The sequence below is a fragment of the Rhinolophus sinicus genome, chromosome 10, assembly GCF_057876585.1.
Source record: "Rhinolophus sinicus isolate RSI-liver-muscle chromosome 10, RSI-T2T, whole genome shotgun sequence".
NCBI classification, from domain to species: Eukaryota; Metazoa; Chordata; class Mammalia; order Chiroptera; family Rhinolophidae; genus Rhinolophus; species Rhinolophus sinicus.
The window spans coordinates 17467039-17534466 of record NC_142510.1 but is presented as its reverse complement, the minus strand read 5'-3'; the positions used below and the strand labels follow the sequence as shown (position 1 = coordinate 17534466).

The 67428-nt window shown below is 51.5% G+C and overlaps 4 protein-coding genes across 10 annotated transcripts; 3 read left to right on the top strand and 1 right to left on the bottom strand.

Moving 5' to 3' along the window:
• Positions 1-15811: 15811 nt before the first annotated feature.
• IL27 (interleukin 27) lies at positions 15812-20585 on the top strand. 2 transcript variants are annotated; one of them, XM_074322914.2, is made up of 5 exons: positions 15812-15952; positions 17903-18075; positions 18160-18258; positions 19121-19279; positions 20061-20585. In XM_074322914.2, exons 1-5 carry the CDS (start codon positions 15922-15924, stop codon positions 20301-20303), a joined length of 705 nt encoding a protein of 234 aa, XP_074179015.2. In that variant the 5' UTR covers positions 15812-15921; the 3' UTR covers positions 20304-20585. The 2 variants fall into 2 exon arrangements, with proteins under 2 accessions (XP_074179015.2, XP_074179014.2); XM_074322913.2 differs by having other exon boundaries at positions 17903-18258.
• On the bottom strand, positions 20452-26352 carry APOBR (apolipoprotein B receptor). The gene is made up of 4 exons (XM_074322887.2): positions 25853-26352; positions 21803-25498; positions 21449-21720; positions 20452-21355 (listed from the first exon to the last, which is right to left on the bottom strand). The coding sequence occupies exons 1-4, from the start codon at positions 25907-25909 to the stop codon at positions 21286-21288; spliced, it is 4095 nt and encodes a 1364-aa protein (XP_074178988.2). The 5' UTR covers positions 25910-26352; the 3' UTR covers positions 20452-21285.
• Positions 26353-26625: 273 nt separating this feature from the next.
• Positions 26626-36902, top strand: CLN3 (CLN3 lysosomal/endosomal transmembrane protein, battenin). Of its 4 annotated transcripts, XM_088801417.1 has the most exons (17): positions 26626-26781; positions 27974-28176; positions 28370-28495; positions 28639-28717; positions 29656-29752; positions 30543-30614; positions 30990-31069; positions 31206-31291; positions 31795-31867; positions 31950-32093; positions 32883-32998; positions 33781-33827; positions 33910-33978; positions 34073-34128; positions 34264-34357; positions 36328-36468; positions 36551-36902. In XM_088801417.1, exons 3-17 carry the CDS (start codon positions 28447-28449, stop codon positions 36668-36670), a joined length of 1323 nt encoding a protein of 440 aa, XP_088657543.1. In that variant the 5' UTR covers positions 26626-26781; positions 27974-28176; positions 28370-28446; the 3' UTR covers positions 36671-36902. The 4 variants fall into 4 exon arrangements, with proteins under 4 accessions (XP_088657543.1, XP_019610295.3, XP_088657544.1 ...); XM_019754736.3 differs by lacking the exons at positions 26626-26781; positions 36551-36902 and adding an exon at positions 34454-34559 and having other exon boundaries at positions 27839-28176; positions 36328-36467; XM_088801418.1 differs by lacking the exon at positions 26626-26781 and having other exon boundaries at positions 27958-28176; positions 28428-28495.
• A 12417-nt stretch (positions 36903-49319) lies between these two features.
• LOC109459858 (eukaryotic translation initiation factor 3 subunit C) lies at positions 49320-66381 on the top strand. 3 transcript variants are annotated; one of them, XM_019754744.3, is made up of 21 exons: positions 49320-49418; positions 49549-49688; positions 51052-51117; positions 51230-51419; positions 51804-51929; positions 52116-52170; positions 52302-52411; positions 52782-52909; positions 55527-55686; positions 55793-55896; positions 56331-56472; positions 56663-56788; positions 56921-57014; positions 57794-57984; positions 58180-58404; positions 62805-63168; positions 65373-65532; positions 65623-65688; positions 65769-65856; positions 65951-66113; positions 66213-66381. In XM_019754744.3, exons 2-21 carry the CDS (start codon positions 49588-49590, stop codon positions 66293-66295), a joined length of 2742 nt encoding a protein of 913 aa, XP_019610303.2. In that variant the 5' UTR covers positions 49320-49418; positions 49549-49587; the 3' UTR covers positions 66296-66381. The 3 variants fall into 3 exon arrangements, with proteins under 3 accessions (XP_019610303.2, XP_019610304.2, XP_019610305.2); XM_019754745.3 differs by having other exon boundaries at positions 49324-49414; XM_019754746.3 differs by having other exon boundaries at positions 49386-49463.
• The last annotated feature ends 1047 nt before the right edge of the window (positions 66382-67428 follow it).

The window sequence follows — 67428 nt, the reverse complement described above, 5'->3', positions numbered from 1 at the left end:
CTGGGTCCTATAACACTTGCCAGAAGGCCTCAGAGGCTCTCCCTCACTCCTGGCCTCTGATTGGCTTTCCCTGGCCCCGCCCTTCCCTGGTACAGCCTGTGCTCCTGAGGCTTTTAAGTAGTTGGTCCCGGAACCAGACAGCTCATGGAAATTTACAGATTATGTGATCAGAAAGGATCCTGGGAGTTAGAGTCCCACTCTTTCAAGGCCTGGGGTGGGTGTCAGGGGCCAGGGTCAGGGACTGGCTTAAACTCACATGAGGACAAGTGACTCAGGACAAGAACCCACTCTTTTTTTTTTTTAAAGAGGATAGTTTGAGGCTGGAGAAGAGGTTGCAGCTCCCGAGCGGGAGGGGGTCCCCAATGGGGGTGCCCAGTGACTGAGGCAAAAGCTCTTACTTTTATTCCTTCCCTTGCCTGTTTGGGGAAGGGGGCTGGAGCCTTCTAATTGAATCCATCTATCAGGTTTGTCCCGTTTGCCCTGAAGGGATTAACGAAATAACCCATTCCTATCAGATCTGTTCCTTTAGAACCCACTCTTGGCTCTATCCTTCCAGAACCTCCCTGTTCTGTTCCTACACCCTTTCTTTTTCATCTGTTGGCCTGTAACCCCAATTTCTTGGGTTCCCCCTGAGAACTAGAGAGATAGATAACTGACATCTCTCCCCTCTCAGGGGCTAACACAAACAGGTTGCAACAAGGAATTCAAGCTCCTGGCAGAGAACCAGGAAACTTACCTGGTCTTTATTTGCTTCACAAACTCCCTGGTTCTCTTTCTGCCACTCCTTTCTCAAAGGCCAGCTTTCAGATGTATATTTTTTAAATTTCAGAATGACCCAAAGTTGAGTTTTCACAGCAGTGGAGCAATTGTGAAAGGTAATACTATGCTACCATTACTGACAATCGGCCTCGGGGTTTTCCCAGCCTCCTCTTTCCCACAGCATTTCCGTGATTGCCCTGTGTACCTTCGAGCTCTCCCATTATTTACGTAGAATTCCAAAAATTACCTCTACCTCCTTACCTTTTTACTCAAATGTATTAAAAAGGAAACTGCAGAACCACCAAAAAATGGAAATCAACCACCACGTGTCACAGTTAGAAGATAACTGTTCAAAGAAACACCTAACTCCAACTTTTTAAGTCCCCCTGTGCGTTTAGTTATGACCCTGGGTATGAACAGTCCTAGGTGTTCACACCTGGAGTAGCACTGGTTCTGCACTCGGCCAGGTGCTCCACCACGTGGGAGAAAGCTTCACTGTAACCACCTGGGAGTTACAGAAACTACTGCTGCCCGGGTCCCACTTCACAGATGCTGATTTCACCGCTCTAGGGTGTAACTTGGATACTGGGACTTTGAAACGTGACTTCGACATGCTGTGAAATTTGAGGACCATGGATGCAGTGGGGTTTTGTCTCAGAGTACGTTTACCAGAGAGCGTCACAGCAAGAGTTCCCATCCCACAGGCTCTCCTTATGGTGTGGCCTTGAACCCTTCCACCCAACAGGGGCAGGGGACCGTGTCCCTTCCCTTTGAAAGTGCAAGGATCTTTGCTGCTGCCTGACTAACAGAGGAGGGTGGAGGTGGTATGCTCAGAAAATGCCATGCCCCTCCAGCTTTCTCCCTGGGGTTCTTGGGACCCCGCCACCCTGCTGCGTGGATGTCCAGCACCGCACACATGGAGAGATACCATAGAAAGGCCACACGTTGGCATTCGGGCTTTCAGCCCAGCTGGACTCCCAGCTGGAAGCCCTCCTCTAGCTCCAGTGGGAGTGAAGGGAGCCCAAAGACGGTTCCAGCCCCAGCTGTGAAGTCCCCTCCAGTTGGATGACTCCAATTGAGTCTTCCTAGAGGAGGGAGGCCTGAGATGGTGTCGTGCGGGGAGGCCTGCGGGGTCTCTGCTCCCGCTCCCCATACAAGAACGCAGGATATGGTGAGGCCAAAAAGGAACACCCACGGAGCCATAGGTAGGGGAGTCATACCACTATATTCTCTCTGGCGGCACTATACTCTCACTGGAGGCTGGATCCACACTGTCCGCAAACCGCCATCCACACTTGCCAGCCCAGCCGCCATCTTCTTGCTAGCCCCCATTCTCTCTCTCTCCCTCTGCTAGCACAGCCACAGCAGTTATATTAGTGGCCAATGGCTCACTGGTTACAGCTGACGGCCAACTAGCCACAGCTGATGGCCATGCAATCACAGTTGGCCATTTACTACCTGAGCCAACACCTTTCTATGTGAGGCCGAGAGCCTGGAAACTACTTTCTGGGGCTCCGCCCCCACACTCCACCCCTACAGGCTCTCGCCTCACAATCTACGCGACAAGCGTCTTCCGCGAGGGGACCTGTGCGAGGAGCCTGGGGGTGAATGCAATATCCTGGACACAGCCAGGCTCTCTGGGCACAGCCAGGGTTTCTCAGGGCACCGCCAGTACTCCTGGGCACTGCCAGACTTCCTGGACTTCTTAGGGTACCACCTGTCTTCCCGGACACAGCCAGGGTTTCTCAGGGCACCACCAGTACTCCTGGGCACAGCCAGACTTCCTGGACTTCTTAGGGTGCCACCTGTCTTCCCGGACACAGCCAGGGTTTCTCAGGGCACCACCAGTACTCCTGGGCACAGCCAGACTTCCTGGACTTCTTAGGGTACCACCTGTCTTCCCGGACACAGCCAGGGTTTCTCAGGGCACCACCAGTGCTTCTGGGCACGGCCAGACTTCCTGGACTTCTTAGGGTACCACTAGTTTCCCTGGGCACAGCTAGGATTTCTCAGGGCACTGCCACTCTCTGTGGGCACAGCCACACTTCCTGGACTCAGCCAGGGCTTTCAGGGCACTGCCACTCTCTGTGGGCACAGCCACACTTCCTGGACACAGCCAGGGCTCTCAGGGCACTGCCACTCTCTCTGGGAACAGCCCGACTTCCTGGGCACAGCCAGGGTATCTTCAGGGCTCAGCCAGACTTCCTGGACTCAGCCAGGGCTCTCAGGGCACTGCCACTCTCTCTGTGCCTCTCAGGGTACCCTGCTGGAACAATAGCGACTCACAATCAAGGTGCTTACATATTCTCAATGGCGGCCAGTCAAGAGACAAAAGCAAATATCCCCCAGTTCCACTAATAACAGTTCCCAAACAAACAGTCAAGCGGTCCATTAAATTAGGGATGGAAGGCAATTCCCCATAGTCCATAGTCACTCGCCAGGGCTGTCCTGGGGGTGAGGGATGACCTTGACCTCACCCTCATCTCCCAAGGAGGACTCAGCAAGCGTTACCTCCTGGGACTATAAGTCCTGCATCCGGGCTGCCTGAGCAGGAACTTCCCCGGCCCACAGGGCTGCAACGACCTTCGCTTTCTCCAGCCTGTGCTGGTTGGGGAACCGTCCACATCTTTCCACCTCTCCACGGGGCTCCATCTCTCCAGCAGCTGCATGGCTTTTCCTGTGCTGGTGGGAGAACCGTCCACGTCCTCCCACCCCTCCACGGCGGTCCAGCTCTCCGGCAGCTGCTCCTCCTGGTCTTCCTGAGACTGAGTGTTCATAGACACAAACTGCTCCACCGTCCTTTGGAGAGCTTTGGCCGGCACCGTACCCTGCTCGCTGCGCCATTTGTCGTGCGGGGAGGCCTGCGGGGTCTCTGCTCCCGCTCCCCATACAAGAACGCAGGATATGGTGAGGCCAAAAAGGAACACCCACGGAGACATAGGTAGGGGAGTCATACCACTATATTCTCTCTGGCGGCACTATACTCTCACTGGAGGCTGGATCCACACTGTCCGCAAACCGCCATCCACACTCGCCAGCCCAGCCGCCATCTTCTTGCTAGGCCCCATTCTTTCTGTTCTCCCTTCTCCTAGCGTAGCCACAGCAGTTATATTAGTGGCCAATGGCTCACTGGTTACAGCTGACGGCCAACTAGCCACAGCTGATGGCCATGCAATCACAGTTGGCCATTTACTACCTGAGCCAACACCTTTCTATGTGAGGCCGAGAGCCTGGAAACTACTTTCTGGGGCTCCGCCCCCACAGATGGTTAGAGCAGAGACAAGCCATATCCAATTTCTGACCTGCAGGACCCGGGAGCGTCACAAAATGGTTGTTTCACAGCACTGCGTTTGGGGATGGTTTGTTATGCAGCCTTAGTGGGTGAAAGCCCTCAGAGTCTCCCAGACCCATGATCAGACCCTGCCTGCAAACTTGGTTATGACCTTGCATCTCGATTTCCGTATCTGGAAACAGGAGATGAAAAGTACACGCACCTTCTGGAATTGTTGCGACAACACAAGGAAACTGTTTTACAAGCGCTTAGCGCAGGGGTGCCCAAACTGCGGCTCGCAGGCCAACTGCGGCCCATGATCCATTGTTAACTGGCCCGCAGCAAATTCCAAAAATATATTTAGTTTACTTAAATAAACCAGGTGAGGCAATACATACTTCACCTCGAGTGAGTGGCCCGGCTATTTGTGTATTTTACCGCATAGGGCCCTTGGTGAAAAACATTGAAAAAAGTTTGGACACCCCTGGCTTAGCGGATTACCTGACCCAGAAAAAGAACTCAAGGAGGTAACAGAATAGCAACGAACAGCCTGGGCTGTGGACCCAAGCTCTGTGGGTTCAGGTTCCCGCTCTCTTACTTTGTGACTGTGGGTCAGTCACCTGACCTTATTATTGTCACACTGAATGTTTACCAAAGCCCTGCGGTGAGAGAAAACATCTGTGTCCTCCCATCACCACCGGTCATAGGCTGAGCCAGCAGTAGACCAGGTGTGCTGCCACCCGTGCCCAAACCTTCTAGAGAGCTCTGTGGCCTCCAGGAAGTGCCAGAGGGGAGCAAGCAAAGAAGCAAGAGCACCCTAATCTCTGAGTTCCTGTGCAAGCAGCCAGCCTTGACAGAGGAGACCTCTCTGGCTAGACAAGATCCCAGGTTTCCGTCAACCGGAAGCACTTGCTTTTCTTTGTAAAACAAGGTTTTCTTTGCTTTTCTGATTACAAACGCAGTTCATGCTGTGGCATCAGAAGAATACCCCAACATCTGTTCAGCCCTCCTGACTGAACACTCCCTCCCTCCAACTTGTGCAAAACACTAATGTTATAAAATTAAAGTTCATTTGTAATCACTTCACGGACCGTTCACACCAGCTCTGTGCAGACTTATGCCGTCTCTTTTTTCTGGAGAACTGGTTTGGAGAGTTTTGTTTTGTTTCGAACTGTTGGTGGAAATAATTATCCATTCAGCACATATTCATTGGCCAGGGAATATTCTAGAAGCTATGGGGACAGTGGTCAACTAGTTCTTTCCTCACGAGCTTACATTCTCGCAGGACAGACGAGCTATTACAAGGGAAGGAACAGAAACAAGAATTTCAGCTTGGCTTGTGTGATTGAAAATGCCTCACGGCGGCGAGGTGGCATGTCAGCGAAGGCCAGGAGGACGTTAGGAAGTGATTCACGCTGAAATTCCTGTTTATTTCCTTCAGAGCACCTAGGACCATCTGACAAACTATACGTTTCACTTGTTAATTTATTGTCCGGGGTTAGGGGAGACAACAACTAGCAGCTGAGTAGCCGGAGGCGATGAGAAGGGCTGAGGCTGAGTGACCACAGGCAGAGAGCGGGGCTGGGGCGGCCGTGGGGTTCAGGCAGGAAGGCCTCAGTGTTCTCTCTTTTGCACAGGCCTAAACCATCCCCCCAAGTCAGGCGCTGCACCCTGCTCCTTGGAGGAGACGCACCGTCTGTCAGAGCCTCCCCCCCCCGCCCCCCCCCCCCCCCCCCCCCCCCGCCCCGCACTTGTCCTGGGGCTCAGCCTGTCTGTCATCATCCTTCCTGACATGGCTCCTCACTGCCCGTCTGACACAGCCCCTATTCTTGAGCGTAACATTCCAGGACCTCACCCTCCTGCCCCTTAGTCTAAGTGCCTTCTGCTTTCTCTTCCTCAGGGCTGGTGCCTGGCACAAAGTCGGTGCACAATAAATATTCAAGAATGATGTGGCAGAAATAGTCTCGCTTCAAACCATCCTTTTTGCTGGGGTCCTGTCTCCTCGCCCCTCTACTCGTCAGAATCCCACTGATTCTGAACACTAACCCCTTTCCGTGCATGCTGCCTTTCCACTTCACAGAGTTTCCCCTGTCGGGCCATCCCGCAGATCTGACCCATAATCTCATCAGGTAATAGCGTCATCATCCCTATTTTACAGACACGAGAACTGAGGCTCAAAGGGAAAATGAGTTGCTAGGAGCTGTCAGCTGTTTGAGGCACAGGTGGACGTGGAGCCCCTAAGCCAGGAGCTCCTTCCGCGTCTGGGTCAGAGCGTCTACACAGGAAGCTTCCTCAGACTCCTGCCAGGAACTGCCTGCTCCTCTCACTGAGCGCCAGGCCCTTTGCACCTCTCCCTGCGGTCCAGCCTCCTGTGGGGCTGTCTGCTTCCCCTGAGAATGAGGACAAAGTGAAGGGGAGCCCGTATAAGTTTGCTGTTTCTGAGTTGGCCGGGCCTGCTCTGCTCTTCTCCTCCAGCACCAGGTGGATGTTCCGTGGCTCAGGCCAGAAAGGACAGTGACGAGGGCACAGAGATCCTTACTAACCAACCAGCTCCGTGCAAGGGATCCCGGTGAGCAGGGCTGGTGTACACCTGAAATCTCACCTGCCCAGGTGAGTGTGAGCCAAGATGGGGCCGAGGAGGTGGACAAGGGGAGCCTGACATAACTCCGGCTTCTGACCTCTACCCCAGCTCCCGCTCTGGCAGCAAGGTCCCCTGCCTCTTGGTTCCTGAGCACTTCCTATTTCCTGAGAAAGCTTGGAATGCATATTCCTCTTCCTGGACAGGTGAGCAAGTCCGGAATTGGGGGAAATAGCCATGAGATTCCTGGTGGGGGAATGTGTGGAGCCCCTGGCGGCGGGAGACTTTCTGGGTTCCACTCTCTGACTGGCCAGTTCTTTCCTCTGCCCTCTCACTGTGTCTCTCTGTTCCCTGTGTTCTTGTGACTTGTGCTGTCACCATACTCACCAAGGTGTGATCCTCAGTGTGGTGATTGGACCGTGGGGGGCGGGGCCGGGCAGGTAGGGCTGTCACATGCTCAGTGAATGCAGGAGGGGTCATGGCTTTATCAAGAACCTGGTGGCCATTTGGAGGCACGGGGTGGGGGGGGGGGTGTCCTCAGGGCTAGGCCCCTTGCTGTCCTTCACCTCTGGGTCTGGTTTCTGTTTTCTGGCCCCTCTTCACTCCTTTGTTCGTTCATTAGAAGTGGTATGTACTAGTGATTAAGAGTATGGACTTGCGTGACTATGGTTAATTATACTATATTGTGTAATTGGAATTTGCTAAGAGAGTAGAACTTAAATGTTCTCACCAAAAATCATAATAATAGTAAGAAGAATGGGAGGTAATGGGTGTGCGAACTAACTGGTTGGGGAATCTTTTCACGGAGTATCCATATATCAGATTATCACATTATATACTTTAAATAACTTATACTTTTACTTGCCAATTATATCTCAGTGAAGTTGAGGGGCAAAAAGAGTATGGATTCTCGAGTCCTATCCTTTTAGTTCAAATTTCTGTTCTGCTATTGTTGTTTAATCTCAGTTTCCTCCTCTGTAAAATGGGTTGTTTTGAGGATGACATGAGTTTATGTATATAAAGCTGTTAGAACAGTGTCTGGTATACAGAAAAGGCTCAGTTAATGCTAACGGCTACACTAGGCAGCACAGTACAGTGACTGAGAAAACTAGATGTCCTGGGTTCAAATCCCAGGGCTGCCATTTACTAGCTCTGTAACTTTGGGCACAAAGCCTGAACCTCTCTGGGCCTCAGTTTCCTCTTCTTTTAAATAAACACAAATAACAATACCTACAACATGGGGTTATTATGAGGATGAGATGAGTCAAAAGTTGAAAAGTTCCTGGCACTTATCAGCATTTGGTTAAATTATAGTTATAATTTTAATTTTATTCCATTCAGTATAAGCTCCATGAAGGCAGAACTTTCTGTTGGCTTCCTTCACTGCTCTATCTCTAATGCCTAGAACGGAGCCTGAGACATACAGAGTTGGTGCTCAGTAAATACCAACCAAGCACCTATTCTTTTTCCACACTGTTCTGTCTGAAATGCTATCTTTAGTGGCTTCTGACACAGAGCCCTTTCTATTACATGATACAATTTGATTTTATCACGATTTGAAACATCTAGTATGTGATTTTTGACATTGGAAATCAATTGTGAAGGTAGATCAAAGCAGGAGAATGGACGTGTGCTACAAGAGGCAGAAACACAAGCTTAAGCTTGTGAAATGGAACATTTCAGATCGAACTGCTTCAGGAATAGCTGGATCCAGGAGCTCAAAGTAAATAATAACAGGGTTCTCGTCTCCCTCACTAGCTCTCAGCTCTGCCTTCCCAGGTATTGGCTCCAGTCTGCGGTAGGCTCTTCCCTCTCGGCAGCGCCCAGCAGAATCAGGTGCACGTACCACCAGATGAGCAGTCTCTGCAGAGGGAAAGGCTTCACAGCACGTCCTGGGACTGACTTTCAGGGTGTCATGTCCCTATCCTTGAAACATTCACTGCAGCGTGGGGCAGGCTGGGCCTGGGTCATGGGCCATCATGGGAGGGCCAGCCTCGGAGAGAGAGGATGGACACTGCCCCAAAGGAAAATCCAGAGGCTTTTTAAAAAATGTATGCAAAAAGAAGAATGGGTGGGCAGGTGGAAACGACAGACTGCAACTGCTTCCAAGCAATGAATACTCTTCTCTGCTCGTCCTTTTATCAGCAGACCAGGTGACAATCTTTGCTTTAAAAACTCTCAATACAGAGGGTGCCAAAAAAAAATGTACACGCATTTTAAGAAAGGAAAACACTGTTAAAGTTACACTGATGGGAACCACGTTGAGCACCTCTTGTCATTGCAGAAATCAAGCGTGACTTGTATTCATCTTTTGTTATCGGTATATATTATCACAATTACGATCTTTGTTATTGGTACATATATGGAGTATTACTATTTTAATATAGTTTTTTTCTTTCTGAAAATGTGTATCCGTTTTTCTGGTACCCTCTGTACATTACTAGCACTGTCCAGTGTCTAAAGCACCAGAAGCCAGGCTCACGTGCTCTCCTTTCTCTGTGAGGAAAGTAGTGCTTTGCCCATTCTCCACATGAAGAAACGGTGTGGCTTCATGCGTCTCCCAGTAAATTACAAACTGCCCTGCTGTGTCCTGTTCTCTGGTTTCACATGTTCACCCCGTCTTCTCAGATGGGTGGCCAGGGCCCCCCACCTCTGCATTCAACCCCTGAGTCTGTCTCCCCCGCTCCTACCTAGAGGCCCTGGCCACCCATCTGAGAAGACGGGGTGAACATGTGAAACCAGAGAACAGGACATATATGGAGTATTACTATTGACGCCCACCTCAATGCAGGACCATGGAAGGGGTGGGAGCTATTTGTGTCATCATTGCTCACAGGACCCAGACGTCTGATGAGGTGGGTGGGGGCTCAAGGTCTGGAGAAGACCCTGTGGATTTGAGACGGGCCCAGAAGGTCAGAAAAATCGAAAGGCTGAGACTAACATCTAGATCTTAGGTTGTGTACAGTGTCTTAGTGTGGGAATGGGGTGGGTCAACCCTCAGAGCCACAGAGAGAAGAAGGCGTGTATGAGCAGGTGAGACCGGAAGGAGAAGCGTGCTCTGGGCAGAGGGAGCAGCAGGCACAAAGGAACCCCCCACCCCCACCCCCACCTCCCCATCCCCCCATCTTCCCCCCCCCTCCACCCCCCACCCCCCCAGGCCCCCTGCAGGAGTGCGGGCAGGTAGGAGGGAGGGAGAGCACAGAAGAGTCAGTGGGAGGGGTCAGTGCTTTTACTCAGAGTGAAATGAGGAGCCATGGGATTCAGTGACTCCGCGGTCCAGAGAGCCTATGGGGACCCAGGGCCAAAGTTGAGGCAGGAGGAAGAAAAGTGGGTGGGCAGAAATTCACACGTGGTATACATTCTTTTGCACGAATCAGATAGTACATAAAAACAGAAGCAGTGAGTGTGTCCCATTCCTGGGGAGTGAACTGTCCACTCACCTGGGGGGTCCCTCATGGGGTAGGCAGGACGAGCAAAGGACATGGTGGCCAGGGGTGGCTGACACCTGTGGAGGCTGTGGAGGTGAAGGTCCCAGGACCGGAATGGGGCCCAGCTTCAGCCTCGGCGCTTAGGGCTCATTGAGGACCTGGTGTCGGCTCAGGGCCTGTCTGCCTCTCTCAGACACCAGGCAAGGCCTGTCCTGGGGCTCAGCCCAGGGCCTGTCTCCACTCCAAGCCCTCTTCACAGGAAGCCTCTCCTGGCCTGGGGAGCGAGTCCCACAGTGGTTCTTAGATCTGCGCATGTCCACACTATGGCCCAAGGCCTGACTGGCCGGCTCCCTGAGGTTTCTGCTTCTGGCTCCAGTTCTGCTCTGATGCATGTCTCTGCGTCATCCAGCCCCTCTGCCTGTGTCGTGCCGCCCCTACCTGCCCCCCTTACCCATCCCTGCTTCCTAAGCTCTGACTGCAGCCCCTTCTGTTCCTTACCCTCTTCCTCCAACTCTCCTCAGCCCTTCTCTGCCCATTGATCACCGCCGTCGTGTACGGATTAATGGCAACTAATATTTTTGGGAGCTTTCGTGTGGCTCAGGCCTTACACTATTGATAATAGCTAAAACCTACAGTCTGACCACATGCCAGGCCCTGTTCTAAGCACATTACAAACACTAGCTCATCGAATCCTCTAAACAGTCTTACCGGGTTTATATTATTTTCCTCATGTCATAGATGATGAAACTGAGGTGAAGTCATTTGCCTCAGATCACACAGCTGCTCAGTACGGTGCCAGCCGCCGTGTGCGCACAGCCAGCACAGCCGTCTTACCTGGCAGGTGTGAGCAGCATCCCTTCCAGGTAGAGGAGCCAAGCACAGGGAGTTTTTGCGTCTGGACCAAGGTCACACTAGGCAGGGTTGGAGCTGTGCAAGGGGTGGGGATCTGTCTGACACCGAATGGGCTGTGCCCTGTGAAACCCCGCATCCTCCCAGTTACCTTCATGTGTGGACTGAGAGGTGGGCCTCGTTTGACAGACGGGGAAACTGAAGCACGCAGTGTTTGGGCGTCTCGCTGGAGAGGGCGCACGTGGGAAAGGGCAGAGCAGAGCGGGACTGGACTGGGGACTTTTCGTCCTCAGGCTGGTATTTTTCCTCGGCGCTCTCCCCCCAGGCCTTGAATTCTTCCTGCCTGGCACTCAACCGACCTGGCCTCCCGCCTTCTCACAGCCCAGTACTCTGGCTGCTGCATTGGCGTGGCCACATTCACATACAATGCTCAGCGATGACCAACTATCCTTGGGAAGCTGCCCCCCACTCACCCCACGCTTTCCCTCAGCTCTCCCCTGATGCCTGCCATGGCCTTATGGGGAAAGAGATGGGGCCTGTTCCCCTCACCAGGCTCCCCCCTCCCAGCGTTGAAAGTGGTAGGAGGCGGCAGGACAATATCCTGTTGGACCCTGGGTGTCAGGTGGGGTACAGGGCATGTGGACAATAGAAGAGGGGTCCAGTGATCAGGCCAGGACTCAGGACTTGGGGTTCGTCCACCTCCACTGTCCTGGGGGAGGGAGAATGGGGACTCAGGACTTGGGGCTCATCCACCTCCACTGTCCTGGGGGAGGGAGAATGGGGACTCAGGACTTGGGGTTCATCCACCTCCACTGTCCTGGGGGAGGGAGAATGGGGACTCAGGACTTGGGGCTCATCCACCTCCACTGTCCTGGGGGAGGGAGAATGGGGACTCGGGACTCAGGGCTCATCCACCTCCACTGTCCTGGGGGAGGGAAAATGGGGACTCAGGACTTGGGGCTCATCCACCTCCACTGTCCTGGGGGAGGGAGAATGGGGACTCAGGACTTGGGGCTCATCCACCTCCACTATCCTGGGGGAGGGAGAATGGGGACTCAGGACTTGGGGCTCATCCACCTCCACTGTCCTGGGGGGGGGAGAATGGGGACTCGGGACTCAGGGCTCATCCACCTCCACTGTCCTGGGGGGGGAGGGGGACTCAGGACTTGGGGCTCATCCACCTCCACTGTCCTGGGGGGGGAGAATGGGGACTCAGGACTTGGGGCTCATCCACCTCCACTGTCCTGGGGGGGGGGAGAATGGGGACTCAGGACTTGGGGCTCATCCACCTCCACTGTCCTGGGGGGGAGGGGGACTCAGGACTTGGGGCTCATCCACCTCCACTGTCCTGGGGGGGGAGAATGGGGACTCAGGACTTGGGGCTCATCCACCTCCACTGTCCTGGGGGAGGGGGGATGGGGACTCGGGACTTGGGGCTCATCCACCTCCACTATCCTGGGGGGGGAGAATGGGGACTCAGGACTTGGGGCTCATCCACCTCCACTGTCCTAGGGGGGGATGGGGACTCAGGACTTGGGGCTCATCCACCTCCACTATCCTGGGGGAGGGAGAATGGGGACTCAGGACTTGGGGCTCATCCACCTCCACTGTCCTGGGGGAGGAAGAATGGGGACTCAGGACTTGGGGCTCATCCACCTCCACTATCCTGGGGGGGTGAGAATGGGGACTCAGGACTTGGGGCTCATCCACCTCCACTGTCCTGGGGGGGGAGAATGGGGACTCAGGACTTGGGGCTCATCCACCTCTATTGTCCTGGGACGGGGTGAGTGCTGTGCCTCCCTCGGGTCTCACCTCCTGGGTTTGGGAGACTCAGAGGTCCGGCCCCAGCTGCAGCCCAACCTCACCCTTCCCCCAGCCCCCTGCCCTCACCAAAACCCATCTTGGTTTCTCCTAGGGATTAGTTCCAAGCCTCAACACTGACATTACAGGGCCCAGGGATTCCCCTCACCAGCCCAAACTGAAAATGGAGGACTCCAGTTGCCATCTTCATTCTGGCACTGATCAAGATTTCCCCCTCCCTGTTCCATCCTGATGTCACATCTGAAACTTCTGTTCCCTAAGCTCAGGATTCCCAAGCAACCCCATGGAATGCCCCACAGGCCCAGAGCTGTATTAGGGCTTGAAAAATGATTAGAAAATCTGTGGATGGTTCCTTCTCTTTTTAACAACCATTTAGATTCTATACCTCTACATGATAAGAGGGGCAGCATTTGCAAGTTGCTATCACTTTAAATGAGGAAAATGAGGTCCAGGGCAGAACTCACCTGAGTTCACCAGAAGGGTTAGCTACACACCAGGTTCCTGGCTTCCTTTCCAGCCCTTCTCACCCCTCCCCACATCACTTCCATTTCCTGCTGGCCCCAGCCCAAGCCTCAGCCCACCATCCAGGATCCACTTGTGGAAACTGAGGCCCAGGTAGGTAGGGATGGGCCCAGGTCCATCCTCCAAGGATATGGGCAGAGGCTGGCACTGCCCTCACTGGCCCTCTAGCTTTTTGCCAAGGATCTGTCAAGATCGTCAGCCCAGGACCCTGCCCAGGTTCCCCCTTTATATCCCTCAGTTGGAGCCTTGGCCAGAGTGGGAGAAGGCTGACCATGAGACCTCAGGGCTCAGGTGGCCCCAGACCTGCTGCTCCATCCGGGCAGTTGACAGATCACCAGCCATGAACAGAAACTGGATGAGGCGCTTGTGGCAGAAGGCAGATTTGTTGGATGATTTATCAAGAACCTGCTACTGTTAGCTACTGGGGTTACATCAGCACGCAAAGCAGGCAAAAATTCCCACCCCTGTGGAACCCAGATTCTAGGGCATGAAGACAGACAAAAATAAATGAGAAAATGTTAAGTAGCTAAAATGATCAGATATCTAATCATTGTTGTGTAGTAAAACAATGCAGGGAAGGGGATAGAGAGGGTCTGGGGCAGGATTGTGTTCTTTAGCAAGGTGCTCAGTGAAGACCCTATTGGAGGAGGTGACATTTGCGCAGAGGTCTTAAGGAGAGAGTGAGCTTTGCAGATATCTGGAAGAAGAAAGAGCAAGTGCAAAGGCCCTGAGGCACGGGCATGGCTGGCATGTTCTAGAAATGAGGAGACTAGTATGGCTAGAGTGGTATGAGTGAGGATAGAGTGAGCAAGATAAACAAATGTGAAATGTCCATTGGGGACAAGATTTATGGCAGGAGCCATTCGGGGAGGACAGAGAAGGCTGAGGAGCGAGAACTCCAGAGAAGGTCATGAGGGCATTATAGGTGGAGAGACCAGCTTGGACAAAGGCAGGGGACGATGAGACGTCTCATCCATTCAGGCAGGAGGAGCAGCGGCTGAAGCAGGATCAGGGCTGGAGTGAGAGGAGGCAAGAGGAGACAGAGAAGGACAAGGAACAGGAGGTCTCGGGAACCCCTGAGAGAAGGTCGGGACAGGAAGCTGTGGCCAGAGAGCAGGAGATGGGGGCCCAGGTTTGAGAGGCACGGCAGTGCTGGGTGATGGCGAAAGGTCAGGAGTGGCTGTGGTTGGGGGGTGAACGGGGCGATCATGCCTCTAGGATGCTGACGGGACTTGGGGATGTGAGGAAGACCAGACAGGGTCTCTGTCTGTTCTCACCATCAGCCTCCCAGCAGGGAGCCCCAGGGGCCTGGGATGGAGGGGAATGAGCTGTCACCACTGGGGGGCACTGAAAGGAAACCTGTCTGGGTTAGGCAGGTGCCAGCGCTCTTCTTTTCCCTCCTCCTCCGGCAGCCCTCTGGGATTGGTCGCTGGCTGGTGCTGGTACTTCCCTAGCAACTGGTCCCAGGCTACTTTGGTAAGCGGTGCCCAGGCAGGGCTAGTGAGGCAGGGTGTAGGACGGGGAAGCCCCATTGGTTTCTGTCTCACAGCAGGGACCCAAAAGGGAAACCCCAGAGGTCCCAAAAGGAAAGTGGCAGCAGTTGGCCTCAGGGAAGACCAAGAAACCCCCATCTTCTCCCTGAAGATGGGAAATCCAGGGTGGGGCTTAAGGCGGGTTGTGCTGGGAGATGTGTGGTTGATGCAACCGAGCCTTAACAGCTGTCTACAGAGCAGAAACACCAAAGCTATTCTGGGATTTGGCTGAGCCCTAAACCTGACCTCACACAACCCCAACCTGACCATAGTCTGAGCTCTGACCCTGAGCTCTTATCCCAGCCTGAGCTTCAGCCCTGCCCGGGGTCACAGGCTGCCTCACGAGCATTGGCCACAGACAGGGCCCTTTGCCCCATCTGGACTGAGCGCTAAGCCCAACCCCGATTGGTCCCAAGCAGTGTCCCCAGTTCATTGCTAGCCCTGACACCGAACGCAGAGCCAGAATGCTGGCCCCAGACAAAGCTCTGAATCCAATCCTAGAATATGTCCCCATCCTGGTTAGAGAGTGAGCTCTCACCCAAGATCTGACTCTGGCCAAAGACTGAGCTCTTGGTCCTGAACCAAACCTCTCACCCAGCCCTGACCCTGGCTATGGACAGCCATGATACTGCCCAGACTAAGGCCCCCCGCACCCCACAAAGCCCCACCCCAGGCACCCAGCACGCCCTGGCTTCCCTTGCAGTCCCTTCCTCAGCCATCTGGTAAACCAGAAGAGAGTTAAACCCCGAGTCCCCTTTGATGAGCAGTCCCCTTACCTGGCCATCCATCTTTTGAAGGACAGTAGGCAGGTGATGGAACAAGAGCAGAGAAACAGGAGGGGGTTCAATTCTCTGGGACCTACCAGCAAATAGGGCAGAGTGGGGAAGTGAGGGGCAGGCTGGCCCTGGGAGCTCAGTGGGGGGTCAGGAGCTTGGATAGACCAAAACCCCAGCTTCCCGCCACTCCCCCCCACCCAACCTCCCACCCCCTCTGGGAAGGGAAATTACATTTCCCCATTTCAGCCAGGGGTGGTGAAGAGGGAAGACTGAGTTAATGCAAAGCTGAAAGTACAAGCAGGACGGAAAGTGAAACCGGGCACAGCCCCCAGTATAAGACTCCCCCGAACCAGGAGATGGCTGGCCAAAGAGGCTGGGCCCCGCCATGGGCCAGAAGGCAGGCGACCTTGGCTGGCGTGAGTCTGAGGCCAGGGCTCAGGGCACAGGTGCGGGAGGCTTGGCTGAGACTGGGCAGAGGACGGGAGCGCTTGACTGGTGCGGATGGGGGCAAAGGGCTGAGGGGCAACTGCTTGGCAGACTAAGGATACAGGATACAGCTGCCTGGAGGATGAAGATGAGGCTGGCATGAACTGGGAAGAGGAGTTGGACAGAGGGGTGGTCTGGCCAGGGCTCGGCAGAGGATGGCACACTTTGACTGGATGAATGGGGAGAGTTGACCAACCAGTACCAGGACCTGGCAGATAAATGAAGAGTTTGGTTGGAGTGATGAAGAAAAGCCAGAGAGCTTGGCTGAGAACTGGGGCTGGCGAGAGGAAGGATAGCAGGAGGAGTTGGCACAAGTGGAGGGCTGGGGCCAGAGCGTCAACAGCCTCCCTGGGCCCAGGGTCTGCAGTTGGAAGCTTGGAAGGAGGCCCAGTCTGCAGCTGGTGAATGAAGGACTCAAGCTGGAACCAGAGCTCCGGGCAGAGGAGCAGATGGGAGGGTCCGAGTAGGGACCAAGGACAAGAACAGGACAGAACCTCCAAGGCCAGTGGCAAGCCCCCAGGATGGGCTGCAGAGGGGAGGGAGCAGCCAAGGGAAGGGTCTGGGGGCTCCAGAGCTCAGGCAGAAAGTGGATGGTGGGAAGGCAGTATCCCCTAGGGCCAGGGGCCCCCACTCTCCCTCAGCACACAGCTGGGAGGAACCCCACGCTGCCCAAAGTCTCCAGGATGCCCCCAAGCCAGGGTGCCTGGACACTAGAGTGCACAGGCACTGCCCACCCCCTCTGAAAGTCCACAGGGGAAGTGGACATAACCAGAAACTTCCTTTGGTCTTTATTGAGAAGGCATTTCGAGGAGCAGAACCCAGGGGTTAGAGATCAAGAACAGACGGGAAAGAGGCGTGGAAGGGAGGGTAAGCAGGAATAGACTTGGACTCAGGGGCCTGTTTTGGTTTGTGTTTCGAGGAGCGTTGTGTAACTCCCGTGACTGCTAGATTTCCTCCCCCAGAGGGAGAAACCACGGGACACTGTCCTCTTCCCAGAGCTCCCCCCACCCATTGCCTCCCTTCCTTCTGTTCAGGAAACACGGGGCAGGGAGCACGGTCAGAAACCAGATGGTCTCACTCCCCCATTTTACAGATGGGAGCCTGAGGCACAGAAATAAGAGGTGACTTGTACAAGGGAAGAACCCAAATGAGAAACAGAGATTCTGCCTTCCATTCCGGGCCCTTCTCCCCGTCCTGGCACCCCCCTGCTCTTCCTACACTGCAGAGTGACCCAACTGCCTTGGGAGAGGCTGACCGATCTGTCCTTCTGACTCCTTGGGATAGAGCCCCCAGCACTGCCAGCCACCCCTGGGGCTCCAGTTCAGGCCATCAGTGCCACCTGGCCAAACCCAAGGAATCCTAGATAGAACAGAGCGTGCCTACGCCAGAGGAGGTGGCTGCCTCCACTGCGTTTCTTGGAGACGTACATAGGCTCTGCACTTGGGCAGATCTGGAATCCAGTCCTGCTTCCCTCACCTTCTGTGACCTTGGCAAGTCGAACTCCAGGAGCCTCACCTTCCTCATCTGCAAAATGGGAAGAATAATAGCTCCCAGGCCACCACACAGAGTTGTGCCGTTTGTCCTCTGAAAAAGACTCTGGGCCGAGGGAGTTCGAGGGGGTTGAAATCCAGCCTGAGATCTGCTTGCAAAGGTTGACCGGTGCAGGCTGTGTCTGCCTAAGGAGAAGGGCACTTCCTTTCCGTCATACAGAGATGCCATATGGTGTCTGCCATAGTTTCCGTGTCATTAGTGGTTTTGAGGGGTCCGTGAGATGCACAGTGTTTGCCTGTAGCACAGGCTCAGAAAAGGCACGTTCCTTTCTTTCTCCTGAGTTCTCAAGCTCTGCCTTCGTCTCACCCACCTTCTCCCCGTCTCTCTAGGGCTCGGCCTTTTGCTGCTCTCTTTGCTCCTTGTTCAAGCTGGTGTTTGGGGATTCCCGAGGCCGCCAGGGAGGCCCACGCTGAGCCTGCAGGAGTGGCGGAGGGAGTTCAAGGTCAGCCTACTTCTCGCCAGGAAACTGCTCTCCGAGGTTCGGGCCCAGGCCCACCGCTTTGTGAGTCTCCCTAATGCAACCAGCTCTGGGGATGGGCAGATCCCCAATCCACTCTGGCCCCCACTGACAGCCGTTGCCCCACAGGCTGAATCTCATCTGCCAGGCGTGAACCTGGACCTCCTACCCCTGGGACAGCAGCTCCCCAACATTTCCCTGACCTTCCAGGCCTGGCGCAATCTCTCGGTGAGTGGGGGGCTGGCCGGGTGGGGGAGGTTAGCGGGCAATAAGGCTTGGCTTCGACAGAGATGAAGTCAGGGATTGAATTACAGATGGATTTTGGGATAAACCGAGGGATAGAATCTGATGAGGCTGAGTACATTGTTGGACATAAAGATGAAGCTGAATAAAGAAACGGAATTAGGAAGGGGGTCAGAGTGAAGCTGGGTGTGGAAAGAGGTGGGAATGGGATCAGGGACCGAGTTTAATATCAATGAAGGATGGGGTTGGTGTTGAGATGGGATGAGAAGGGGGACAGGGGAGAAATGGGAAGAGGGTTGGGAATGAGAGTGAAAATGGAGGGCGGAAAAGGGATGGGATTGCTGCTGAGGATGGGCCTGGAACGGGGTTGGGATGGAGCTGGAGCTGGGACAGAGACGCCGGTGAGTCTGGACCTATGGACGAGGCATGGAATTGGGATTAGGAATGGGAATAAGGACGGGAAAGAGGTTGGAGACAGGCTGGAAATAAGTGAGGAGATGGAGAAAGGACCAGATGATGGAGAAGGGAAAAGAACGGGATTGTGGGTAGAGAGTGATGGACACTGGAGACAGGGTTGGGGTTAGACATGGGAGCGGCCATGGGACTGAGAATGAGGTGGGGAAAGGCCATAGGTTAGAGATCAAAGACAGTGGGGACGGAAATGGTGGGGAGCAAAGCAAGGGAGGGGTGGGAAAGGAGATGGAGGTGAGGATGAGAGCAGATATTTGGATGCATGGGGACTGGAGTTTGGGATGGGAATGGAGCCCAGAGAGACGTGGGCTTAGGTTTGAAGCGGGCCATCCTCAGCCAGCAGGCCTTTCTTAACCCCTCACCTCTGCTCCCACAGGACACAGAGCGCCTCTGCTTCCTCTCCACGACACTTCGTCCCTTCCAAGCCCTGCTGGGAGGGCTGGGGAGCCAGGGGGGCTGGGCCAGCTCAGAGACCGTGCAGCTGTGGGCCATGAGACTGGATCTCCGAGATTTGCAGCAGCATCTGCGCTTCCAGGTAGCGTGCCCACCCCGCCCTCCCTGGTCCCCAGAGACCAAAACTGAGGCGCATTGGCTCACTTTTTAAACACACCCCTGTACCCCCAAATGGGGTAAGTCTGGAGGGAGATGCTCCAGATTCTCTGATCCTCTGAGTGTGCGTATGAGTGTGTGTAAGTGCGTGAGAGTGTAAGTACCAGCGTGTGTGTGTAGCTGCACCAGGCCCTGGCTCTGCCCTCTTCATCTCTGCCTTCTCTTGGGGTCTTGCTCTTAAATGAGAGAACAGCTCTGGTGCACCCATCATAGCATCCGACAGCCGCAGGACCTGTGATAAAGTTGGTTCCCTTCTCCCTCTCATCCTCTGACATCACCAGGTTCTCCTCAACATTTCAGAGGGAAACAGGAATTTTACCATTACTAAAAGGAGAATCGAAAACGCAAGCAGCCTAAAAACTAGTTATATCATCTTTCTGCCCATGTCTCAACCTAAGACGACGCTTAAGAGAGGAATTTCCGGAACCCCAAGTGCCCTGTGTGCTCATGGATGAGTGAGCCGGCTCCCTCTGTGAGCATCATCTCTCTGTGATTTCCATTTTCTTGAACCAAAAAATCAGGCAGGACACACAGGATGATGTCACAATGGAAGGTCTGAAGCCAGGGTCATCCAGGGAAATCATGGCCTTGTGATTTGCTTGGGGTCATTTGGCACCATTAGTGACAATAAAGGAACAAGGGCTCCCTCGCTCGCTCACTCAGGCTCTCAGCCTGGCCACTTTCTGACGATGGGCCTCTCCTCACAGGTGCTGGCTGCAGGACTCCACCTCCCCGAGGAAGAGGGGAAGGGCCTGCTCCCAGGGGCTCTGGGCGGCCCCTCCCACATGTCAGCCCAGGTGTCCTGGCCCCAGATCCTGTTCACCTACCAGCTGCTGCACTCTCTGGAGCTTGTCTTGGCTCGGACTGTGTGGGACTTGCTGCTGCTCTCTCAGGCTGGGAACCCGGCCCAGGTCTTGGGGTGTCCAACACTGGCTGGCTCCCGGGCCTGAAGGGGTGGTTTCTAGCCCCTTCCCTTCACATGTTAGGCCTTTAGGACTTGAGTCTGAGCCGACAGAACAGCCTCCAGCTTAAGACAGGGCAGGACTCCCCCGCCCTCCCTTCCCAGACCCTACCCAATAACTTAAAGCCCCTCCAGTCTTTGCTGGATATTTATTTCTTGGATATTTATTTATTGTTTAGGGAAATGATGGTTTATTTATTGTTCCAGGGCCTGCTGTCTGTCCTTGGGCTAGGCCTCCATGCTGGGTGCCTAATAAAGCGCTCTCACCTTCTCTCTGCCTCAGCTTCTTTTCAGAGAAAGGGTGTCTGACACCTAAAGGGGGCCTGAAATGGACTCTGCAGCCTCTGGCCACTCTGGACCCCTCTCTTTTCCTCCATGTTTGGGGTTCCTGGCCCACCTTCCCCCACTCTGGCTCGCTCAGTTGGTGTTTGCCATAGTAACCGGCCGAGTTCCGAGGTTAAGCTCCCATTTTGGAAGTTCAAGGGGGCGAGTCTGCTTTCCATCAGTCGGCAATTGCAAATGGAGCTCCACAGGCCCGCCTCATCCCTTTGCTCCGGACTGGCTCCCACCCCAAAAGCTTGTGTTACCCCTACACAGCCTTCTAAGGGCTTGGGCAGGGGTTTGGGGGACAGGGTGGGGAGGAGGTGTAGTCAGAGAGAGAAGGCGTGGGGAGGCCTGGCTCTGCCCCCTCTCCGTCTTCTGGACAGCTGCAGAGACAGGTTGGGGACAGACCGTGAAAGGTGGTCCCAACGGGGCAGCTGGTCCATGAGCCACATTGGAGAGTCAGACTCTTTAAGCTCATAGTTCTCGAAGATGTCTAGTTCTGTCTGCCCGTGAATGACACACCAAGAAACTAAGGTCCGCGAGGTGGAAGGGGTGCATCCAAATGGCTGAGGGGGGTCAGGGTGAGCCAGGATCCACCGAGTCCTCTGAGCCTTATCGGGGCCTGGCTGCCACGTCCAGGTGCCCGGTCACTGGGGCTTCGGCCGGCCCAGCCTGGCTTGCAGTTCCTGCATCATGCCCGGGTGTGCAAGGCCAAACCTGGAGATGGAAGACAGGCCGTAGGAGCTGGTTGTCAGGGGTCCATGGTCCCGTCCGGCTCATCCCAGCCCAGCCACCTCACCCTGTGCTTACCCATGGCCCACAGGTCTTCTCCTGGCGGGCACTGGGGTCCCTTCAGGCCTTGGGGGGCTTGGCTCTGGAGGTTCCTCTGACTGGAGAAGTCTCTGCCCCACGGCTGACAGTGCTTCTTCCTCTGGTGGAGGGCTGGGAGGCTCCACCTGCTGCTCAGGGGTGGGGGTCCTTCGGAAAGAAGGCCTGGAGCGACGACGCTGGGAGGAGCTTCGGGAGAGGAGGACACGGCTCCGGGGGACAGAGAGATCCAGGCGAGACCCAGGCAGCAGGGCCTGCAGGGAGGGGACACAGAGGGTGACGGGCTAGCTCGACTTTCTCCCCTGGTTGGCCCTGGACCCCACCTGGAGCCCTCACCTCACTCCAGCTGCCATGAGCATCGTCCCCTTCAGTACTTCCGGCAGGCTCTCCGCGTGGCCCAGGCTCCGCCTCTGCAGGGTCCTGGTTTGTGGACTGGTCCTCCTGGCCCTGGGCGTCTCCCAGGTCTTCTGCATCAATCTCCTGGGCCTCTGCCCTCTTGCGTCCAGTCAGCTCGACATTCTCCGCATCACAGGGCTTTGGTGCCTGTCCCTCAGGGGCATGGTCCCCACGCTGCCCCTCGCAGTCTTGCCCCTGGTCCCTCGTCTGCCATACCTCAGCCTCTTTTGCTACCAGCGTCTGCCCTCCTGGGAAGCCCTCGGCCTCCACGATGGCCATGGTCCCCTCTGCCCTTGCCGCCTGGGGGCCTGAGGTAAAGCCATCCATCTCCCAGCTTCCATCTGCCACAGCAGGTACCCCAGCCTCCATCCGCGCTGTCCCTGGCTCATCCTCCTGGGCCTCCAAAGCCTCTGCTTGGCCACCTCTGCCAGTAACCTCCTTCTCTGCTGAGCCCTCCAGGCCAAACTCCTTCCCACCTCTGTTGTCTCCCTCTGCAGCCTCCACCAGCTCCTCACTTCTGCCAGTTTCTTCTCTCCCTTCTGACTCACAGCCTCTCCCAAATGCCCCATCCCAAGCTTCCCCAGCCTCTCTTTCGGGCCCTTCCCCAGTCCCAGCAGCCCTTCCATCCAAAGCTGCATTAGCCTCCACAATCTCGGCAGCCAAAGAACTGGCCCATGTATCCTCCCTGTCCTGGGGGCTCAGAGCCGCCCCCTCTAGCCTCCAGCCTCCCCTGGATGTGCTGTCTGCCTCCCAGGGCCCTGCAGCCTCTACCTCCTCGTCCTCGGTTTTTCTGGCATGTGGTTCTGCCAGTGACTGGCCTGCCCTCTGCCTTCCACCCAGCTCCTGGCTCTCTGCTCCACAACCTGCTTCCTTTGCCTTCTTCCACTCTCTGCCTGCCTCCAGGACTTCTGGGAAAGCAGACTCTGGGCTTCCTGCAGCCTCTTCCTCCCCCTCTTCAGTATCTGCTTCTTCCTCCTGGCTATTCCCTCTCTCTACATCCCTTCTCCTCCGGCTTTCCCAGGCTTCTGCCTCAGAGGCATCAGGATTTCCATACCCCATGTTTCTGGGATATTCCTCCAGGCTCCTTTCTGTGCCCTCTTTGCTCAGGGATGGAATGCTCCAGAGCTCTTCCTTACTGCCTTGTCCCTCCTCAGGTTGTTCTGTTGGGGCCTGGGGGCCTCCCCTCAGATCACGTTCCTGGGCTTCAGTGACCTTGTGCTCCAGGCCACCACACTCTACCCACAATGCTTCTCGACCCATTTGAGCAGTCTCCTCACTCCTCTCCTCCGTGAACTCCTTCTCAGGTCTGGCCTCTGGGGTGGCCTCCAAGCCAACCTCATCTTCAGCCTCATTTGCCGCTTTGTCCAGGGGCAGCTCAGCCTCTATGGCCAGGCACCCCTCTTTCTCCTCTGTGGCCTCCTGTGCCTGCAACACCTCCTCCAGGCTGGCCGGAGCAGCCCTGATCTTTGAGTCTCGCCTCTCTTTGGCCTCCTTCCAACCCTGATCTGCCTGACTCTCAAAGCCCGCGCCTACCTCCCCCTTGGACCGCTGGCCTGCAGCCTCCCTCCCTGCTGCCTGGTCCTTGGCTGCTTCTTCCACTCCCTCCGTTCCTAGGACCTGGGTCTGTTTTGGTAACAGGCTCACTTCGGCCTCTCCATTTTCATCCACTTCCTCCTCCTGGTCTCGCTTAGAGGCCTTCTCTAGGGCCCAGATGCTCACAGTCCCCTCTAGGATCCTATCTCCTGGGACTGCCCCACATTCTGTCTCCCCAAGTCCTGGGAGGTCCGCCTCCTCTCCATCTGAGGTGGTTCTGCCCTCCTCCCTGCCTGAGGTTGTCCAGGCCTCCTCTCTATCCGAGGTTGTCTCAGCCTCCTCCCTGCCTGAGGTTGTCCAGGCCTCCTCTCTATCCAAGGTTGTCTCAGCCTCCTCTCTGCCTGAGGTTGTCCAGGCCTCCTCCCTGCCTGAGGTTGTCCAGGCCTCCTCTCTATCCGAGGTTGTCTCAGCCTCCTCCCTGCCTGAGGTTGTACAGGCCTCCTCTCTATCCGAGGTTGTCTCAGCCTCCTCCCTGCCTGAGGTTGTCCAGGCCTCCTCCCTGCCTGAGGTTGTCCAGGCCTCCTCCCTGCCTGAGGTTGTCCAGGCCTCCTCCCCGCCTGAGGTTGTACAGGCCTCCTCTCTATCCGAGGTTGTCTCAGCCTCCTCCCTGCCTGAGGTTGTACAAGCCTCCTCTCTATCCGAGGTTGTCTCAGCCTCCTCCCTGCCTGAGGTTGTCCAGGCCTCCTCCCTGCCTGAGGTTGTCCAGGCCTCCTCCCTGCCTGAGGTTGTCCAGGCCTCCTCCCCGCCTGAGGTTGTCCAGGCCTCCTCTCTATCCGAGGTTGTCTCAGCCTCCTCCCTGCCTGAGGTTGTCCAGGCCTCCTCTCTATCCGAGGTTGTCTCAGCCTCCTCTCTATCCGAGGTTGTCTCAGCCTCCTCCCTGCCTGAGGTTGTACAAGCCTCCTCTCTATCCGAGGTTGTCTCAGCCTCCTCTCTATCCGAGGTTGTCTCAGCCTCCTCCCTGCCTGAGGTTGTACAAGCCTCCTCTCTATCCGAGGTTGTCTCAGCCTCCTCCCTGCCTGAGGTTGTCCAGGCCTCCTCCCTGCCTGAGGTTGTCCAGGCCTCCTCCCTGCCTGAGGTTGTCCAGGCCTCCTCCCCGCCTGAGGTTGTCCAGGCCTCCTCTCTATCCGAGGTTGTCTCAGCCTCCTCCCTGCCTGAGGTTGTCCAGGCCTCCTCTCTATCCGAGGTTGTCTCAGCCTCCTCCCTGCCTGAGGTTGTCCAGGCCTCCTCTCCATCTGAGGTGGTTCTGGCCTCCTCTACATCTGAGAATGTCCAGGCCTCCTCTCTGCCCAAGGTTGCCCCATCCTCAGATTCTTCCCCTGGCTCCTGTGTCCCCTGTGCCCTCGTGCCTTGGCCCTCCCTCACCACCACCACCACGACCTCTTCTTCCCTCCCAGCCTCTTTGGCCCCAGGCCTCTGGATCCCCTCTGCAACTGCCTCCTTGGCTGCCCTTTCTAAATCCCTGCCATCCCCCGCCCCCTTCTGCCCCTCAGCACTGGCCTTCCCCTCAGGCTCCTGGTGCCAGGTCCACTCTGACTCCACCCCTCCGGCCCCCCCTGGCTCTCCTGCCCTGACCTCTTCCTCCTCCTCCTCCTGTTCCCAGGTTCTCAGTGTCTCCTTTCTGTGCACTTCCTGCTCATTATGCTCCCGACTCTCCTGAGCTTGGCTGCTCCTACTTCCACCAGCCTCAGACGCTACCTGAGACTCCCTTCTGGCCTCCATAGGGGCACTTGGCTCCCAGGCCCCCGTGTCCTGCTTCTCTGCTTGAGATCCATGGGAGCTGCCTTCTCCCCAAGCCCAGATCTGTTCTGTAGCTGAGCTTCCCTCCGAGCGTCTTCTAGCCTCTCTGGGCCCTGTCAGTCCTCCATTGCCTTTACTTTGCCTGTCTCCAAGGCCCTCCAGGGCCTCCTGGGCTTCCTCCTCTACAGCCTTCCCTGGTCTTCCTGTGGCCACCTCCCCCAGTTCCTCAGCTGCCCGTGACTCCCTCCTCTCTGCAGTGGGGACCTCATCTCCTATAAGGTAGGACACAAAAGTGCTGAAGGAATCCTAGAAAAAAAGGTGTGTATGTTGGGGGTTGGGGGCGGGAACAAAGGCCTAAAGGTGGCCCAGCCCTCTCCCTGGGGGCCCTGAGCCAGAGGAACTCTGGATTGAAGAGGGGTTTTAGGATCTGGGAGGAGAAGGAGAACAGGACCCGCAGAAGGAATAGGAAAGAGCCTAGATTATGGGTATGTGGATGTGTTTGTGGAGGTGGGAAAATTGAAATCCAGGAAAGATTGGGCTAGGAGGCTGCCTGATCCTAGTGAGGGAAACTCAAGTCTGAGGAGAGGCTCAAGGGAAGGAGGGAAGGTGAGGCCCCAGGGAGCAGGGTGAAAGTGTCTGGCATCTCTTTGCCCCTCTCACCAGTGCCCCCCTCAAGGCCTGATGCAGCCCAGGGAGATGTAGCCGGAGGAAATCCATCCTGTCTGTCTCTGTGTGTCCAGAAGCAATGACCGTCCCCACCCACCACGACAAGTCTTCGCCAGGACCCAAGACACTTCCTCTTCCCCTGTCTCTCCCTGACGCATCCCCACCCCAGGCCCTACCCACCTTCTGCCATACCCACAGAAGCTTCCAGCCCAGGCTGGGAAATGGGTATGCTCCACACAGGGGACTCAGGTGCACATTTCGAGCTAAAGGGCAAGGGAGGAAGCCAGAAAGGAAAAAACGGGAGCAGGAGACCTCAGAATTGGTGATGGGGGAGGAGGCATATGGCAAATACAGCTACAGTGACTCAGGTCTTGTACTCACACCTCAGCCATTTCCGCCTACCCCCAAGCCACAGCCACTCTGTGAGAGGAAGCTGGGTTTCTGGTTCCTGTTTTGCCCGGGGACAAGGAGTGGGAGTGAGGAGGGGGCCGGTAAGAGCTCTGGCTCCTCATTTCAGGGTCATTAGTGCTTCCCCAAGGGGAAGAAGGGGCTGGCTTGGTGGCTTCAAAAGCCCGTTCCGTCATCTGTAGTCATTCTTGTGAAACACAGGTTGGCTAAGCTTTGTACTGTGGTTATTTGTGTCTACCTCCCACTCTCCCGTGAGTTCCTTGAGGGCAGGGCCATGTATGACAGGTTGCTGAATTTCTAGAGCCCTGAAATGGATACTGAACCCCATTTTTCATTGGTTGGTTGACTTGGGAAGAAGACCAAAAGGAGGCACATTTTCAACAGCAGTCTGAGGGCCTGGTGATGAGAAAGAGCTGGTGGAGGTGAGTACCAGCTACTGGAAGCCCATAGGCGAGATTAGCAGGGGAAGGACGTGATGAAGAAACACAGAACACTGCTTCACCGCTTAGAGGAAGGTAAGAGATTCCACTCCTTATTTGGGACTATGGGAAGTGATGTCGACCTACACCTCTTCCCCTAGCTCTGCCTGAGCCCCACTTCCCAAATTTCCAATTAGAGAAACTAGATGAGGTCACAGAATCTTGTGTCTTAGAATCATCGGGCCTACGCACCCTTGATGCTGGCAGGAATCCCGCAGCAGTCTGGTGCTCTACTGCTTATTGCTAAAAGGGTCTCTTAAGGTCACCTTTACATCTAACTTTGTGTGATTGTGGGGACAGAGCCCCAGAGAGTAGTTTACAGGCTCTCGGCCTCACGTGGAAGGGTGCTGGCTCGGGTGGTGGATGGCCGTCGGCTGTGGCTGATTGGCCGTGGGCTGTGGCCGGTTAGCCGATTGGCCGCTGGTATAACTGCTGCGGCTACGAAGGATTGCCGAGGAGCCGAGCAGAGCCGAGGAGAGCGGAAGATGAGAGCCGAAGAGAGCGGAAGAGAGTGAGGAGAGTGAAGGAGAGTCGTCGGTCGGTTGGTTGGCGGAAAGGCGGACGGCAGGTCGTGCATCCGGTGAACCCAGCCTCCAGTGAGACCATAGTGGTGTGACTCCCCTACCTATGGCTCTGCGGGTGTTCCTTTTCGGCCTCACCATATCCTGCGTTCTTGTGTGGGGAGCAGGAGCAGAGACCCCACAGGCCGCCCCGCCTGAAAAATGGCGCGGCGAGAAGGCCTCCGTGCACGACAAATGGCGCAGTGAGCAGGGTCTCCCGCAGGACAGTGATCATCAGTGACTTTTCTTTCTTTTTTTTCTCATCTATAAAACCAGGGGTTGGACTACTTCGGTGATATTCTTTGGTTCTAGGGTAATTTGGGAAATCACCAACGCTTGGGATACTGCCAGTCAATAATTCATGAAATCCTCGTAGGTGGGTGTTATATTTATCTTCAGTTTCTAAAGCAATCTAAGGGCAACAGCAATAAGTATGACCTGAGGTTGGCAGCCTTAGTGCCGGTCACAAACCTTCTCGTCTGAACAAAAAACAAACAAAACAAAAACCAAAAAAAGGTAACCAGGCGGCCATGTTTGTTTCTGGCAAGTGAGGGCCGCAAGAGGAGCAGAAGCCGCTGACAGCCATGATTAGTGCTGGTTCCATACAGGCCCTGCTTTGGGCGCTGCTAACCTGACGTCAGGCCTCTCGCCGATCCCACCCACTCCAGCTTAAAACCGGCGCTTCCCGGGTTCTGTCGGCCTCTCTCGGTTCCTACACCCCGAAGCTGGCAAGCCCTGAAGCGAAGAAGTCAGAGAGAAGAACCGGAAGTGGTGAGGACCTGCGAGCACGTGATGGGGGAAGCCGCCGGCGCTGTCACGTGACCCGCCAACCTGTTGTTCCTTGGTGCGGAAAGCTCAGCTGCTCTTAAAGGTACAGGCTGCCGGGCCCCCTGCTTTAGAGGGGGCGGGGGCAGAGTCCGACGGGTGGGGCATGGTGGGCGTGCGCGGATGCGAGATGGAGGCCCGAGGCCCGGGTGAGCGTAATGGGTCGCAGGGCGCGCGTGAGGCAGAGAAGCCGCAGCTGGGACCCGCAGTGGGGCGTTGATCCTTCTCACTTGTCGCAGACCCTCACCCGCCCCATCGAAGCCGACTCTGAACTCTCGTTGCCTTTGGACCCCTCAGGGGACCTGACCCTGATATCATGAGCGGCTCTGCCGGCTCGCGGCAGCGGCGCCTTTCGGATTCCGAGGGTGAGTGTCCCTCACCGGAGTGACTGTGCCCCACGACCCTCCTGACGAGCTCGGGAGCTGGCTCCACCCCGGGAGAACACCCGTGGGGCCATCACGCACCTGAGTCGGCTGGGGGTCATGCCTTCTATTTCCCGCTCTCCCAGGGGAGGAGACCGCCCCGGAATCTCGGCCCCCTCTGCGGGATCGTCACGGCGCCCATTGGAAGAACGCGATGGGCTTCTGGTGAGCGGCCAAAATGGGGTGGGAAGAGGGAAGCAACTGGAAGAAAGAGAGAAGACAGAGTTGGGCTGCGAAAAGGGAGCTAAATCCACACATACCAGGGGTGCCAAAGAAATGTACACACATTTTAAGTGATGTCATCTATGCTCAAGCAGTAGTTCGCTGTCATCAGAAGGGTCTGGACGCTGATGGAAACCACTTAGAGCACCTGTTTTAATTGCAGAAATCAAACGTGACTTGTCTTCATCTTTTGTTATCGGTATATATTGAGTATGGCGATTAATACAGTTTTTTCCTTTCTTACAATGTGTATACATTTTTGGGGCGCCCTCTGTATTTACTGAACCAGTTGGTTTGCCCTGAGGCAACTGGTAAATTTCCCAAACTTCACTCATTTACTTATACCTTCACGTTTTGGCCGGATCCTCCTATTGGAGGATTTACTTCATGTTTTTGCTCCAACCAACTAAGCCTTTCGATTTGTAAATACAGGTCTTTTTTTAAAATAAAACTTTAAATCACCAGCCGATATTTTCCTAATGCACGTTTGAATAAACCCAGCACTGTGTTTTGAAAGCTCATCTACCATCTAAAATTATTCAACTACTGAGCCTTGGGAAATACTTCGAGCACTACCCTAAACGTGGAGGACTTACGTGGCAGATTGGGTTGGAAGTGGCTTCCCATGTAACTTTGGAAGAGTCACATAGTGTCTCTGAGCCTCAGTTTCTCAGCAGTGAAATGGGAAGAGCAGTAGTACCACTTCATAGGCCTATGAAAGGGACACATGAAGCCTCTGGCACTGGGCCCAGTTCCAGGTTTGGTGCTAGGACTGTGCATAGATGGTAGGCCTGGAAGGACGTTAAGATCTGTTCTTATATGTCAGTTATATCTCACAGCTGGGTGTGGGGGACGGGGGGACTCTGTCCTGCTCATTGTAGGCTCCTGGGCCTTTGCAACAACTTCTCTTACGTGGTGATGCTCAGTGCTGCTCACGACATCCTCCGCCACCAGAGAGCACCCGGGAACCAGAGCCTCGTAAGTGACCCTCTGCACCATCATCACCACCGGGTTTAGTCCCTGGGGTAAGATGAGGGACTCACCCTTGGCCAGACGCCCTCTTGAAAAACTCATGGATTGAATGGGGTGGCCAAGGACGTAAGAGGGCTGAAGTTCCCAATCTCCCAGATCTCAGGAAGGGTCTTGAAGACTCAGTTGGTGCCAAGTGTACAAACTCAGATGCTGGCTGGATGGCACCAGTGCCTCCGGGAGGGTTTCTTAACCCCCACACTGTGCCATTGGGGCTGGATAATTCTTTGTTGTAGGCTGTCCTGTGCCTTGTTGGATGTTTAGTAACATCCTTGATCTCTATCCACTAGATGCCAGTAGCAGTCCCTGCCCTCCAGTTGTGACAATCCTGAGTGTCTCAGACCTTGTGAGCTGTTCCCTGAGGGGTATCATCACCTCCCGCTAAGAACCCCTTGTCTGTGAGGAACTGGAGGGTGCATGCCCTGGGCCAGCAGCGGCCATCTGGGAAATCCAACAGGGAATTTGGTCCAAGATCAGATTTTCTGGAAACCCAAATTTTTAAATGAAAGATTTCTAAATGTGTTACCCAGATAAAGTCCATTTACAGGGCCATCTTTAGCCTGTGAGTCGTTGGTTTGACGTTTCTATGGAAACCTTCCCCTCCCTATTGTGCACATAGAGAAACTGAAGTACTGACCCAAGGCCATCCGTCAATTAGAGCAGAGCTGGGACTGGGGCCATGCCCTGCTTGTCTACCCTCTTGCCTCCCTGGATGAAAGACTTTCTTCTCTCCCATCAGGTGGACCCAGACCCACTGCCCACCCCCCATAGTAACTCATCTCGATTTGACTGCAACTCCGTCTCCACAGCTGTGAGTCTTCCCCTGAGCCCCTCCCCACCCCATCAGCACTCAGCTGGGACTGTCCTGATTATAATAATTAAGGCCGCCCTTTACTGAGCCCTTCCTGTGGGTGGCATATATTGGCTCATTTAATTCACACACCAGTACTGTGAGCTAGGTACTACAGTCGTCCCCATTTTCCAGATGAGGAAACTGATGCTCAGAGAATGTGAATGCCTTGACATACAGCTAAAGAGCAGCAGAGCTGGGACTTAAGCCCAGATCTGACTTCAGAGCCTGCCTCTGTGGCCGGTCTGATAGGCTGGTTTATAGTTTTCCTTGGCCTCTGTGTTCAGACGTTTGTCCCAGGAAGGTCTGGGCTCTCACTCTGTTCTCCTTTCCCAGGCGGTGCTCCTGGCAGACATCCTCCCCACGCTTATCATCAAATTACTGGCTCCCCTTGGACTTCATCTGCTGCCCTACAGGTCTGGGTGGGCGTGGTGGGAGGAAAGGCCGGTGGGATCTGAGAGTGGGGGGGGCCAGGAGGACAGAGGAGGTGGGGGCAGGGCTGGGAGCTGAGAGCGGAAAGTGACCTTCCCCTTCTCCCTGCTCTTCCTTCAGCCCCCGGGTTCTCATCAGTGGGGGTTGTGCGGCTGGAAGCTTCATCCTGGTTGCCTTTTCTCACTCGGTGGTGACGAGCCTGTGTGGTGAGCATGAGGTTTTGTGTCAGGTGGGGGGGCTCGGAGGACCCACAACAGAGCATATGTGGGGGTCGTCTCCTCATCTCCCTGGAGGAAAGGGGTTCTTTTTGTAAGCCTCAGAAGCTTCTAGGACTGCACAAGTAGGAAATGGGAGATGAGGTCAATTTGGGTAGGTAGTGGATGAGCTGGGGGGAAATGGATGGGTTAGGTGGAGACTGAGATGGGCAGAGGAACCAAGACTTCGTGACGGGGGTGGAGGAGGCGTCCAGGTTGAGTTCTGGCTTCTGGTCTGATGAGTTGGCGGATGGAGGTACCTCTCCCTGTGAGAGGACCTGTGGGGGTGGGGTTGGTTCTGCTGCAGATCTGGAGCCCCGCCCGTCCGTCTAAGCATCTATTTCCAGCCCCTCTGAGCTGAGCTAATGCAGAAGAGACTGTGGCCAGATGCCTGAGGGGATCGGGACTGCCGGGGAAAGGCTGGGGATGCCACTGTCCTGCTTGTCCTCCCCCAGGCGTGGTCTTGGCCAGCGTCTCCTCGGGACTGGGGGAGGTCACCTTCCTCTCACTGACCGCCTTCTATCCCAGGTAAGCCAGCAACACGGGGAGTCGGGAGAGGAGTCCCCCTGCTGGCTTCGGGCCTTCTTAGAGACTGTGTTGTCCTTCTCAGGGCTGTGATCTCCTGGTGGTCCTCAGGGACGGGCGGAGCGGGGCTGCTGGGAGCGCTGTCATACCTGGGCCTCACGCAGGCTGGCCTCTCCCCGCAGCACACCCTGCTGTCCATGCTGGGCATCCCCGCCCTGCTCCTGGCCAGGTGAGCTGCCCTGGGCGGGAGGAAGAGGGATTCCAGGAGGGAGAACTAGATCAGGATCCCGGTCTTCAGATTCCCGACAGCCTTGTATGAGGGATGGACTCTTGGTACAGCCTGGACTCTGAGAGGCCTGGGTTTGAGTCTGTAGCTGCCACTTGTTAGCTCTGTGGTGTGGGACACGTTGCATTACCCCTCTTACCCTCTGTTTTCCCATATCTCAAATGATGGTCTTTCCCCTTATGAGGGGATAGGTGTGACGCAGTGCAGTTCCCGAGGTGATTGGAGGGGTCGGGGGTGGACTTTATCGATTTTATGTATCTTAGGAAAAGGTTTTAACTAGCCCTTCACACCTCTGGCTTCACACATTTTTGCTCAGAACAAAGCCACATAGAAAAAGGGAATCAACACAGGAAAACATTGAGTAAAAAAATGTTATACACCAGAAGAACGTACATACGACAAATAGCATGAAGGCAAAACCTAAGTGGCTGAAATTTGGGGAGTTCTGGCCTAGCCCAGAATGCAAACCTCATAAATGGTAGCTAGAGCAATCCTTCGAATACTAGTGTCAAGAAAACAGCTGACTTGCTTGGTGTGAGCCAGGCATTAAAGAAGGGGCAGAAGCAACAAGGAGACAAATTTCAGCTCCAGAGAAGGAGGCGTTTTCCCGTTGGAGCTCTCTGGAGGCGGACGGTGCCTGAGAGAGTAGAAACGCAGGGGCTGCCCTGGGAGGGCGTGGCCTTGCCCGCCTGACAGGCTCTGTGACCTCAACTTCGTTCTGCCTACTCCTAGCTACTTCTTCTTGCTCACATCTCCTGAGCCCCAGGACCCTGGAGGGGAAGAAGAGGCAGAGAGGGCAGCTCGGCAGCCTCTGATGAGCAGTGAGGCCCCAGAAGAGTCAAAGCCAGGTGGGAGACACGTGAGGTCTTCCCTGCAGGCGGGCGGCCTCTCTCTCTCTCTCTCTCTCTCTCTCAGCTTTAGTCTTTTCCTCTCTATAGTGGACATTTGGGGGAAGTAGGTGTCTGCAGGTTACCGTAACAGCGATTGCATTCATCTATTCAAGAAATACTTGTTGAGTTCTTCCTATGTGCCAGGCATTCCAGTGTGTGGGTGGGGAGGGGGCGAGCGAGGTAAGGAAGTGAGGCAGACTCGTAACCAAATCACTGAATTCGGAACCATGCTTTTCCCATACTGGTAAGTGCTGGAAGCACCTCCAACAGGGATGTGCTAGAAAATGACACCTGGGTGGAAGTGGAGAGGAGAAGGTGGTCAGGGAAGGCCTTTTTGAGGAGGTGTCCTTGGGCTGAAGTTTGAATGACAAGGAGTCAGCCCTGCGGACACGGGGGGTGAGCAGGTCCCAGGCAGAGGGCACAGCAGATGGTGAGGGCCTGGATGGCACAAGCCTGGATGGGTGTTTAAGAAACCGGAAGAAGGGGCCAGGGCGGCAGCGGGGTGGAGATGTACGGCCGTCAAGCTATCCGGGAGCTGTGATGAGGTCTCCTCTGGCCAATCCTTTTCTGTTTTAAACCGTGGTGAAATATACATAGCATGAAGTTTGCCAGCTGAACCGTTTTTAATTGTACAGTCCAGTGCATTCACACTGTTGTGCCGGCTGGTTCTGTCCCACCAGTACCCGTCTGCTGGCCAGTGTGCCAGCCTCACCTGCCCTTCTCTCCCTGCTCCTCTGCAGATGCCAGCTCAACCCTCTCCCTTCAGGAAAGATGGACTGTGTTCAAGGTATTGAGGGTGGCCGTGGCCTAGCCCCGCCTGCAGCCCGTGCCCGCCTCCCAGCCTTACACTGTGTCTTCTGATTCCTCAGGGCCTGCTGTGCTATATCATCCCATTGGTCCTGGTCTACTTCGCTGAGTATTTTATCAATCAGGGACTTGTGAGTGAGGGCTGTGGGAAGGGGTGGGGGAATAGAGGCCGAGCCGAGGGCTCATGTGTCCCTGTCCATCTCCTCTGTCTGGTCCTGGCTGCAGTTTGAGCTCCTCTTCTTCCGGAACACGTCCCTGAGTCACGCGCAGCAGTACCGCTGGTGAGAACAGTGAGGGTGGGTAGCGGGATGCACAGTGTGCTGGGAGGGCCCCCTGATGACGGGGCCTGGCATTGGAGGGGCTGCCCCGTGAGGAGGCAGCAGAGGGGCTTACTCTGACCCCTGCCCCTGTCTCAGGTACCAGATGCTGTATCAGGCCGGTGTCTTTGTCTCCCGTTCTTCTCTTCGCTGCTGTCACATCCGCTTCACCTGGGCCCTGGCCCTGCTGCAGGTACCAAGCACCTGGCCCTCACTCCCTTCCTGCCTTGGCTCCCAGCTTCCCTCCCTCATCAGGAAGTGTTTATTGCTCACTGTCCTGTTCTCTCAGCACGGGGAACTGAAGGCGAGCAGGGCTCCTGTCCAGTGTGTCCTCGGGAGCCAGGCAAACCTGGATGGGAATCCGACTTCTGTATTCAGTAGCTGTGGGACGTAGGGCAAGTATCTGAACCAGTTTGAGCCTTGGTTTGCTCATCTGTAAATCGGGCACAGCCGATGTCCACTTCTCAGCAGAGTTGTAAGAAAGAGAGATGAGAAGAATGAAAGAACGAGATTTTGTAGCATGTTTTCATCAGAATTACTTATTTACTGACTATGTGCACAAGCCTCATGCAGAGACACAGGCTTTCAAATAACATTTGTAACACTAAGAAAATGTACAATCTTTTTTTTTTAAAGTGTGTTTTTCCAGGACCCATTAGCTCCAAGTCAAGTAGTTGTTTCCATCTAGTTGTGGAGGGCGCAGCTCATACTGGCCCATGTGGGGATCGAACCAGCAACTTTGGTCATATGAGCATCGTGCTCTAACCAACTGAGCAGACTGGCCGGCCCTACAGTTTTGTTTTTTTAATTCTGCATGGTTAATTATAGAATCAGTGACATTGTACTCAACAGATTATATATCTCAGGGCGGGTGAGCACATTCAACTGCCCATGGCAAAAGTAACCTACAGCTCTAAGAGAACAGACAGCATCCCTCCCACAGTCTAATAAGCAAAGTAGGTTTACCTAACCAGCATTCATTGTTTCTACAGCCCAAAGGTAACTGTTAAGATAAACTTTCAACCATTGTAGGAAAGTCCTTGGCCCCTTTTAATAAACTTAAATCTATGATGACGAGACCTAGACTAAGTATAGATGACACTTTAATGTTATGGCAACAGCATGTAAATATCTGCTTTCTTCTTTATTTCTTTAAGCAGTACTGCCATCCCAAAGTCCCAAATTATGTCAAAGTTCTTAGGGTTTTTCATTAGACGCTGCTGAAATGTAGCTTTCGGTTTTAGCTATCATTTTAACCAAGGCTGTTTCATAGAAATCGTGGCTTGTAACCATTTAATTCCACGACAAAGGTGTCTAGTCTAATGCTGTAGATGAAGTGTCGGCAGGGTTTGGCTGGTCCCGTTGGTATTATTGCCAGGGTGTGTGCTTTTATGCAGATCTCTGAGTTAGAAGCTCTGAGGGTCCCCAGATGGTCCTCATGTTTGTTAAGCAGGTGGTGGAAACCCTTGCACTCAGGGGCCCCCTGAGGAACTGGGGTACAGAGGGGGGACCTATACATGCCCGTGGGTGAAGTCAGAGAGGCTTCCTAAGAGAGCAGAGAAGAGGGCATCTAAGCCAGAGCTTCTCGGCCTCGGCACTGTTGGCATTGGGTGGATCATTCTTTGTCGGGGTTCGTCCTGGGCTCTGTGGGGTGTGGAGTGGCAGCCTTGGCCCTCACCCACTAGATGCCAATAGCACCCTCTGTCCCCAGCTGAGACAACCAAGAACATCTCCAGAAATTGTCAGATGTCCTGTTGGTAGCACCATCAAGTCCGGTTGAGAACCACTGGCCTGTCACTTCAGTGTGGAAAAAGGGCTGGGGAGGAGGGGTCAGCGGGGAGCCCGTTGGGAGGAGAATGAGATCACAGGTGTAAGTGACCCTGATCTAAGCTAAGCTGTGAGCTGTGATGACCAGGACATCCCAAGTGAGGGAAGGAATGACCAGAGCCATGGGGGAGGGCGAGAGACCCACAAGACCTGCAGTGCTGGGATGGGGGAGGGAGGAGGCGGGCCCCAGACGCCAGGGTCTGTGGGCCCGTGGGGTGTTGGGATTTGATCCAGCCTTCCCTCATCAGACCCGGGGCCCCTGGACAGGACGCAGCCTCCCTCCCCGCCCGCCCAGCCCTGGCCCCGGCTCAGCCCACCCCCCTCCTGACCCCGCAGTGCCTCAACCTGGCCTTCCTGCTGGCAGACGTGGTGCTCAGCTTCCTGCCCAGCATCTACTTCGTCTTCCTGATCATTCTGTACGAGGGCTTCCTGGGGGGCGCTGCCTACGTGAACACCTTCCACAACATCGCCCTGGAGGTCAGTACCAGCCAGAGCGGCTGCGGGCGGCTCCTCGGGGGTTCATGGGACCGAAGCCTCACCCCTGCCCCCACCTCCCCAGACCAGTGACCGGCACCGGGAATTTGCCATGGCGGCCGCCTGTGTCTCCGACACCTTGGGAATCTCCCTGTCAGGACTCGTGGTCCTCCCTCTGCACAACTTCCTCTGCCAACTCTCCTGACACTGGGCTTCTTGGGACACAGGATACACTGACCAGGGCCCACACTGACCAGCAGGCAGGTCAGAGCCCTGCGCACAGCCCACAGCCCACCCATGAACTCTGCCCACAGGCGTCCCGCACGGCGGGGGGCTGGGCTGTACAAAAGTGCCGAGATCCCTGGACGAGCAGCTGACCTTGGGTAGTGTCTTCTTGGCATTCTGCCCTTGGAATAAAGGCCTATTTTATCAATTGATGCCATTTCTCTCCTTGAAAAAGGTATTCTTATAAAAGGAGTACAAGCCCACTTTGGAAATATACAAGAGAGTGTAAAGAAAGCATTTCAGGAGATTTCTACCTAGTCTTTGAGTCTTGACTTATTTATTCATTCGTTCACCATGAGACAATCTATATACATTTTTCTCCAACATGTAAGTTTCCAAACATGCAGAGAAATTGAAAGAATTTGTACAGTGAGGACTCGTACGCACCGCCTGGGGTCTGCAATGACCATGTCGGAGCCGTAGCTGCTCCGTCACGGATCCCGCCCTCTGTCCATCAGTCCATCCTATTTTTGCCTTCAAAGTAGGAGGCCGGCTTGCATGCACTTCCCTCTACATGCTTCAGCATGTACATTATTAACTGGAATCCAGTATTTTTGCAATCCTTTTTAGGTACAATTTACATACAGTAGAAGGTACAAAGGGTTAACATATTTTTGAAGTAACTGAAGTGGGCTTAGTGGTTCCCATGCTTCACTGTTACCATCTCTGTCATATTTGCCGAGTCTATGCATAACACCTGTAGTTCATATTTTTCTCTTCAAGTGACTATAAATTTAGTTATTTTAAAGGGAAACAGTGTGACTATTGAAATCATGAGTTTCAAATGCTAGTTATGTGTGTTTTTCTATGACACATGAAATACGGAACTATTGGTGTTTAAAATGAACACCCAGCACCTGCCCCGAGACTACCCATCACTACCGGTGATGTTTGTGGCCCCCCACTTGGGGAAATGCTAACACAATGGGCTTTGGAGACCGAGAAACCTGACTTTTGTGTCCCAGCTCGCCATTCACTAGCTCCACGATTTTGGGCTAGTCTCTTCATCTCTCTACACCTCAGTTTCCCAATCTGTCACATGGGGATAATAATAGTACCAACACATCCTAAGGTGATTGTGGAAGTTACATGAGACCATGGGAAAGCAAAGTCAGCACTCGGTAAAAGTTAGCTTTGATCATGCTATGGTTTGAATCCTGCCTTTACCTCTTATATCATGTAGGTGGTTCTCTTTAAGTGTGTGCCAGACTTGTTAAAATACAGATTGCTGGGCTCACTTCCAGGGTCTGACTGAGGGAGTGTGGGGTGGGGACCAAGAATACACATTCCTGTCACCCAGGGCACACTGCTCTGCTGCAATTCCAGGGCCACACTTTGAGAACCACAGACCCCTACCTCACACCATATACAAAAAGTAACTCAAAATGGATCAAAGACCTAAATGTAAGAATTAAAACTATTAACTCTTAGAAGAAAATGGGGGTAATTCATGACCTTGAATTTGGTCATCGTGTCTTAGATACGTCACCAAGCAACCAAAGAAAAAAGTAGATAAATTGGACTTCACCAAAATTAAAAACGTTTGTGCATCAAATGACACCATCAAGAAAGTAAAAAGAAAACACAAAGTGGGAGAAAATATTTGAAAATCATGTATCTGATAAGGAACTTTAGCATCTATAAAGAACGTTTACAACTCAAAATACAAAAAGGCAAATAACCTAATTTAAACATGGGCAAAGGATCTGAATGGACATTTTTCTCCAAAGAAATTATACAAATGGCCAACGAGGAAATGAAAAGAGGTTCAAAATCACCCATCAGAGAACTGCAGATCAAAATCACACTGAGATACCACTCCATACCCACTAGATGGCTATCAAAAAACCAAAAAACCAAGCAAAAGGGAAAAGAGCAAGTATTGGTGAGGATGTGAAGAATTAGAGTGCTCTGGTGGAATGTAAAATGGTACAACCACGTTGGAAAACAGGTTCCTCAAAGGATTAAACAATTACCAAATGACCCCGCAATTCTCCTCCTAGGTGTTACCCAAGAGAAATAAAAACATTGGTCCACACAAAAACTTGACACAAACATTGATAGCAGCATTGTTCATAATAGCCAATAGATGGAAACAACCCAAACGTCTAACCATTGATGAATGGAGAAATAAAATGTTGTATATCCCATGCAACAGAATGATAGTCAGCCGTCAAAATGAATAAAGTGATACATGGATGAGCCTTGACAATATTATGCTAAGTGAAAGAAGCCAGTCTCAAAAGACCACACATTATATGATTTCATTCATATGAAATGCCAGGAATAGGGAAACCTATAGGCAGAAAATAGGCTGGTGGTTTCTGAGGGTTGTGGGGAGCAGGAAGTGAAAGAGGCAGGGGGTGGTAGCTACAGGTTATAGGATTGCTTTCTGAGGTGATAAAGGTGTAAAGTTAACCGTGGTGATGCTTACACGTATCTTGGATTATACTGAAAACAAATTGCATGGTAGGTGAAGTGTATCTCTACAATGCTATTAAAAGTAATTTGTTAAAAGTAATTTTTAAAATAATCTAGATTGAATATGTTTTTGCTCACTTGGCAAAGACTTTGAAATTATACCCAGGGCCGAGGAGGGGGTTGTGAAACACAACTGGCATATTGTCGCGTCCAGCGCAACACGGCAGTGAGGGTGTGAGAAGGGGTGGCTTGGGTTAAGTTTTTAAGAAAGAAACAAACAGAGACTTAATGTAGTTAAATCTCTCAGAAGGACAGGGGTCTCTCAATCTCAGAGAAGTGGAGCCCAGAATAAGGCCAACTGGAGGTTTTTATTGATAGGTATACAAATACAAGAAAGTAACATTGTTTCTTACACGGTCTGTGAGACTCATACATCATAGCAGAAAAATGTTTATTCCAATCACCCTTTGTCTGTCAACAGCCGAAGCACAAGGTCCCACGATGTCTTAATTAAGGTATGTTCCCTCTCAGGGTCAAGTCTCTCGTATTGTAACAGTTCCGTAACAGTTCCATTGAGATAAGTGGAGAGAACTGACCTTTATTGTCCTCATGACTTCTCTCACAAACAGGTGCCAGGGAAAAGCCAGAGCCAGCAATGGCTTTTCCCAGGCAGGGGGAAGGGGAGGCAAGGCCCCTTCCCATATTTTTCTAAGGGCAGCTCATTGGGGGTTCCCACTTGGTTCCGCCTGGCTTAGGTTGTATCTCCCGTGAGATATCTTACCCGTCTTTGGCTGCAAACCATCTTTTGGGGACCAGACAGAGAGACATAAGGTGTAAACACAAGGATGGAACAGAGTCCCAGAAAGGCACAGTCTCACAGACTCTTCTTTCCTTAAGGAAAGACACGGGGGGACAGCTGGCTAGGCTGTTGTGTGACTACAGCATATAAACTGGTAAAACAAAAAACCTTTCCGAAACTATGTGGTGATCTATGAATAATCTGAAAAAAATGCTCATCCCTACAAATTTCACTTCTGAGAATCTAGCTGTGGGGACAGAGTCCCAGAGAGCAAGTTCCAGGCTCTCGGCCTCACGTGGAAAGGTGCTGGCTCAGGTAGTAGATGGTCATCAGCTGTGACTAGTTGGCCATCAGCTGTAACCAGTTAGCCATTGGCCACTGATATAACTGCCGTGGCTGAGCTAGCAAGTGCGGATTGCAGTTAGCAAGTGAGGGTGGTTGGCAGAGAAGAGGACCTTGGATTGCGGATCATGTGGCTCCTGCTTCCTGTGTGTCCAACCCAGCCGCCATAGAGAATATAGTGGTCTGACTACTCTATCTATGGCTCCACGGGTGTTCCTTTTTGGCCTCACCATGTCCTGCGTTCTTATATGGGGAGCGGGACCAGAGACCCCGCATGACACCCTGCATGACAGTAGCCTAAAGAAATACTCATATATAGAAAATACATCCTGCACAAAGTGCTAACCTTGTAAAGGCCTGCTTGCAAAAATGGCCATTGGCTAGAGTTGAGTAACATTGATTTCAGGAGGTTTCCCACCATTAACTGGTAAGAGTGGCTCGCACTGCCTACACAGTTTGTGCAGACAATATGGTTTATGCTGAACAACTGCTTTCCTTCTGAGGTCTGGAATTTTGGTGCTTGCTAAGCACATTGCCTATGTGACCCACTCCAGTAAGAATCGTGGCTCTGCGTCTCTAGTGAGTTTCCCTACTTGGCAATATTTCACAAGTGTTGTCCCAACTCATTGCTGGGGGAATTAAGTACATCCTGTGTGACCCCACCGGGGGAGGTCCCGTGGAAGGTTGTACCTGGTTTCCCCCGGACTTGACCCCATGTGCCTTCCTTTCCCTTCACTTATTTTCCTTGGCTTCCTTCCACTGTAATAAGTCGTAACTATGAATAGGTCTCTGCTGAATTCTGTGAGGCTTCCTAGCAAATCATAGAGACAGGTGTGGTCTTAGGGACCCCCAACACAGCGTCCAGCTCCATTCTTTTGCATGTGGATATCTGTTTGTCCTAGCACCATTTGTTGAAAAGACTGTTCCCTATTGATTCTTTCTGGTACCTTGTTGAAAATCAGTTGACTGTAAATGTGGGGGCTTATTTCTAGACTCTCAGCTTGATTCTATTGATTGACATGTTTACTCTTATGCCAGTAAAACACTGTCTTGATGACTGTAGGTTTGTAATGAGTTTTTTAAACTGGGAAGTGTGAATCCTCCAACGTTGTTCTTCTTTTTCAAGATTGATTTATGAATTTTAAGATGAGTCAATTGCTGCAAAGAAGCCGGCTGTGAGTTCATTGGGGAATTGCATTGAATCTGTAAGTCAATTTTCAGAGTGTTGCTATCGTAAAAACATTAACTCTTCTGATTCATGAATATGGGATGTCTTCCTACTTATTTAGGTCTTCTTTATTTTCTTTCATCAATTTTGCCCTTATTTATGAAATCTATTCCTAAGTGTTTTATCCCTCTTGGTGCTTTTGTAAATGGAATTGTTTTCTTAATTTCATTTTTGGTTTGTTCATTACAGGTGTATAAAAATATAATTGATTTTTTTTTTTGTCTGCTGAACTTATTAGTTCAAATAGTTTTTTGTAGAATCCTTTGGATTGTCTATTTACAAGATGGTGTCCTCTGCAAACCTTTCTAGTCTGGATGTCTTTTATTGCACTTTATTGCCTAATTGCCCTGTCTAGAACCTCTGGTACAACATTGAATAGAAGCGGCGAGAGTGGACGTTCTTGTCTTTTTTCTGGGGAAAAGCTTTCAGTCTTTCGTCATTAAGTATGATGTTAGCTGTGGGGTTTTTGTAGATGCCCTTTATCATAATGAGGAACTTCCCTTCTATTCCAGGTTTGTTAAATGTTTTCATCATGGAGGGATTTTGGATGTTGTCAGATGTTGTGAGTTGTTGTTTTTTTTTCATCTATTGATATAATCATGTGTTTTTTGTTCTTTATTCTATTGATATGGTGCATTATATTAATTTATTTTCATATGTTAAACTGACTTTGCACTCCTAATAAATCCACTTGGTCCTAGTCTATGTATTAGATTTCCTAGGACTTTGCTGAGGATTTTTGTGTCTATATTCATAAGAGATATTGGTCTGTAGTTTTCTTGTGTCATTTTTGGCTGGTTTTGGTATCAGGGTAACACAGACCTCATTGAACAAGTTGGGAAGTGTGCCCTGTTCTATTTTTTTGGAAGAGTTTGTGAAGAACTGGTGTAAATGCTTCTATAACTATTTGTAGAATTAACCAGTGAAACCATCTGGATCAGGCCTTTTCGTTGTGGGTAGTTTTGCTACGGTGGTGTTTTGTTGTTTGTTTGTTTGTTTGTTTGTTTTAAGGAGGGCACAGCTCACAATGGCCCATGCAGGGATCGAACCAGCAACCTTGGTGTTATTAGCACTATGCTCTAACCAACTGAGCTAACCGGCCATCCCCTACAGGAGGTTTTTAAGTACTTGAAATATGTCTCGTATGCCTGAGAAATGGAGCTTCTAATTTTATTTGGTATTAATTAGTTCAGTTAAATATAATAAGCCACATTGTGGCAATGGTTTACTGGATTGGACAGAACAGGTCTTGAAGCGTGGTTCTCAGTGGAGTGGTACTGCCCCCCTATGGTCATTTTGGGAGTTCGTGGGTGTTTTGAATCTCACAGTGAATGGAGGCAGTGAGTGCCCTTAGAGGGGTGAGGGCCAAGCCATCCTGCCATGTGCAATCTGGTCCTATATGAAGAGTAATTGTCTTGTGCCTGAGTGTCTTTTTGGTGTCCACACAGACATCTAGTGTGGGCCATCAATACGGGCCAAGAATCGAACTTCATTTTATGTATGAGCCCAAAGTATAGCTTGGAATTTTCCAGGAATTCAGCTACCAGGTACACGGAAGGAAGACTGTATTTGATTTGTTTGTATCTTTACCAAGAGCTGTTCATGATATGTGGAAAATCCCGCACTAACACAGCAGTCGTAGCAAACCCCACTGTTTTTGGCTGCATTGTAGCTGCCTCTTTCACTGTGATTGTAAGTATACAGTAGTCCCCCCTTATTCCCAGGGGATGCGTTCCAAGACCCCCACGGCTGCCTGAAACTGTGGACTGTACTAAACCTTATATATATTATGTTTTTTCCTATACACACATACCTGTGATACAGTTTAATTTCTAAATTAGGCATAGTCAGAGATTAGCAACAATAACTAATAATAAAATAGATCAGTTATAACAATATACTGTAATAAAAGTTATGTGAATGTGGTTTCTCGCTCTCAAAATATCTTATTGTACTGTACTCACTTTTGCCTTTAAAGGAAGCACTTCATGGCTTCTCTTTGGCATATCTGAACTGCCGGCATCACTACTCTTGTGCTTTGGGACTATTATTAAGTAAAATAAGGGTCACAAACACAAGCACTGCAATACTGCAACAGCCGATCTGATAACGGACAACAACTAAGTGACTAACGGGCAGGTAGTATATACAGAGTGGATACACTGGACAAATGAAGGATTCAAGTCTTGACGGAACAGAGTGGGATGGCGTGAGATTTCATCATGCTACTCCGAATGGCGCGCAATTTAAAACGTATGAATTGCTTATTTCTGGAATTTTCCATGTAATATTTTCAGACCAGGGTGGATCACGAAAAGAGAAACCATGGATAAGATGAGACTACTGTATATAAAAATGCCAAGTATACATAGACATGCTTATTTCAAAATGCCAAATGTGAAGAAAAAAGTTCACCATTTGTTCGTATTATGATTGTCTTCTCATAAATCCAAACTATGTCATTACGAGTAGGCGCAAATCTCTGACTTCTTTTCATGCCTCAGCGTTTACATACTTAAATACATGTTTTGAATAAAAAACATTTTCCTTTTTCTCCTTTATAAATACACTTAGAACATGGCAGTATTTACTGAAGCTGACGAAGCACTCACTGTATGGCCCAGCTATCCCACCAAGAGGATAAGTATTTGTGTCCACAAAAAGACTTGTAAAAAAAGGTTGATAAAAGTTTTATTTATAATAGCCCCAGACTGGAAACAACTGAGATCAACGGGAATTAATACATCGTGGCATAGTTATAAAATGGAAGGCTACTCAACAATCAAAAAAGAAGGAACTACTGGTACGTGTAACATGGACGAATCTCAACAGGCTTCTGAAAGAAAAGACACACCTTATCATTCTGTTTATATGAAGCTCAAGAGCAAGCAAAACTAATAGATGATGGTAGAAGTCAAAACAGTGCACTTAGCTGTATGTCTGTTGTCTTTCAATAATGATGATGATGATAATAAAAGAACATATTATTGAAAACATCCTATGTGAAATACACTGAGGGCGTATACTAAGACATAGCAGAAGATGCTATCCCTGTCTTCAAGGAGCTCAGAGCTATTTGGGAAAATAAAACACACACAAAATAAAATAAAAATAGTGTGTGTCAGAGGTTATAAGACCTGTGAATTTTATAAAGTGTTTCAAGATATTTGTTTCATAAATGAGGTATTGGGTCTGCCAAAGCTGAGGCCTCAGTGGCTGGAGTTAGTGAATTTAGTCCCAGAGAGGAGTCCTAATACCACCCCATTCTCTTCTCCACACTCCATTCTCCATCGCCTCTCACAATTACGATGTGTCCCGCTCTGGTCAATTTCAGGACCTCACTCTGTCACCAGGTTAGTCATTACCTGCCCTTTCAGAGTCTTGGTTTTCTCATCTGTAAAATGAGGTTAGTAATAGCTGCTTCTCCTGCCTACCCCAAGTTTGTTGTGAGTTTCGAATACCTTTATGTGTTTGTAATTGTTATTCCAATGCCAGTAACGACTTGCACTTTTTTGCTTGTTGGTTGCACTATTACAGGAACTCAGAGAGAAGCGATCTCCTAAAGGAAATGTGACACTCACATGAACCAGAGACAGCCCTTCAGGGTGTGCTTCCTGCTCTGGGACAATGAAGAACCCCATCAAAATCTAGGCATGAACTAATGTCACCCATTAAAAACACCCATGTCCTGCTTGGCTCCAGTCACAGAGCCTAGTTATACTCGTAAAGAAAGACATTCTCAGGTTTTCTTTACTCTGCTGCCCTCAATCCCATCCATCCTACTCATGAGACCAAATGGTGTCAACTCAAAAGTTGTTAGGATCTGGCCCGAAAACAGCAAAACTCAGTCATTTAGGCCACTGTAAAATAATGTTTGGGTTGGAACAGAGGCTAGCATGTAACTTTGGGTAAGTCACTTGTTAGGATGTCAACATCCTCTTCTTTAAAGTCAGGACAATGATACCTGCCTTGCAGGTATTTAAAAGAAGAATTCCTCAGTAGGAGTCCGAGGAAATGCGTTTTGTGGTTCATGATATGATGGTACAATAATCTTGACCAGTGGTACAAGAAAGAGATAGATCCAAATGCATTAGAGAATGAGCTACAAGATACATGAATAACGAAATAGGATGCAGAAGAGCATAGAGGGGAGGCCGGTTAGCTCAGTTGGTTAGAGTGCAATGCTCGTAACACCAGGGTTGCCGGTTCGATTCCCGCATGGGACAGTGTGAGCTGCGCCCTCCACAACTAGATTGAAACAACTACTTGACTTGGAGGTGATGGGTCCTGGAAAAACACACTTAAAATAAATAAAAGATTTTTTTTTTTTAAAAGCATATAAAGTAAAGTATGCTATGATTTGTGTAAATATAGACAGATATAGATAGATATCTATATATAGATATTGATAAATCTATCGATTTGTCTCCATATATAGATATAGATATGTAAAAAGATATAGATACATGTGTATATGTATAATGTATAGATAAGGATACATATATATAGATATATAGATCAGATAGCCAATATATCTGATTTTGGATATCTATACACAGTAGTCCCTCCTTATCAGCAGTTTCAGTTACCCATGGTCAGCTGTGGTCCGAAAATATTAAATGGGAAATTCTAGAAACATAATTCGTAAGTTTTAAATTGTGCCCTGTTCTGAGTAGCATGGTGAAATCTCACGCTGTCTTGCTCTATCCCACCCAGGACATATCTACGCTGTATACACTACCCACCCATTAGTCACTTAGTAGCCAACTAGGCTGTCAGATCATGTGTCACAATGTCATACTACTTGTGTTCAAGTAAACTTATAGTAGCCTGATTCTGTGTCACAAGGCCTGCGTCATTCACCTCGCTCCATCTCATCACAAGAGTGGTGAGTACAGGACAATAAGATATTTTGAGAGAGAGAGATGACAGTCACAGAACTTTTATTACAGTATATTGCTATAATTCTGTGTTTCCCCGACAATAAGACCTAGCCCGACCATCAGCTCTAATGCATCTTTTGGAGCAAAAATTAATATAAGACCCAGTATTACATTATTATATTATTTTATGTTATGTTATATTATATGACCCGGTCTTATATTCTATTAAAATAAGACCTGGTCTTATATTAAGTTTTGCTCCTAAAAGACACATTAGAGCTGATGGTCCGGCTAAGTCTTATTTTCGGGGAAACACAGTTGTTTTATTTTATAATTAGTTACTGTTGTCAATCTCTTACTGTGCCTAATCTATAAATTAAACTTTATCATAGGTATCTATGCAAAGAAAAAAAATAGTATGTATAGGGTTCAGTACTATTGATTTCAGGCATCTAGTGGAGGTCTTGAAATGTATTCCCTCATGGATAAGGGGGTACTACTGTTTATGTTGTTACCTATATAATCCTTACACATACACACATATAACTATATCGTTTTATGTACCTATATCTATGTATAGAGACATTTGGACGATTACACTGTAAACCGATAATCATTTCCCTCTGGGGACAGAAGCTGAGAAACTGGAGCTCAGGCATCGGAAGGAGATTGTTTTCCCTGTATATTCTTTTGTATCATTTACATTTTGTAATCATGCACATGTATTATTTTTAAAACAAAGAGAGACTATCATGTGAAAGGATCTGGCACATGCTAGGTGCTTTACAGATATTTGTGGATCTACAGGGAACCTTGTTCATTAAGACCTCCATTTACCTAGGATGTCCCAAGAGTATTTTTATTTTTTCATTTTAAAAAAAAAAGAGCCATAGCAAACATGGTATCGTATTAACTTTTGACAATCCTAGGTGGGTTATGAGTACATAGATGTTCATTAGAATAGCTTTTATTTTTGTCTCTATGTTTGAAATATTTCATGAGAAAAAATGAAATTTAAGAAACCTGCTGGGGAGTGACTGCAGGGGGAATACCAGAAGGGAGTTTGGTTGGGGGCTCTGGTCATGTTGTTCCTTGATGTGGGCGCTGGTTACACAGGTGTGCTGGCTTTGTGACAACTCATCAAGCCGTGTACTTATGATCTGTCACTTGTCCAAATCTATGTCACACTCGGTAAAAAAAAAGTTTACGAAAAAAGCCCCCTCTCTGTTAAATTGAAAATTTTCATAATGACTTTAGTAAAGGATTAGTAAAAAAAAAAACCCCAAAATGAAGAATTTGATATGATTTTTCCTTTGCAAATGATGGGGGTCTTGAGAGTAACAGGAAACCACTCTAAAATCAGTAGCTTTACTTTAGCGTGAATTTGCATTTCTTCATCTTCAGTGATGCTGGTCTTTGTCTTACTCAACCTGCACTGCCCTTTCCCTGAGGCTCCCTTGGCAATTTCAGGGCATTCCATTTCTGTTCTGGGAAGTGAAGAGGTTGCCGTCAGAATCAACTGGATCTATAGGGAGAGAAAGGGAGGGAGGAAAGGAGACAGAGAGACAGACAGAGGAGAAGCAGGGAGGGAGACAGGGGACAAGGGAGTCACACCAGGAGGTGTGGAGAGGTCCTGCCACATTCTCACCCCATAATACCAGCCACTGACCACGCCCTGAGCTTTCCTCTCCCCAGATTTCGTTCATATTGTTTTCTCTACCTAAAGTGGCCTTCTTTCCCCTCAATCTGCCCATTCACACTTTTCCTTTAGGGGCACATTGTGCCTCCAAGGCTAAAACACAGGCCCAGACACGCAGCAAATGCTGAATAAATGAAACCCCCTTTACAAATGTAAACCAGTTCCTGCGTTGCTAAAACCCCTGCGGATGGTTTCTTCAATTCACGTGGATTCAAAGTCACAGGGCTACAAGGACCTGCGGGGCGATGTACAATTGTCAGCGTCTGTACTGTTAACGCCTTGCTCACTGTGTTGATAGCACACTGGCCTTCTCTTTATTCCTAGAACCGGGCCCTGCTCATTTCTGCACGAGGCCCTGTTTCGCACTCACGGCTCCCCTTCCCTAGGATTTGGGAATGTTCTTAGCTAGATGACTTTCTGCACGGCTCCCTCCTTCCTGGCCTTTGGAGCTCAGCTCAGATGCCACCTCTTCAAAGAGGCCTTGACTTTCCTATCCAAAATCCTCTTCCTGTCTAACCAGTCGCTTTAACGTGTTCATGACGCGTATTACTACCTGAAATTATCTGTTTGTTTACTTGCTCATTACGCCACTCCACTCTGTGAATTCCTTGTCAATTTATGGATCTTTCCTCTTTTGTTCACTGCTGCATCCAGTGCCTAGACACTGCTGCTGGTTCATAATAAATGCTCAGTACACAAGTTATTTGTGGAATAATGAGTGCATACTAATTATGTATACAGACTTATTTTGTACAAGGCGCTGTCCTAAATGCTTCACATATACTAAGTCATTTAATTCTCATAACACCCTTTGAAGTCGGTGCTATTGTCATTTTACAGCTTGGGGAGACGGAAGCACTCAGAGAGGTTAGGACATTTGCCTAAATTCACACGTACAGTTAGGGAGCTGGGATTTGAACCCAAAGTCTGACTGATGCTAAGTTCGCTCTAAGCCTAGTTTCAAAACGTAGCAGCTCATGAGCATCACGTGCGCGCTTTAAAAAAGCAAACTCTCGGCCCCGAGATTCTGATTCCGCAAATGATAGGTGAGGCTGGGCGTCTGTGAGAAATAAAAAACGACGACGATGCGCCGTGGGATCTGGGAATCTTGCGGCGCTGCCCTTCCCCGTAAGCTTCCATCAGGCGTGTCCCCGCCCCTTGCGTGCCGCGAAGGCCACTGGGAGTTGTAGTCGCACCGTCTAGTTCGTCAGCGCCCCCGGAAATGACGCCAAGGTCCCGCCTTCTCTTTCCGCGTTTCCGTCGTTCCGCGGTGTGCGTCGCAAGCTCGGCTGGCAGGTACTTCTTGGGCCGCGTGTTTCGAGGAGGGGGACCCGGGTGGCGGTACGTGCGGGGACGGTGATGGGCGGAGGTTGGGAGGTGCGGTTCGCGCCCCTTCTCGGGGCGCTGGACTCTGGCTTTCCCGCAGGTCCGGCCGCGCCCACCGCAGCCCCTCAGCGCCGTCGCCATGTCGCGGTTTTTCACCACCGGTTCCGACAGCGAGTCCGAGCCGTCCTTGTCCGGGGAGGAACTAGTTACCAAACCTGTCGGGGGCAACTACGGCAAACAGTGAGCGGAGGGCCTGCGCCGTGGGGGCCGCTCGCGGAGGGCGGGAGTCGGCCGGCTGGGGAGGCCGAGTGTGAGGGAGGTGGATGGGGGCGGGGGGTCCGAGAACGCTGAGATTTGAAGGGACTGGATGGAGCAGCGTGGGGGGGGCGACTTCCCGCTGAGGGTGCCGTGAATGGCAGGAGTCCACTCCCAGAGGAGCGATTTCCCCTTGGCAGGGTCTGTTGCATCAGCTTCCCAACCGGCCTCCGTGTCCACAGGCTTTGTCCCCCCCCCCCTTCCGCTCGGCATCGGACTCCGCAAGTCACCATTATACTAAGCACCAAAATATCCCGCTCCCAAGATGCTGGCTTGATGTGACCCTAAAGCCCAGCCGCCTGGCGCTACGGGCTGGTGCTTCTTAAACATCTGGTTTTCTTTTTTACTCCTGATGTTTACCTCCACGGAAACACCCTTCTCTGCAAATTAAAATTCTTTTCACCCTTTGAAACAGTGAGATGTTGTTTTTCAAACTTATGTCATGCACCTGGCACCTTCGTTACTTTTACTACATGCTTGTCTGTTTAAATATACATATAGATGCACACGCATACATGTGTGCCCATGTGAATATGATTTCATGTCACTGCCACAAGTGGAAAACCAACATCACTTGCTGTAACAGAAAATAATTGGAAAAATTAATAAGATGGAGAGAAAGAAGAGAGAGATTATGAGCTGAATGCTGTCTGTGGTCTGGATTCTCAGTGTGGAAGAAAAAGACTGGTCAGGGAGGTGTACAGACTTTCCTTGTTCTTGGCCTCTCACTCTCCAGGGAACCTTGCTTTCTAGGACTCATCGTGTTTCTCCGAAAATAAGACCCAGCCGGACCATCAGCTCTAATGAGTCTTTTGGAGCAAAAATTAATATAAGACCCGGTCCCTGTTTTATATTAATAATATAAGACCCGATCTTATGTTAAAAAAAGACCGGGTCTTATATTAATTTTTGCTCCAAAAGACACATTAGAGCTGATGGTCCGGCTAGGTCTTATTTTCGGGGAAACACAGTAATTCAGGCACCACCCTCTTGAAGCCTGGCCAAAATACCCCTTTTTTCACCTTTTTTCAGTACTTCTTAGTGACTGTCTTCACACAGTTAGTTTTCTGGCACAGTACATAAGCATAGTCATTTGTTTATACTTGAAGTCAGCTTAGAAGATGGAGTTTATATGATGAGGCTGAAGAGGAAGAACCAAACAGGATAGTGGTATGAGCAGCTTGAGTTTCTCAGGTCTACCTGTGCCCCTCTGAGAAGACAAGCAGAGAGCCCTTGGAAAGAGGGGAACTAGAAATGGAGGTTAATGGGCCCCGTTCCTTGTACACAGGCCACTGTTGCTGAGTGAGGATGAAGAAGACACCAAGAGAGTGGTTCGAAGTGCCAAGGACAAGAGGTGAGGCCGTGGGTCGCCTGGGTGACGGGGCGTCTGTGGAGCGGTGGCAGGTTTCCTGGTGGGCGATGGTGGTATCTGGTTGGTCCAACGTGCTGTTGGACTCCCAACCCAGGTTTGAGGAGCTGACCAACCTCATCCGGACCATCCGTAACGCCATGAAGATTCGGGATGTCACCAAGTGCCTGGAAGAGTTTGAGCTCCTGGGAAAAGCGTATGGGAAGGCTAAGAGCATCGTGGATAAGGAGGGCGTCCCGCGCTTCTATGTCCGCATCCTGGCCGACCTGGAGGACTATCTTAATGAGGTGTGAGGCCTGTGGGTGGTGTGGGGTCCAGAAGGGATTGGGGACCCAGGGCCTGCTTCCAGCCCACCGCCAGGGACCACGTTTCCTCTGGGTCGCTTGCCTTCCATGCATCGTTTCCCAGAACACAGGAAATAGGAATGGTGCAAGGAGGATTGTTTCAGCTGAGAATTTAATTACATTTATTTTTATATTACCTCTTATTTGTGGTTTTGTGCTTTTTTAGTGGTGATACGTAAAGGCTCTTTAAAAAATAAGGCGTGGGATTAAGAAGTAGCAGATGGTGTATGGAGAGCAAGACTCGGAAGTGGTGGTGAGGCCTGAAGTTCAGGAAATTCTACTTAGTCTCAGGTCTCTGTGCTCCCTTCCTCCCCCTCTGCCCTTTAGCTCTGGGAAGACAAGGAGGGGAAGAAGAAGATGAATAAGAACAACGCCAAGGCCTTGAGCACGCTGCGCCAGAAGATCCGAAAGTACAACCGGGATTTTGAGTCCCATATTACCAATTACAAGCAGGTGGGGATGCTAACGGCAGACTTTTTCAACCGTGGGGACAGTGATGCCGTGACTGAGACAAAAAAGCCTTTGCACATGGGAGGTGTGACTGGAGGAGGCATCATGACACAACTCTGGGGTGGGGGTTTAGGAGGGGGAGGTGGCTGGCAGGCCTCCTTCATTACGTCCTCATTTCCCTTTTTCAAGAACCCTGAGCTGTCTGCAGATGAAGATGCTGAGAAGAATGAGGAGGATTCCGAAGGTGAGGGAGGAGACCCTCGCTGCAGATGGGGAGGGGGCCCAAAGTTAGGGCATCCCTCGCCCTGCTTCCTTGGTTGTCCTGCAGCCTTGCCCTTCACCCTCCCAGCTCTTGTCTCTCACCTTTCTCACCAGGCTCTTCCGATGAGGATGAGGATGAGGATGGAGTCAGTGCTGCCGCTTTCCTGAAGAAGAAATCAGAAGCTCCTTCTGGAGAGAGTCGCAAGTTCCTCAAAAAGATGGAAGTAAGAGGTGGTCCCGGTGAAGGGTTGAGTTGCCTCCCAGGGACCATTCTTGGGTCCCTGGGGAGAAGAGGAGGCTCACAGAACCCTAGGGGGGGGTTGGGTTCAGTGCAGGGGGTCAGAATAGGCTTCCTCCTGGATAAGAGCACTGAGCATACTAGAATCTGAAGAATTCTGGGCCCAGCTCTGCCGGTGCGGAGCCATTTGTCCCCTGGGCAAGTCACTACTTCTCTCTGGGTCTTGGTGGCCCAGTCCCACTCGTTACTGTCCTGATTCCGTGGATAACCGCTCCTGTAAATCCCTGGGACGTGTTAGGGGAGCAGAGAGGCCAGTCCGTTTCCCATCTTCCCACTGATCCTCTTTGTCCTCTGAGGATGAAGACGAGGACTCCGAAGATTCAGAGGATGATGAGGAATGGGACACAAGTTCGACTTCTTCGAATTCCGACTCGGAGGAAGAAGAAGGGAAACAGACTGTACTGGCCTCAAGATTCCTTAAAAAGTAAGACACGCAGTGGTGCCTCCGGCTACGTTGCGAGTGGTGCGGTGCCTGTCATTCTGAAAGTGGTGGCTTCCATGGAGTCCTTTCAGGTTGGAAACGCCCACTGCTCCCTTTTCACAGAGGGATCTCAGAGTCAAGTACGTTAGTTGGCTAAGGTCCCCAAGCTGATGGGTCTTAAGGATGGGATTTGAAGGCTCCCGAGTCCAGCTGTTTAACCATGACTTTATTCACTGCATGCGGACTGGGTGTGAATCTCACTTTGGTGCCGATCAACTGTGTGATAGTGGGCAAGCTGCTTAACCTTTCCAATCTTTAATTTTCTCATCTGTAAAATGGGGTGATACTCAACCCTGCCTTCCAGATAGCTGCAAGGTCCAGGGAACGATGTAGGGACGGGCACGTGGTGAGCTCTCAGTGGTAGCTGTCACTCTCCTGGCAACGTCTTAGTATATAGACAGCGGCAAGCCTTCCTGATGTACTGGGATAGTTGCAGAAGCGGAAGGGTTGTGGTTTGGTTCTGGTCCCCGCCCCGCAGTCTTTTAGTAGCTCTACAACTTTGGGTAAGTGACCTAGCTTTCTTGTCTCCGTTTCCTCCCCTGAAGCCAGGGCAGTACCTGTCCCTGTGTGCTGCACGGGGGTCAAATGTACAGCTCTGAGAAACACCGCTCTTTTAACAGGCAGAACCACTGCTGCTCGTGGGGCTGCTTTCCTGTTTTCCACCATTAGGGTTACGCTGTTGCAGGGGGCGGTACCTAACGCTGCAGGGGTCTAGACAGGCATTTTGTCGAGGAGCTTTTTTTCTTCTTCTTTTTTTCAGTTACAGTTGACATGTTATGTTAGTTTCAGATATATAATGTGATTAGACATTTACATAACTTACGAAGTGATCACCCTGATAAATCTAGTGGTACCCATCTGACATCATACGTAGTTATCACAGCGTTATTCACTATACTCCCTGTGCTGTGCTTTACATCCCTGTGACTGTTTCTTTAACTGGAAGTTTGCACATTTTAATCCTTTCCCCTTTTTCACCCAACCCTCCTGTCTGGCGATCATCAAAATATTCTCTGTATCTATGAGTTTGTTTCTGTTTTTGTTCATTTATTTTGTTTTCTAGATTTCACATGTAAGTGAGATCATGTGGTATTTGTCTTTCTCTGACCTGTTTCACCCAGCATAATCTCCTCTAGGCCCATCCAAGTTGTTGCAGGTGACAAGATATCATTCACTTTTGTGGCTGAGTAATACTCCATTGTATGTGCCTACCACCTCTTCATCCATTCATCTATCGATGGACACTTAACCCTGCTTCCGTGTCTTGGCTATTGTAATAATATTGCAGTGAACTTGGCTTTCTGAATATTGCACATGGCTTTCTGAAATAGTGCTTTGAGTTTTTCAGATTACTGGGTCATTGTGTCTTGCAATAGTCTTTGTTTTAAAGTCTGTGTTGTCTGCTAAGAGTATTGCTGCCTCAGCTTTTTTCTTTTTTGGTTTCCGTTTGCATGAAATCACCTTTACTTTTAGTCTGTATATTCCTATCTGAAGTGGGCTCACGTAGGCAGCATATGTGTGGGCCTTGTTTTCTTGTCCATTCAGCCACTTGTGTCTTTTGATTGGAGCACTGAATCCATTTATAGTGAATCATTGATAGGAATGTAGTTGTTGCTATTTTATTACTCATATTCTTTTGTCTTTTTTTCTTAGAGAAGTCCTTTAACGTTTCTTGTAATAGTGGTTTGGTGGTACTGAATTCCTTAGTGTTTTCTTGTTGAGAAGTTTTTTTTCACTGTGCGCTCCAGAGAACACTGTGCCCAAGTCGGGGAAGCATTGCGGATCCGATGTCTTTTTACTCCGAACACTTCTGATACTGTATGTGTGTGAATTTTTCTCACACTAACCAGTTCTCCAGCTGTGGACACCACCTAGGAGTTCAACAATTCATTTCTGTTCTGACCCTAACTGCCCAGAGTTAGTGCAGACCCCACAGGTGAAGGGCTCCATCCCCCAGACTGTCCCCTCCTCAGACCCCAGTTACAAGTCCCAGGTTCAACATCTGTACTTCTGACCAGCCAGCTATGAATTCAAAGTTCCCACAATCCCCTCACGTTCAGTAATGTGCTAGAACCACTCAGAACTCAGGAAGCCTTTTTAGCAGCTGCCAACTAATCAGCTTAAAATCAGTAAAAAGATAAAGTGCCAAAAAAAAAAAAAAATTGCTGTTCCCAGGTCCGTCTGAACAGAGCAGCTACTAGTATCAGAGAACAACTGTTTCTTACGGATTCTCTGGAAACCTTAGAGGTTCGCTGTGGAGCGACATGGCTGCTTCTTTGTCTACAATGGCCTGGTTAGCATTTCTGCCTTACTAGACCAGGCCATGGGGTTCCCTCCGGACGAGTTTCTTAGTAGGTGTCACGTGGGGGCAGACCTTGGTGAGTGGTCTGGCAAATTCAGGTGCTTACGCGTCTGTGCTTCGGTGATGGTTAACGTGAGGTTATTCTTGTAGAAAGTAACTTGGACACAGGACGCAATGGAGGAGACGTTGTTCAGGGGAGGAAGACCCCTCAGGTGGAGAGTGGGCTGCTCTTTCATCCTCTCCCGTGTCTCCCGGCAGGGCCCCCGCCACAGAGGAGGAGAAGAAGGCCGCTGAGAAGAAACGGGAGGACAAAGCCAAGAAGAAGCACGACAGGAAATCCAAGCGCCTGGATGAAGAGGAGGAAGACAACGAAGGCGGGGAGTGGGAGCGGGTCCGGGGGGGGGCCCCCCTCGTGAAGGTGAGGCTGGCGGGAGCGACAGCTGCTGTCTGGTCGGGGTGGGAGGAAAGGTCAGGCCGCGATGGGTTCCTGCCGGCGTGCCCATGACAGGGTGTGTGTCGCCTAGGAGAAACCAAAAATGTTCGCCAAGGGCACTGAGATCACCCACGCTGTTGTGATCAAGAAGCTGAATGAGATCCTGCAGGCACGAGGCAAGAAGGGAACAGATCGGTGAGCTTCGTGGGCCTGGCTGTGGGCTCACAGGGTGAAAGCTCTTCCCTAAGACGCAGGGCGGTGGTTGTTGGGCGGACAGTGCTGTTTGGGGAAGACCTGTGTGTGGCTACAGCAGAAGGAACGGTATACTTAGAACAGACTGGTCCGTTTTCTGCTGTTTACTCTCCCTTGGACCTTGACTCAGTCATTTAACTTTGTAGGACTGTTTTCTCATCTGTACAGTGGGAATAGGGCTCACCTTGTTGAGTTATTCTGTGACGGAGGGGATGGTAGATTGTTAGCATTAGTGCTGTTTCTGTGTAGGATGGGAGCGGGGAAGACGGGGTCCTGGGAACCAGGCTGCCTTACTTGTCTGGAGGGGCTATGCTGTGTGCCAGGAGGCAGCTTTTTGACTTGTCGCTGAGGCCTCGCCCCGTTCTGTACCCCTCCAGGGCAGCCCAGATTGAGCTATTGCAGCTGCTGGTTCAGATTGCTTCTGAAAACAACCTTGGGGAGGGTGTCACTGTCAAGATCAAGTTCAATATCATCGCCTCTCTCTATGACTACAACCCCAACCTGGCCACATACATGAAGGTGAGCGCAGCTCGGAGGAGCACCCCAGGGCTGAGCTGGTGGGGCAGGGGCGAGTTCCTCGTGTGCTTAACTCGGGGGCTGTGGAAGCAGTTGTGGGAGCTGAAGTCCCCAGGGGTCCCTGGTGAGGGGCTCTTGGGAGGCGTTGGCTTATCCACCCGCAACCCTCTGCCTGCCGTCGGTGTCTCGACAGCCTGAAATGTGGCAGAAGTGCCTGGGCTGCATCAACGAGCTGATGGACATCCTGTTCGCAAACCCCAACATCTTTATTGGCGAGAACATTCTGGAAGAGAGTGAGAACCTCAGTAATGCTGACCAGGTAAAGCGAGGAATTAGCGGGCTGACTGGAGAGGTGTGCATTGTCTGCTTCGAAGGCTCGCTGGAGTTAGAAGCAGTGAAGTTGGGGGCTGAGGGCTGGGTTGGTTTATTGATTCCGCCTTTACCTTTGCAGCCGCTGCGCGTCCGTGGCTGCATCCTGACTCTGGTGGAACGAATGGATGAAGAATTTACCAAAATAATGCAAAACACTGACCCTCACTCCCAAGGTGAGCTTGAGCGAGTGTGGGCGTCGGTGAGAGGAAGCGTGCCAGGAGGAAAGCTAAGGGTTATGCTAACCGAGAGTGTTTGGAGAGCCAGCCCTTGCTCAGCCCAGCGTTCACTCTGGGGACCTAAGATACGGGGCCCCCCTCCCATAGCTTCTGATTCAGTAGGTCTGGGTGGGGCCCCCCAATTGCTTTTTAGCATGTTCCGACGTAGGTGGTGTGAGGAGGACCCTTTGGGAATCATTGGGGTGTGGCCTCTGTTCACATGGCTTGTTTAGCTGGGATTGGAGGCATCGGGGTGGAGAAAATACAGGACATTTCCTGGGTAAACTGTGAATGCCCGCATGTGCCCGCCGAGTCGGGTGTAACGGGGAACACGGCACTGGAGGCCTTCTTGCTGCTGGAGTTACCCTCGGTGCTGGGGACAGGCGGTTCAACACATAAGTGAACGGGGTAATTGCAGTTGATACAAAGTGTGAATTCGAAATCCCACCTGGGGCCTGTGGTAGCGAGTGGCTGGGGGGTGGCTGCTTTGGATAAGGGTTGAAGAGGGCGTCCTGAGGGGCCATTTGAGGGGAGGTCGGAGTGGGGAAGGGGGCAGTTAGTCGGGAGGAATTGGCAGAAGAGAACGCCCGGCAGGGGGACAGTGAGCTGTGCGTGTTCTGGGACTAGACGGCGTTTCAGGGCCCAGCGAGCAGACTTTCCTGGTGGGTGCAGAGGACACACAGGTGCCTGGGAGGGCTCGCTGCCTGGCCGAGCTGAGGGTGGGTGCTGTCCCCCAGAGTACGTGGAGCACCTGAAGGACGAGGCGGCCGTGTGCGCCATCATCGACCGTGTGCAGCGCTACCTGGAGGAGAAGGGCACCACGGAGGAGGTGTGCCGCGTCTACCTGAGGCGCATCCTCCACACCTACTACAAGTTTGATTACAAGGCCCATCAGCGGCAGCTCACCCTCCCCGAGGGCGCCTCCAAGGTGAGTGCGGACGGTGTCACTGTCGGGGGAGGGGGACGCGTCAGGATGTGATGACAAAGCTGCCGTTCTCAGCTGGAGCCCAGGGGGACTCGGGTGAGGCTGGGTGGGGTCACGCCTTTGGCCACTAAAGCCGGAGCCTCTTAGGGCCCCTGTCCTGTCTCACCTCCTCCGATGTCACCCCTGCCCCACCCCCAGTCTGACCAAGATCAGGCAGAGAACGAAGGGGAGGACTCGGCCCTGCTGATGGAGAGACTGTGCAAGTACATCTACGCCAAGGACCGCACGGACCGCATCCGCACCTGTGCCATCCTCTGCCACATCTACCACCATGCCCTGCACTCCCGCTGGTACCAGGCCCGTGACCTCATGCTCATGAGCCACCTGCAGGACAACATCCAGCACGCGGACCCTCCAGTCCAGGTGGGACGAGGACGGGCGCCCGGGCCCTGGTGGCAAAGGGAGGAGCAGGCCGGGCCCTGTGCTCTGGCCGTCCAGTGCCGGCGCGCTTTCACCCTCCTGCATGTCAGTGTATCCCAGACTGTTCCATCAGCTTGGAGCCCTCAGGACAGAGATTTGGGTTCAGCTAACATTTACTCTACCTACTGTGTCTGCTTCAGCATATTAGGAGATTGTCTTGTTTCAGAAGATGAAAAAAGCCTTTACGGAGTTGTCAAGCTAATTGGAAAGACAGGGACCCAAGTGTCGTGTGATGTGTTGGGTGTAACAGCGGAACGACTCATTTTGTTTGTGGCTGTGTTGTGAGGACATTTCCATATAGAAGGACTATTAAAGCTGTGTCTTTAAGTGTATGTGTTAAAGTAATTAAATACGTATGTGTAGAACATACGGTGAACTGTCTGGTGGCGGTTTTTAAGTAGCAGTCTCATTTGGTCTTTTTCACTCCATTGGGTGAATCTGTTTCCTCTTGATAGACAGCTGGTCTGTTTCCAGTTTGCAGCTCGTATAAATGAAGCTGCTGTGGATGTTTGTGTATAAGTCAGTGTGTGGATTCACCTCTTAGGGGAACACTTCAGAGGGGACTGCTGCTGTCGCAGGGTAGGTGACGGGCAGTTGTTTAAGAAACTCAGAAGTGGTTTTATGCCACTTCATACTCCTACCAATAACGTTTGGTGTTGTAGGCCCTCTGAGTTTCAGCCATATTGGTGGTTGCATAGTGGGAGCTCGTGCTGTGAGCTTGTGTTTCCCAGATAACTGTTGAAATTGATTACTTTTTTGTTTATTTGTCCTTCACGTATCTTCTTGCATGAAATGTCTGGTCAACTTGTACCCGTTTTTTCCTAAAGGTTGAAGTATTCATCTCATTATTGAGCTGTAGCAATTCTTTATATCCGGGATGCCACCTTGTCAGAAAGAAGTTTTCTAAATGTTTTCTCCCAATCTGTGCTTTGCCTAGTCATTTTCTTAACCATTCCTTTTGGTGTAGTCTGATTTCTCAGGTTTTTTCTTTTCCCCCCCTTCTTCTGCCTCCTCCCCACACACACACTCTGGTTCAAGCCGTTGTTTCTCAGTCTAGTTGTGTAGGACACAGCTCCCTGGCCCCTGCTGGTATTAGGTGCCTTGCGCTCCCCCCCGGCTGAGGAAGTCGGTCGCCAGTTGTGTCAGCAGCTCACGGCAGCTCTCGCCGGCTGCCGGCCACTCATGCTGGCCACTGGCCGCTCGTGGCAGCACACGGTAGCCCACAGCCACTTGCGGCGGCAGCACACAGCAGCCCGTGGCAGCTCATATCAACCTTGGGCTGCTCACAGCAGCCCAGCTCCAGGGAGAGCTGTTGTTCACAATATTAGCTGTAGAGGGCGCAGCTCACTGGGAATCGAACCAGCTACCTTGGCGTTAGGAGCACGGCGCTCCAACCACGTGAGCCACCGGACCGACTTGTCAGGTTCTGTTTTAATTTATGGTTATTATTTCCTGGGTCCTAGCTAAAGAAACCTTTCCCTACTTGCACTTCATGAAGATATTTTTTCTGTGTTTTTTGAAAGTTCTTACGGTTTTAGCTTTCACATTGAGATCTGTGATTTTTGCATATGGTACAAAGTCAGGGTCAAAAGCATTCTTTCCCTGTTATATTGTTTAGTGCCTTTGTGGGAACCATATGGCCCTGTAGGTGTGAGTGTATTTCTGGGTGCTGTGTTCTGTTCCATTCATTCATGTTTTTGTCTAGCCTATGTCAGTCTATTACTGTGCCTGTAGTAAGTCTCAAAGTCAGGGAGTGGGTCTTTTTTTTTTAAAAAGAATGCATTGGATATTCTGTGACCTTTGCATTTCCACATAAACTTTAGAGTCAACCAGTCAATTCCTACAAAACACCTGCTGGAATTATATTAACTTGTAGGTCAATTTTGGAAGAATTGACATCTTAACATTGAATCTTTCTTACATGTTCTCTTTTCATTTAATTTCTTCAGTTTCTCTCTGCAGTGTTGGAGGTCTTATACATCTTTTAAAAAGTTATTCTTGAATATTATGTGATTTTATTTTCCAGTTGTTAGCTACCAGTATCTAAAAATACAAGTAATTTTTGTATCCTGTGCCCTACCATTTTGCACTCACGTACCGCTTGACCATGGGAATAGGTTCTGAGAAATGCGTTGTTGGGTGAATTTGTGGTTGTGTGAACCTCAGAGTGTGCTTACACAAATGTAGGTGGTCCAGCCTGCTTCACACGTGGCCTCTATGGTGTACCACTGTCCTGTGTGCTTCCTGTCATTGACCAAAATGTTAGGTGACACATGACTGTAGTTATTTTATAGAGTCCTGAAGATTTTCTACTGAAATAATTATGTCATCTGCATATAGAGACAATTTTATTACTCTACCAATCTTTTTTTCTTTTTTTTTACTCTACCAATCTTCATTTTTTTCTTTTTTTATTTGTTTTATTGAGGAAGGTGAGCAGAACTTTATTGGGGAACAGTGTGTACTTCCAGGACTTTTTCCAGGTCAAGTTGTTGTCCTTTCATCTACCAATCTTTATGACTTGACTTCTTTTCTCTTCTTTCTTGCCACAGTGAATGACTCAGATCTCCAGTGCAGTGCTGGATAGAAATCATGATGAGAGCAGACAGCTTGTCTCATTCCCATTCTTAGTAGGGAAGCAGTCAGCATCTCACGATTAAATCTAATGTTAGTTGTAGAGTTTTTGTAGATACCCCGTCTTAGATTGATCCTAGTTGATCGCGGGTCACTTCAGATCCTAGCTGGCTGAGAATTTTTTTTTTTTTTAAGATTTTATTGGGGAAGGGGAACAGGACTTTATTGGGGAACAGTGTGCACTTCCAGGACTTTTCTCCAAGTCAAGTTGTTGTCCTTTCAATCTTAGTTGTGGAGGGTTCTGTTCAGCTTCAAGTTGTTGTTCTTTCAGTTTTAGTTGTGGAGGGCGCAGCTCAGCTCCAGGTCCAGTTGCCTTTGCTAGTTGCAGGGGGCACAGCCCACCATCCCTTGCAGGAGTCAAGGAATTGAACTGGCAACCTTGTGGTCGAGAGCCTGCGCTCCAACCAACAACTGAGCCATCCGGGAGGCAGCTCAGCACAAGGTGCCGTGTTCAATCTTAGTTGCAGGGGGCAGAGCCCACCATCCCTTGCGGGACTCAAGGAATTGAACTGGCAACCTTTGTGGTTGAGAGCCCACTGGCCCATGTGGGAATCAAACCGGCAGCCTTCGGAGTTAGGAGCACGGAGCTCTAACCGCCTGAGCCACCGGGCCGGCCCTGGCTGAGAATTTTTGTCAGAAATAGATGCTGAATTTTATCAAAAGCTTTTTTCTGCATTTATTGAAATTATAGTTATTTTTCCTTTGTTCTGTTCATAAGGTGAATGAGCATTACTTTAGATTTTATATCAGTCTTTCATTCCTAAGGGGGATCCTACTTGATCATGACATAGTGTCATTTTCTTGTGTTGCTAGATTTTGTTTGCTAATATTTTTTAAGGATCTTTGCATTACATTCATGACTGATACTGACATCTATGTTTTCGTTGTCGTCAATACTTAGTCTTCCCCCCACCAAAAAAGAGAGAAAACCTGTGCTGCTTGCAGTCCTCCGTCTTAACTAGTGGCAGGTCCATCTTTCCAGCTGCCTCGGCCGGAAGCCCGGAACTCATCCTTGGTTCTGGTTTTGTCTCACGTACTGCGTCTGCATTCCCAGCCGTTCCTGTTCAGAATCTACGTCTGACCACTTACCACTTCTCTGCTCCCCTCTGGTATTAAGCCAGCATCGTCCTCGTCTCTGCTTCTGCCCTTGTGTCCCTTCAGGCTGTTCCTAATACAGTGGCTGGAGTAACCGTGTTACGTTAAGTCAGGTTGTGTCGCTTATGTGCTCAGAGCCTGCGCGTGGCGTACGAGGAGTGCGTGCCGTCATCTGGTCTGTGCTCACACCTGTCCCAGCTCCGCCTGTCACACTCCTGGTTCCTCGCGCACTGGGCCTGGGCGTGGCTGCTTTTCTTTTCTGCACCGTGCTCTTCTCCCAGCGAATCTGCATGACTTGCTCCTTCCTTTTTTATTGGTTCTTTATTTAAACATTGCCTTCAAAATGAGGCCTTCCCTCGTCGTCCTGTATAAAATCTGAATCGTGAGCACCCACCACACAGCCGCCTTACTTCCCTCTCCTGCGTTACTTTCTCCTTAGCGCCACCTGCATATTCCGGTCACTTTGGCCCCCCCACGCCACCCCATGGGTGGGCAGGACTTGTCTGTCTGTTGCGTCGGCACCTCAGTGTATCGTTTGTCGTGTGTGTGCTTGGATGAATGGAGGACGTGCTGTGTGGCCATGCCCCTGAGCGCCTTGCCCTCTCTGCCCCCAGATCCTGTACAACCGCACCATGGTGCAGCTGGGCATCTGCGCCTTCCGGCAGGGCCTGACCAAGGATGCCCACAACGCCCTGCTGGACATCCAGTCGAGCGGCCGCGCCAAGGAGCTGCTGGGCCAAGGTCTGCTGCTGCGCAGCCTGCAGGAGCGCAACCAGGAGCAGGAGAAGGTGGAGCGGCGCCGCCAGGTGCCCTTCCACCTGCACATCAACCTGGAGCTGCTCGAGTGCGTGTACCTGGTGTCGGCCATGCTCCTGGAGATCCCGTACATGGCGGCTCACGAGAGCGACGCCCGCCGGCGCATGATCAGCAAGCAGTTCCACCACCAGCTGCGGGTGGGCGAGCGCCAGCCCCTGCTGGGTGAGTGAGGGCGCTGGGGGGCCGGGCGTGAATCACTTGTTCCCTGCTTACTTTTCACCAAGGATTAAGGGGGAGCGGAAGGGAATGGCTTCCCGCAGGGTGATTCTGTTTGATGTGATGACGTCTCCTGGAGGCGTCCTCCTTACTCAGCATCTCTGGGGTCTCTTATCTTAGGCTGCGTAGTCCTGGCCTGCAGATCAAACTCCCTGCTGCTTCCTGTTGCTCTCCCTTCAGTCTCTCTGTCAGCATTATCTTCCTACCACATTTACGGTGTTACACACCCCCGCACCTTACGAGTCCTTTATTGCCTGCAGGATAAAGTTCATTCTCCTTAGCCTCTCAGTTAAACTCTCATCACCCACTGCCAACAGTACTTCTTATTTAATGTAAGTTTCCATAGTACTCTCTTCCTGTCTGGCACTGCTTTAAGCGTTTTATAAATAACAATTCGTTTGCTCTTCATTAGTGATAGCCCTGTGGTGTAGGTACTGTTATTACCCCTTTTTCTTGATTAAGAAACTGAGGCACAGAAGTTGACTGACTTACCCAACTTTTAACACAGCTAATTTGTGCCTCTCTAACCTCTTTTCCTATTTCCCTTCGTGCACATTATTTTCTAGCCAACCAGCTAGACCCTTGGCCCTCAAGAGTCTACCTTTGGCTCCTTGTTCGCTTCTGAACTATCTGATCGATCGAGCCACGGGTTGAGTGAACTGTGATTTCACCGGGAAAGGAATTTGAATTGCACCCTTCCTGTGGGGTGGTGCATGGAAGGACTTGGCAAGTGAGCCAGACTCCCTAGCCACAGCCACGTCCCCTCACAGATCTGTCCTCTCCTGGTGTGTGGGTGGGTGGGGGGAGGTCGTGTTAAATGTAGGTGCTCCTTAGGCAAATTTTATTTGGCTTATATAGTGATACTTTGGTTTCATTGGATAATTTCCAGTGAAAATCTGTGGGTCACCATAGTCCCGCCGTCTGTTACTACCTGCAGGGACCAAAAGCCAGTTTGTTTCAGTTCTGCACTGCTATTTGGTTTGTAGAGAAATATTCTTTGCACCCCAAACTGTGCCTCTTTCAAAAGTGATAGAATGGAAGCTTAGCCCTGTTCATACGTTTCTTCGTGAGCCTGACCGTGTCCACAGTGGGGCTCGGCCCTGTCCTGGGTTCGGCTGTGTTCCCGTGTCCCCACACCTGCCATTCATCTCCAGCCTTGGGACTCTCATACTCTGTTGTCTGCCCTGAGTTCCCGCTACTCTTACTGGCCATGTCTGTCTTCCTGGCTTGTCTCTCAGGACGGTGTTTGGGGGCCTGAGTCCAGAACCAGCACCTCAAACCTGTGATTTCACAGCGGTAATTTAAAGTGAGGCTAAATCTTCTAAGGAAAAGGAGTGAGCCCCTCTAAAGAAAAATAAGCTGGTAACTGTGTGATACATAGATAAGGCAAAAACCATGAAGGTGATATAAAAAGGAAGGGAGTTGGGTAAATACTGTTCCAGTTGAGGTGTCAGGTTTTTTTTTTAGGTCTAAGAGCCTTATAAGGATCCAATGAGGGCTGGCCTGGTGGCTCAGATGGCTGGAGCGCCTGCTCCTAATGCCGCGGTCGCTGGTTCGATTCCCACATGGGCCAGTGAGCTGCGCCTTCTACAGCTAAGATTGTGAACAACGGCTCTCCCTGGAGCTGGGCTGCCGTGAGCTGCTGCGGGCTACCATGTGCCTCCGTGAGTGGCCAGCAGCCAGCATGAGCTGCCGTGAGCTGCTGTGAGCAACCAACCCATAACTGGCAACCGAATGCCTCAGCTAGGGGAGCGCAAGGCTCCTAACACCAGCACGGGCCAGGGAGCTGTGTCCTACACAACTAGACTGAGAAACGATGGCTTGAACCGGAGTGGGGGGGGCAGGCGGAAGAAGAGGGGGAAAGAATGCGATGAAAACTATGGATCCTTTTTCTAGGAAAATGTACAGAAGGATAAATACACAATTTATTAACATTTTCAAGGGGCTCACCAGTCCCCTGAAGCCCACCATGGATTGATTTAGTCTAAATCTAAGTAACTTTTTTCTAATATTGAGACTTGTACAATCACATGATTGTTTAGTAGAGAGAGGAGAGGCCTGATGTGGTGCTTTTCTCTCCTGGCCTGTGCTTGGGGCCGGGAGCCCCAACCCCAAGTTCCCTGGGCGCTGCCTCATTCCCTCTCTCTCAGGTCCCCCTGAGTCCATGAGGGAACATGTGGTTGCTGCTTCCAAGGCCATGAAGATGGGCGACTGGAAGACCTGCCACAGTTTTATCATCAACGAGAAGATGAACGGCAAAGTGTGGGACCTTTTCCCCGAGGCCGACAAAGTCCGCAGCATGCTGGTTAGGTGAGCAGGCAGCGAGCCGAGGGGGGCAGGAAGGAGAAGACTGGGTGGGCCTCCCCTGAACGAGACGTCTCCTCTTCCTCCTCCTGCCAGGAAGATCCAGGAAGAGTCGCTGCGGACCTACCTGTTCACCTACAGCAGCGTCTATGACTCCATCAGGTAGGATGGGCCCCGAGGGGCGGGGGGCCCCCCGCGTTGTGCCGAGGGCCCTGACCTGCTGCCCGCCATGTTCCTCCCAGCATGGAGACGCTGTCCGACATGTTTGAGCTGGACCTGCCCACGGTGCACTCCATCATCAGCAAGATGATCATCAACGAGGAGCTGATGGTGAGGCCAGGGAGGAAGTGGGTGGTGGGGCCGCGAGGACGTGGGAGGGGAGGGCGCTGAGCTGCGTGTGTGCCGGCCCCTGTCGCTCCGCCAGGCCTCCCTGGACCAGCCGACGCAGACGGTGGTGATGCACCGCACCGAGCCCACTGCCCAGCAGAACCTGGCTCTGCAGCTGGCGGAGAAGCTGGGCAGCCTGGTAGAGAACAACGAGCGCGTGTTCGACCACAAGCAGGGAACCTACGGTGGCTACTTCCGAGGTGAGGGCCGCCATCCCCTGTCCTCGCCGGGGCCCTGGCCCCCTCCCACCGGCCCTCCCCCGGGCATTCCCTCACCCCCTCCCCTCCTCTCGCCTACAGACCAGAAGGATGGCTACCGGAAGAACGAGGGCTACATGCGCCGGGGTGGGTACCGTCAGCAGCAGTCCCAGGCGGCCTACTGATGGCAAGGCTCCGTCCCTGTGGCCTAGACCTTCAGCCGTTAAGTCCTAAACCGCGCCCTACGCATTAAAGGTCTATTTAGTTGGTCGTTGCGGCTCCTCTTGCCTGCACGTCACCACGGAGGGGGGTTGGGCACATTCGTTTTCTCGTTATATTGTTCAGCTTCCGCCACCTGACAGGCACAGGCTCAGGATGCAGGGGTGACGTGTGCGTCCCTCTGCCTCCAAAGAGCTTGCTGCTCTTTCACACTTAACAGACGATGGTAGTGACGTGATGAGTTAGGACGGGTATAAAGAAGGTGGTGGATATACTGAGCAGGTGCAAGTGACTGGGCACATATCAGAGAGAGCGTAATGGAGGAGGCAGTGGTGAGGGCTGCGTCTCACTGGTGAGTGGGTGGTGGGCACGAGCAGGGAAAAGGGGGAGTTTGTCTAAACCTGTGTGAAGTGTGGTCATTGGACCAATGTGGCCCCGGAGTGAGCCTGTCCCTGACCAAACAGGCACCACAGTTAAGCGTAGGCACAGAACTGTTACCACTGCGTGACAGCTAAGCATGTAATCGTGTTTCTAATATGTGTAATTTATGTGTATTTTCAAAAGTATTCATCTATAGTAGATTGGGAACTTGTTATAAAATAGTCCTCTACCACGTTTGAGAAGCACTGATGGAGGCAAAGGAATGGGGGGGGGGGCGGTGCTGAAAGAGCAGTGTGGGTAGTGTAAGTGCGTGGAGCACGGCTGCGGCTGCGTCAGGAAGACTGTGCTTGCTGCTGTTGGGAACAAAGTACACAAAGGGGTCCAATTTGAAGAAGGGTGGTGTAGCAGCCTTGTAGAGTAAGGAATTGGAGGCAGAGAGTCAGCCAGAAACTTACAAGCGTCTAAAGCCAGGGTGGTTAGGATCAGAGGTGACAGGGCTTGAACAGGGGTGTGTGTGACAAGCTATGGGCTTTCCGTGACAGTAGAATCTGGGAGGCGTAGGAGTCCAGAATGACACATGGTCCCAACTGGGGACATACAGGCAACAGAGCTGTTATTAACAAGTAGTTGAAACTCTGTGTGTTCGGGAACAACAGGTATGCAGAGTGGGCTGATGTGTTGAATTTGGGACATAAGCAAGGCAGCTGGAGATCGAGGG

Coding starts and splice junctions, on each gene's coding strand:
- IL27 (XM_074322913.2), top strand. CDS start 15,922: ATGGGCCAGAAGGCAGGCGACCTTGGCTGGC. Junction 15,953..17,902: donor GGCAGGCGACCTTGGCTGGC/GTGAGTCTGAGG, acceptor CCGTCTCTCTAG/GGCTCGGCCTTTTGCTGCTC. Junction 19,280..20,060: donor AGCAGCATCTGCGCTTCCAG/GTAGCGTGCCCA, acceptor CTCTCCTCACAG/GTGCTGGCTGCAGGACTCCA.
- APOBR (XM_074322887.2), bottom strand. CDS start 25,909: ATGGATTTCCTCCGGCTACATCTCCCTGGGCTGCATCAGGCCTTGAGG. Junction 25,499..25,852: donor AGGCCTTGAGGGGGGCACTG/GTGAGAGGGGCA, acceptor CTTTTTTTCTAG/GATTCCTTCAGCACTTTTGT. Junction 21,356..21,448: donor AGAAGACCTGTGGGCCATGG/GTAAGCACAGGG, acceptor TTCCATCTCCAG/GTTTGGCCTTGCACACCCGG.
- CLN3 (XM_088801417.1), top strand. CDS start 28,447: ATGAGCGGCTCTGCCGGCTCGCGGCAGCGGCGCCTTTCGGATTCCGAG. Junction 34,129..34,263: donor CACGCGCAGCAGTACCGCTG/GTGAGAACAGTG, acceptor CCCCTGTCTCAG/GTACCAGATGCTGTATCAGG. Junction 36,469..36,550: donor TCCACAACATCGCCCTGGAG/GTCAGTACCAGC, acceptor CCACCTCCCCAG/ACCAGTGACCGGCACCGGGA.
- LOC109459858 (XM_019754744.3), top strand. CDS start 49,588: ATGTCGCGGTTTTTCACCACCGGTTCCGACAGCGAGTCCGAGCCGTCC. Junction 51,420..51,803: donor TGGAGGACTATCTTAATGAG/GTGTGAGGCCTG, acceptor TCTGCCCTTTAG/CTCTGGGAAGACAAGGAGGG. Junction 55,687..55,792: donor GGGGGGCCCCCCTCGTGAAG/GTGAGGCTGGCG, acceptor TGTGTCGCCTAG/GAGAAACCAAAAATGTTCGC.